Below are 72,089 nucleotides of genomic sequence, written 5' to 3'. Positions count from 1 at the left end.
CCACCTAAGTCACACATTTTTGGGGGGATTTTACCTGAATTTCAAACTCTGTGATGAAGATAGATGTGCTTATGATTTGATCTAGTAATGATGGCAAGAAAAAGTATCTTATTTGTTTTGTCCCACGCCATCTTTGAGACATAGAGGCTGTCTTATCCAGGAAATCTTTTAATGCTTTTTCAGTCTTCACCCATGGTTTTCTTCTGTCTTCATCCTGATGGAAGCTCTGGTGCAGTTAGACATTTTCTTGTTAAGGCTGAACTGAGATACAGCTCTCAGTTCAGTCCCACAGTTCCTTTTAAAAATGATACCTGCAGCAGTAAACCATCTCTCGTAAGCAAAGAAATGTAGAAAATGCACTGAAAGACTTAAAGCAGAGAATATGCTTCACTCCTGTTACGAGATCTATAAGAGGCCCACAAAAAGCTTTTTGTGAGTTTCATTTGTCTTATGCAAAACCAGTTGTTCTACAATTCAATGCTCAATCCTTCTAACAACTGAACGAACATAATTTTTGTCATAGGAGAAATAGCTTTCTGTTGCCACCTGTTAATGAGCTAGAAAAGTCTGTTTGCATATCGTGTTGTCAGAGAAATACTTTGTTTTGCACCACAGTGACAAAGGTGAAATAACTGCACAAGGTAGAACTGCGGGATGTCTAACTAGATCTTTTTACAAGAAGCAATGCCAATGCAACGAGACAGTCTTTCTGACTCATAGAAACTTCTTGTCACTACTGGTAAGTGAGGAGCTCCTCTCCCTAAAATAAAAGCTCAGGCAACATCATGATGTAAGATGGCTTTGGGGGCTTTGGGGTGAATGAATCCCAAAAGACGTAACAGAGGGGGGGAGAGGGGATTAGAAGAGGCGGCATTATTGGGTAAACAGAAGAAAGTGAGATTGAGTAAGATATTTATTTCCTATTCATAGCAGTTGATGGGAAAAATGAGGCAAAGATTTACCATCTATTCTATGTCGCTATTAGGGGGGAACTAACAGCATCTTTCTAATGACCATGAGAAGGTTATCAAGAAGACAGGACCAGGCTCTTCAGAATGATGTATGGCAGGAGGAGGAGCTACAATGCATGCAAGTTGATAAAAGGGAGGTTCAGAATAGATGTAAGGACAAGCCTTTTCAACACAAGGACACTCAGCAGTAGAACAGCTTGCCCAGAGAGGCTGTGCGGTTTCCATTCTTGGGGGTTTTCAAGACCCAACTGGATAAACACCAGAGTAACTTGGTCTGATCTCACAGCTGACTGTGCTTTGAGCAGGAGTTTGGACTAGAAACTGCCTGAGGTCCCTTCCAACATGATTATTTTATGATCCTGTGATCCTATGATTGTACAGTTTATTGTGGAAACAGATCTTTTTCCACCCGTATAAATGTACTCGGCTCTGGTGAGGCCGCACCTCGAATACTGTGTTCAAGTTTGGGCCCCTCACTACAAGAAAGACATTGAGGTGCTGGAGCGTGTCCAGAGAAGGGCGACAAAGCTGGTGAGGGGTCTGGAGCACAAGTCTTATGAGGAGCGGCTGAGGGAACTGGGGTTGTTCAGTCTGGAGAAGAGGAGGCTGAGGGGAGACCTTATCACTCTCTACAATTACCTGAAAAGAGGTTGCAGAGAGGTGGGTGTTGGTCTCTTCTCCCAAGTGACAAGTGATAGAACAAGAGGAAATGGTCTCAAGTTGCACCAGGGGAGGTTTAGATTGGATATTAGGAAAAATTTCTTGTACTGAGAGAGTGGTGAAACAGTGGAATAGGCTGCCCAGGGAGGTGGTAGAGTCACCCTCCCTGGAGGTATTCAAGGAGCGTGTGGATGTGGCACTGTGGGATGTGGCTTGCTGGGCATGGTGCTGTGTGGTGTTGGGTGGGTTGGTTTTTGGTGTGTTGTGGTTTTTGTTTTGTGTTTTGTTTTTTTTTTTTAGGTTGGACTTGATGATCTTACAGGTCTTTTCCAACCTTAGTGATTCTGTGATTCTGATTCTGTGATTCTGTGAACTTTCCATTTATCCTTATAATTGACGTGGCATTAATTACTGTTCATTAGAAACATCTGCTTGACTGCTGACTGTTGATTTTTCATAATTGCCACTGTCTTTATCTTTCAGATTAGTATTATTTTATTTCATTTACATATAGACTCAATGCTTGCAAGAAGAGATGTAATGGTTATTCAGAGAACTCAGGAGAATGTGTTTAGCTTTCCTAGTTTAGATGCCAAAAAAAGGCCAGCTAGTTTACTAATAATAAGGACATTTACCTTTTTTTAAGTAGTTTTAACATCATCTAGTAGGAAGATGGTATATGGGCTATGATTATTCCAACTCTAGTAAGACAGAGAAAGAATAATGCATTTCTGGGAAGTGAAGAAAGCAATATCTCAATGTTCCTAACACTCCTATTGCTGTGCTGTTTGTATTACAAACTAGACAAATGATAGTCTAAGCTTGGAATGCCTAGACTGTAGAGGACTTAAGTTGTTTTCATGTTGGCACCATCTCAAATGGAGTTTTTGACAGTGCTGTTACACTTAAATTTTCTTTGAACTTTTGACTAACAGAGAGAAGCACTCCTTTTTAAAGAGGCACCATTCTTGATTTTTCAGATTTAGGTGAAAAAAAAAAATAATGGAATGTGGGGTTTTTGTCAGATGACTAAAATATGTAAGACAATTTTAAGCTTATTTATCCTCCTTGTTCTTAAATAAAAATGGAAAAGAAAACAGAGAGGAGCCAGTCTTCTACTGTCTTGCATGTAGTAGAGGTCCTCTACAATTTGTGAAACATGGGTGAAGAGAAAAAAGAACCCTGCAGGAATAATTATTAGATTTACACCTAGTGATTTATACCAACCCTGAGATTTGTTTTGACAGAGCAAACAACAGGTAAATCCAAGTGACTTTAATAAAACTTATAGCATGTGCTTTAAGTTTTTTGCTATATCAGAAGAGCCAAATAATTGTAGAAGAGAGAACCCAATTTTGAATTCCTTGAGTCTGCTGAGCGCTAAACTGACACGCACTCCAGGAACAACCTGCCCGTCTCTCTCCACCTTGTGCTGGAAGTTGTCACATTTACTCATGTCTTCTTGCAGAGTTGACAGGGTAAGCATATTGTAATATGGTTCAGTCAAAATGAGGTGACCTAGGAAAGACCTACTACTTAAACTGTTAAATCTAACCCGTCTAGTTTTGACTGTATTAGCAAATCATCCCAGCAAATCTTAGGGGACAATAAACACAGGCAAGAAGCTGACAAACAGCTGGGAGTGGTAACGTCCTTTACCAACACAGTGGAACTGAGAAAATAACATCCACAACATCCATAACATTCACAACATAATGCTTCTACAAGGGAGAGCCTGGATCCTGCAAATCCTTTCCAAATACTCCATGCGAGACAGGGCATTGGATCTTACTTGATGTATTCCTTAAAGAATTGTGCTGCATACATAAACCATGTACTAAATACAATTGCAAAGTTCAAATTTCAAGAATTAGGAAATATCAGAATCAAGATTTTAATATAACTTTCATGAAGTACAGTTGGGCACGTACCCTGCTTCCTGGCTGAGTCAGAGGCTATGTGTGTTTGTTTATACACATCAGGCATTCATGTATATGGAGTTTGCAAAAATATCATAATGTATATGTTCTGGGATCCACAGTGAGATTGTATGGGCAATTCAAATCCTGGCTCTTCCTATTACAAAAGCTAATAATCTAATTTAGCAACCCAGCTGTTACTTTAACACACTTGTGTAATTTCCCGTAACAACTGCTCATCACTTCATACTTCATCACTGCCATGTAGCAATGGGGCAGTATTAGATGGCTGAAATTTCCATTTTCATCAGCTGTGTCCTCCTCTCCTTTGATAGAGCCTGTTGTACTCAAGGAAGGCTCTCCTGCTTATCTCATGAAGCACGTTCTGAGTATTTTGTTGGTCAGTACCATGTATGAAGGTAAATTGAAAAAGGTGTCCTAGGCCACCTGAAAACTTCAGTGGCTCAGGAGTTGCTTCAGAAACTAACTGTTCAACCACTCTCGCTACATGCACACTTAACTCTGATACAAAGACAGGAAAAGTGACTGAGGACCATTCCAATTTGAATTTATTCTGGGTATAACTGAGTTCTACGCGTCAGCAGTGGAAGATTATTGTCTTAGAGCAGAACAACAATAGCTATCATATTCACTGAAAACTAGCTGGTAGGGTTCTGGTTCAGTCTGCCAGCTATGCTGCTACAGAAAATTTCATTTATTGTTGTTGCTTTAGAAGGAACTATATAAGCCTGGCTGTTAAGAGTATTCAGGTTCAGTGATTTTGATCCAGGCTGAAAGCTCTTGAAGAACACAATTAAAAAAAAGGAATTCATTATTTTCATAAAAGTTCTGCACTTATGAGGGTATTATACACAGTACGTTTCTATAAACAGGGCTTTGTCTCAGCTGAATTCCTTAGATCTTCTCAAAACAAACAAAAAAGGTTTTGATAATAATAGAATATACTGCAGATATACAGGTTTCTGTAAACATTCTTCTATAGCAAATGCAAACACATCATTCACACATACCCACCAAAACCAGAAGACAGGTCTCTGAAAAACGTCCTTTCAATGACATTCACACACAATATGATAGAAACCCCATATATGTCACTTAAACTTAGTGTTTGCTGTAGATACTGTGTTAGCTTACAAAGTTATCAAGTCAGCATGCACAGATGTGGTCAATGTTTGGAGCCTCTGCTCTTCCTCTTTCCTCCATAAGTTCTATGCGAGTTTGGGGAAAAATGCAGTGTTTTCAACTCAGAAAACAACAAAGCAAAAACAGGGCTGTTGTGTGGGATAATCATTACTTCACAGGACACAGCTTGGATTGCTACTGCTTTCCATTTTGGAGTAAAAGTATGTGAATCATGTCAGATAAACATTTTAGTTGGGCAGATACATTGAAGGAAATGTTTAATAGATTATTTTTAAAAAAAATATGATTCACAGTAGATTCCTAGTCATCTATCTATAGCTCCGAACGATGAAAGTTATCCATCTTGAATTCTCATGGTTCTTGCAGTATTTGTTACCTCATTTGCATAAAATGAATAGAATAAATTGTTACGAATCCAAAAATATACGGTTGCCAGGATACATCTTGCTAGATGCAAATGAAAATGGGTTTGTGCAGACCAGCTTAAAATAGTTTGGTGCTTAGACATTTTCTTATTAACATCAATAGTGATAAATGAAACATTACATATCCAGTGAGCTATTGAAATTATTACTATTTGTTTTGCAATAGGAATATTATTTCAAGCAAATCTGAACTAATTTTTGCACAATGTAATTCCACTAAAATACCCTGCAGTTTCATTGTAGAAGCAGCATACAGAATGAATAAATATTCCATGTTTGCTTATTGATAAACTTTTGAATTCAAAAGGTAAGTTTCCTGTTAATTGTTCTTATGATTTCCAGTGCTACAGAATGAACAACAAACATCTATCAGTGTATAGGAACACTATTATTATTCTTTGGCCATGTATATGTGGATAAGGTAGTTACAGTTGAGAACCATAACCAAGAAAGTCCTAGGGTCTAACCACATTCCTATACAATTACATAGCCAAAGTCCCATTATTTAGTGTATATTATTCTGTCTTGCTAAAAAATGACCAAAATATAATTTATTTTTATTTTAACCAATATATTTTATAAATCTCAAGTATTTTTAAGCATTTTGCATGCATATCGATATCTTTAAAAGCCTATACCAGAAACTTAATCATATCACTTTCCTGAGTAAAGTTGTTTAGTTTGTGTAAGGCTGACAATGAAAATGAGTCTGCATTGAATGCCTAATGAAGATAATTAATGTATAAAATAAATACATTTTTATTGTGTGCCATTCAAGGTGTGTACATGTATTTTAAAGGGGGTTATATTTCCTATATATTGACTTCCAAACAGGTAGATAAACACAGGTCAGATTTCCAGCTGTATTCAGTTGAAAATCCTGTATTTTTGGTGAGCCATGTAGCTGCCTTAATCTGTTGTCGTTGGTCCCTTGCCAGCAAAGGGCTGGCTTCCCATGCTTCTTCCAACCTTATGCATCAGTTGGTACAAGAAATAAACTGGGGGGTTAGTGCAATAAAGGCTCAATGTACGCTGAGAAAGAAAGCTCTTCAGGTTGAAGATATCTACAACAATTGAGATGCAGAAGTTTTCTCTGCCCCCTTACTAACGGTTGGTTCTTTGAGAGGAGAGAAAAATACGACAAAACCACAACAGCACAATTCTCTCATTGAAAACAATTTCAGACACAATTCAGAGTTGCAAAATGATAGATAAACTCCCTCCTCTCCTCTTTTGGTTTATTATGTCTTAAAAGTTACTGGCTTTACTCCTAATTTTCAGTGGTATAACTGAGAAGAAAATTATGTCCCTAAATTCCAAAATAGCACTGAAGTTCATCTTTACAAGTGATGAGCAGCTACAACTCCAAGCAATATCAGTGGTACCATGAATTATGCAAGTGATGACAGGATCGTACTGAATATTCATATAATTTACTTCACAGAATACATTAGCATTATCCTTTTTTTCTGTGTTAACCACAAAAATAAAGTACTTCCAGACTGAGGAGATGATTAAGGAGCTGATTCAATGGCCACTGAAATTGAAGACACTTTCCTTTGAATTTGGTAATCTCTGAACTGGGCTCTAAACCTTTCCTTTCTGAGTATGCTCTTTGTACTAACCTTCTTAATTTCTGTCTGCACAGAGCTAAAATGAGCATTACGAAAGATGTCCTTTTATTCCACAAATCAACTGCTACATGTAATACTTGAGAAAACTGCTAGATAAATACATTAGCTCTGCTTAGCAAGTTAAACATCAAAGGCTGAAAACTCGTGTTCCCATCTGTTCTGAGGCCACTGGTTGCATCCAGATGATTGTTAATGCAATTCTGCATAAAGCCATGAGTTTCAAGACTTGCAAGGCACCATACTCTCTGCAGAAGACTAGACAACACTGTTGCAGGTAGATAAAAATTCAAATATTTGCCAACATTGTAGATGACTTTATGAATCATTCCTGTTAAAAAAAAAAAAAATATGTCACCATTCAAATTACAGCAGATGTTGTAAGGCCAGCATCTAAAAAATTTGGGAGATTGCTGCTATGCTGCTATGTCCCAGTTGAGCCATGGCAACTGATTGTGTATACCTTGTCATAACTGTGAAATAAAATGTGTTAAATTCCCCTGAGATTGGAGACTGCAAATCGATTTGGATGGGCTTTGGTGTGAGATTCAGACTCCTAAATTTTAGATGTCTGTATGCAGGTGTCTTCAGCTGGGTGTCTAAGTTTCCACTGTAGTGAAGACAGATTCACTTGTGTAGCAATGGGCACTCTGAGCTACCTGAAATACTGTATGGGTCACAGGACCTACAGGAGATCTGATGCTTCTGGAAAAGCAGTGGAAAACAAGGCAAGATACTCAAGAGCATCTTAAAAAGCACTGAATATTTCTGCTTACCCCACCTGTGGATCAGGACCTAGGCCAATGGAGCCTGGGTAGCTTTGAGCTGTGATAACACAGGCTCTTGGCGGCTGGTCCATTGCATTGCCCACCAGACAATTGGTTGTAGGCACCTACCTGCTTCTTGTGATGCCTGAGACACTCATATGAAAGCACCACACCTGGACCCTACTACTGACTGTAATGGGAGATTAGACACCTGATTAATATCTAAGAACATGCAGGTGTCTGTATATCTAAATTTAGAGGCAGAATTCACCTGCATATATGCAAGCACATCCTTTCACCTGAGAAAGTTTAGGGTGTTTGAGGTACTGGGATGGGGGTGGTAGAGATGAGACAGAACTTTATGGGAATCCTGCACCTCTTCAAAGCAAAAACTGGGCACTATGTGAGATCCCTCACGGAGTGCAAGGGATTAGAGATGACTTTATTGAGGAATCTGAACCCTACCCCACGTGCTTCAAACTGAATTTGTCTCACACCAACCCTGGGATAACAGTATTGCGCAGACAGCTACTGTAGCTTGGTGAATACGCAAGTAGCCAGTTAAACAATTATTTCCCGGTCTCTAACGTCATTGTCCAAAGTGGAGAATCTGAAATCTATCACTTGCCTGCCATTCCCCCTACAGGCTATTCAACTTCAGTCTTATGGCAGTATGTGACGCTAAAGCTATGTAGATGTTCTACATTCATTTCATCAATGTATAACGGTCCCTTTGTTTTGGCAGGATTTAAAAGCTAGACTTTTCTAACTCCTAAATACTATCCCTATCCAGAATCAAAACATTCTTCTGGATAAGTCCCTGATGCATTCAGCGCAGACAATCTGACAGCATACATAACATGCACTAATAGAGTCAGAATATTTCCACATGATGGGTGACAGCTGCCTTTTCTTTCGTAAAAGCATCCAGTTAAAGACATGTCCATTATACAATGGTCGGAAGGCATCCCCCAGAAAAATAAGTAAAAGAGGGCATTAAGCTGCTAGCTGGGAATCTGACGTTCAGTTCTCCCTCCTGCTTCATTTTCCATGTGACTGTTCTTCCTGCTTGAAAGTGGAGCAATGCTATTTATTTCTTTTAAAAGGTACTTTGAGACTTGTGGATAAAAAATGCAAGCCAGCAGCTTAGTGTTCTACTAAACTGGGTGCTGTAAGGGTAGCTATATTAAATATGTGCTACAGTAACAGACACCAAGCCTTTTAATAGACTAAGTATGTCACTTGAATTATTTTCTAACTAGAAAATTTGGAATTTTCAGACCAAAGAAGAACAATTCAAGGACATCTGGATACAGCCTGGGTAAAGGCAAGGAGTTAAAGCATTTAAGTGATGCTGCTCTGGGCTGCGTGCTTAGTAGGACAGGTCAGAGAGTCAAGTCAGCAGTAGATCCTATGTGCTTGCAGCTCTACCAAACCGCTCAGCTTCACAGCGCTTCAAAACTTGCCTTATTCATGAGAATCACACCTCTCGGTGCACACAGGCCCTTTCTTCAATGTGTCTGCCCCAGGCAGAACGCAGCTGTGAACTCTCAGGTTCACTGGCACAGTGCTGTAATGGCTTTGTGGTCAGCATCATGGCTTCTCACATTTAAAGAGCTCGGCAAGAAAAACCCTGGTATGAACCAGATATTTCTATGCTGTACTTCCAATATTGTTACTTGTAGGCTTTTTTCTTTTTCTTTCTTTCTTCCTGTAAATGACTCATAGACTGGCTTTTGGGGAAGGGGGAAACCAAGTGCTGCATAGCCACTCTTGCAGCTTTAACCTTATTTAACCCTCAAAACAGCAAGAGGAAGTACAAAGTATTTTCACGAGCTGTGAAAGGGCTCAGATCTGTTTTTGACGTCTTGAGGAAGTACTGCCTTCTGCAAAGCCAGAAATGCAAAAAATGTATTTGCAGTCCCGCTGAACTCATTTACAGACACACACTGCCGACCCCCGCCCCCCAAAACAAACAAACAAACAAACAAAAAGAGCCCCCCAGCTGGGAGGAGAGGGGATGGGATCTCCGCGGAACGGGGCAGATTTGGGTCAGGGCCCAGGTCCCCGGGCGGGGCTGCAGCACGGGTGACAGCGGCACGTTTCCCTGGCCTTATTTCTAAGCAGACACCCCAGACACCCCCACCCGCCGGGCTGGGGAGCCTGCGGGTCCCCGCGTAAGGTCTGTGTGGTGGGGGACGCCCCTGCCCCGCCGCCTCTTCTCCCCATTCCCCTTGTTCAGAGCCGCGCCTCCGCTCGCCCGTCTGCCGTCGTCCCGGGGACCCCTCCTCCCCCTCCTGCCGCCGGGAGCGGCGGAGGGCGCCTCGCCCCCCCTCAGCCCACGGCGGCGGGAGGCGGGTCCGAGGGAGCCGCGCCCGCCCAGGGCCGGCCGCCGGCGGGAGCCGCACGCAGCCACCGCGGGGCGGGCCTGCGAGCGTCGCGCTGGGCCGGGCTGGGCCGCGCCGCGCAACGCAGCGCCGCCGGCTGTCTCTGAGGCGCGGCGGAGGCGCGGGGGATGGACGAGGGTCCCTGCAGCGGCGAGCGGCGACAGGCGGCTCAGGTAAGCGGGGGGGAGGCACGGCGGGGCCGGGTGCCGCCGTCCGCCCCGGGGCTGCGCGGGGGCGGGCGGGCTGAGCCCCCTCTGCTGCTCGTTCCCGCAGCGCCCCCCGCATCAACCCCGCCGGCAGCGGGGCGGGGACGGGGCTCTGCAGCCGCTGGGCTTCCTCCTCCCGGAGAGTTCCCCTCGCCCCCCTGCCATCTCCGCTGAGCTCTCGCTGCCGCCTTTGTGGTCGCTCCTCGGTCCAGGGTCACCCCTCCCGGGCCGCAGGCGGCGCGGCTGCCCCTGCCCCGCGCACCGCCGCCGCGGGGGCGGCCTGGCGGCGGGGCGGGGGTGGCCAGGCGGTGGCGCGGGGGACGCCGGGGGACGCAGCCAACTGTTGCCTGGGCAAGCGCCGGCCCCAGACCGCTGCCAGCTCCTGGAGCACCGGGGCGGTGCGCGCTGGGAGGGCTCGCTTCGCCTCGGCTACCGGCTGCGTTTGGAAAGGCTCCGGTTGCGGTGCGAGCCCCCGCGGAGATTCCCCGGTTGGCCTTGCCCCAGCCGGGGGAGACGCTTCCCCCGGGCACAGGCCCTGCAGGGTGGAAGTCGGTGGGTTCTCGTTGCCGGCCGGGGCACGCCGGAGCCGCCGCGGCTGCAGGGGGGGGCAGCGCCGGTGCGGGGACCTGTCTCTGCCTGCAGCCGGGCCCAGGGAAGCCTGGCTTAGCTCTAACGCTGGCCGAGGATATCAGTCAAACAACACGTCGCAGTCCCTTACTGGAGTAAGTACGCCGCTGCTGTAGCGGGGGGAGAGAGGGGGATTAAATTCACAACTTTGATTATACCGAAAACTTTCTGTTCCAGCTGCCAGTGGTTTTGGACGCAGGGTGCTATAAACATGGTCTTTCCAGAGGGATGTACCTAGACATGAGATGAAAAACATGATCTGTAATACTGTATTCATCTCGTCGTTTGAATCTGTCCATGTTGAGATGTGTTACAGTGAACAGATACCACGCCTGCATCTATTCTTCCTATTATTATTTTTTCCCTAATTTAATTTCGAGACCGTTTAGCTTTAATTCTATTTATCTGGGTTTTGTTATGCTGAGGTCTCGGTAATACATGACCTGTGTAAATACATGGCCACTGTGTAAAATCGAATGCTCCATAATTCACTGGCAACCCAGCAAGACTCTTAACTTCGCATGCTTTCAGTGGTGTTGCTAATAACCTGCCGAGGCTGGTGATGCGGGTTGGTTTCCAGCCTGTTCCTTGTAGTCTTTGATTGCCATACAGCTGGTCTTTGCACTCTGTTTTTGTTTACCAGCTCCTAAAGGCAGTTTGTATGTGTAAGGGGAAAAGGTAAATTAAGGGGGACGGGGATGGTTTTGCTTTGCTTCTCCTATTCTCACCATCTGCAAGGTCAGAAAAAAATGAAAACTACTTTGGCTGTGAACTCTTAGGTGGGGAGATCTGGAATGAAATGCTGTCGTGACATGAGGTTGCCTTGTGGGCAAAGAATTTCACATACTCAGCACTGCTCTACAAAAATACCCCAACTCATATTACATAGGGAAGAATAAAGCTGATACTTCCCTTTTCTCTTTATGCTAACTTTTATATTTTTCTTAACATGTAAGGAAGACTTATACATCAGCAATGTATTTCTTCATTTTTTTAAGGAATAAACTTTGTAATTTCTCATGTTTGATTCTCCTGTCTACTCTCCTGTAATGCCCCTACCCCCCCACCAGCCCCAAATTAAAAGCTAATGATAAAGCCCTACTACTCATTAATATAGCTTTTCTAGGGTAGACTTTAAAAAAAATGTTTTAATGAAATGAAATTACAGATTATGGGAATAGCATTAAGGGTTTGACTTAAATTCATGAAAAGCATAAAGTAACAACTAAGAATAAAATTCTTCGACTTCAATTTGAATGAGTATAGTATAGTCTATCTGGTCCTTAAGGTTTCACTAAAACGTAAACTATGGCAAGTATAAGCGAGGCTCTCTGGGTTATTTTTATGGTTGCTTAATGACTGCCCAATATTTTATTCTGCTCTACTTTTTCACTACCCTCCTGTTCTGTTTTTCCAGTGACACTTTGTCTTTTCCGTGAACTTATGTTCTTTATTAAAAACAGAAAATAAACAAACCGCAAGTGATTAAAAAGACAATGTAAGCCAGTAATTAGAATAAAAAATACTTGGTTAATTCACAAAGGAAAAATGGTGATCATCTTGGATACTACTGCATAGTTACTGTCAGCAGATGTCATTTCACCATGATAGTGAGTCTATTGGTGAATTTTACAGTGCTGGGAAGATAATTCATTGTTAGTGTGCTTAGCTTGTCTTCATGACATCATTTTTTGACACTGTTTTGTCAGGCTGAAATATCTTGTCCTCAGCAGTATGGTAGTCTCACAAAGACACTGAGGATTTGCACGTGCAGTATGTTGCAGATTTCCACGTTACGTGTTATACAAAATGAGAGCTTAAAATCTGTGTCAAAAATACTAGATGTTTTTTGGATGAATAACAATTCCCATACTTTAACAGAAATCATATTTTACAGATGTACAGATACTATAAGTAAGTAAGACCTCTTTAATCGATCATACTTACATGTATTTCCAAATACCCTTTCAATTAGAGTTGTTAGAGAAACTGTAAAAGAGTTTTGTAGAATCCCTAGCATTCTTTAGCACTAGGTGCACAATGCATGCAGTAGCACATGAACTTGATCATTCAGTTCACATTTTATACAAAACAGAAAAATATTGTTCTATATCCGAAACCCATATGCGATCCAGACATCATTAGGTCTCCTATTAAATCCCTGGAGACAAACTGAGCATGTCCATGTGACCTATAGCATCAGTGGAAAGGGGAATATGCATACTAATAATATATGTCGATTTAAAGGAGCCAAAACCTCTTAGTGTTTCTTCCATGCTGAATTCAGTATGTATTTGGATCTGTTTCAGTATTATCAATCATTCTTTTAGCAGTGCTTTCTACTCATGTTATCTAGGCATGCAAAACAGTAACATTAAATCAGAGAAAACAGTTTGAGAGGCATGAATTAAAATATTTAATATATGGGGCAGCTTGAGAGTTGCAAAAAATGCAGTCATAAATTTGAATTTTGTTGTTTAAATTAAAATTGTAATAGAAGCTGCTATGCACTCGTGTGAATGATGATGACCACGATGTGAATGATGTGAGATGTACGCGTCCTAATTCTTGTGAAGTACTGAATTTACCATTCTTCTACTTTCACAGAATTCCAATTCACACTTCCAATTAAAATGAAAAATGTGTCTTATTTTCTGTCTTTATATACTGCTTGATACAAGTTCTCGATTTAAACTGGAAGCCATAGTTGCTTCTACAGAAATAATAACAGTAATAGATCTTTTAGGACAGATATGACCTAGTGCAGCATGGACAAACAAGCACTTGAAAGATTTTATTTGTTATTGTGGATATGAAATGTTTAGAAATAATCTCATGGTTGGTATCTTCATGTTTACTTAAGTATCAGTCTTACCTTTATTCAGGAATGGCTACTTCTGCATGCTAATGGCTGAAGTATTCTTGTCTAATTTATGAACTTGTCAACAGACTACGTAACCAGTGCTCTGTGGGACTTCTTTGTACATTTTATCCTTTTTTTCCTGTCTGTGATAATACTTGTGTAGGGCTGTTCTTAGCGGCAATGTACAGATTGACTTTTAACATCATGGTTTGCATGAATGGTGGTGCAAAAGGTGAAGCTGATGCCTAAGTCCGAGGCTTATTTTTGAGTAAGTCTGTGTAAGGAATTTGTGAAGTTTGTAAAATGTGAAAAGTTCATTTTGAAGGTTCCAGTAGCAGTGCAACTTGTGGTGTTATGTGTGCCTATCACAAGTGCTAGTTTGGTCTGGTTGAAGTCTTAAGTTAGTAAATGTGATTCATGAATGTACGTCCCTCAGACCTGTTGAAGAGCATCAATATGGCATGGGAGTTGTTATGTCTAGAATATGGCATGGAGCATACTGGGATCTTGAGTTTGGTCCCCTGTTTGGCTGTGGTGAGCTCTGGATGACTGAGTCATATCTGGGCATTGGAGTTTGCACAATTTAGTAATATTGTGGAGGTAGTTTGGTGTTTTTAAGGGGATGTGTAGACTTACACTGACATTTTAGATGACAGCCATTCTGTACTCTCTTACAGCTCTCTGATACACACAGGCCTAACTTAAAATTTAAGTAGCTGTTAGAAGCTGTTTTTATATATAATTTATGGGATGGGGGGGGAAGTCCTTCTCCTTGCTGAATTACAGCCTGAATTCATAAATTATTTGAGTGTCCTATTTTACAACTAGATGCCTCAAAGCTAAGGTCGATGTTCTTAAAACTCATGTCTGAAAGCACTCCATTGTCTCTATTTTTTACTGTAAAGAAAATCAGATGCACAGAGCTTCATTTCTGCATCCATCCAGAGCTCTTACCACCGTGACCATTCTGGAGAGTGGCATCTCTCTCCTGCCTAACTGCCTTTGGCATCTGGAGATGGGAATGTTCCCTCAGGATTTGAAAAGCTTGTTTTGCTAAGAAATAAGTAAGTGTAAGCTATTTACTCGGACTCAAGGAAGAACCATTTGCAATGATGTTTATCTCTCGTTCTTCTTATATTCGACAGTGAATTAGTTACATCCCTTACCCATGAAGTGTGAAGCTTGACTCCCTCTCCCATTTTCAGCTTCAAGTAACTTAAGCTCACACCTCCCTCTTCCCAGGAGAGTGCAACAAGCAGCATGTCATAAGCTGTCTTCATTTCACCTGCAACTGTGTTACTTTGAAAGAATTAGTTAGGCCAGAGGGAGAGTGACTCCTGCCCTGTGATCCAGGCATTCAGCTGAGTTGAGGGAAGTCTGGTTTCTATGGGTGTTTCATTCTTTCATCCAGTAAATTTTTTTCATTTCATAGCTTCTGCAGGAATAGTCTAGGACATACTGGAGTCTGTGGGTTAGGGCACTACCCTGGCATGCAGAGATGTGGTTGTGAGCCAGCCTCTTCGCCTGGAACGAGCCTACCGCCCGCTTTTACTTCCTCTGTGGTTGCTTTCCTGATGCTCTTAAGTTGCTCGATGGTTCTTGGGGGCATGCTCCTGCCTTCTCAGCCGAAACTTCAAAATTGCAAGACTCCTTTCCTCATCAGCTTGTGAAAGGGATGACTTTCTATCTTGCTCCTGGGGAGGCCTGAAGGTTTTACAGCCCTTTTTAATAACACAGGTACCTCTTGAGCTTCCAGGATAGGTGGCATTTAAGGTACAGCCTTCACAACTTTGTTTCCTATTAGGTTAGATGGCTTCCTGCTTACTATCCCAGTTATTTCAGTTTCTGTTATATACCCAAATTTATTGCAGCCATGTTCAGAATTCTCCTGTGAGTCCATTTTGTGCTTCTTTTCTCATACGGGCTAGTAAATCTAAGAAAAGTGTAGATTTTGGGGGGGTGAAGGCCAGAATTTGGCAAGACTGAGGTTCCCTTCAGAAGTAAGTATTTATTTTGGGGTTAGAACACAATTTGAGCCTGGTTTGATTCAGTTATCCAGCATAGGCATCTCATCTTTGCTGAGATGTTTTATGACATCCACTGCAGCCACGCTTGGCTAGCAGATGCAGGATGGCCAGAAGACCCATGTCCTGCTTGGAGCAGCGCCTACTGGGAAGGTGGGATATTTTAAGACAGCTTGGTGCTATGTGCCTCTGCAACTGAACTGAGCCCAGTAGTGTCCTAAGACTATTGTTGTCTAGACTGAATTGTGGTTAGGCTGAGAAGCGGGAGGAAGGCATTGTTTTCTTGTTTTTCAAAGACATTTCAAAGAAAACCTGCTTTCTGTTTTATTTTCTTTGTTGCAAGTGTGTTTGGTACCTAGCCTGATCATCATAATTGTCATTTTGCAGCTGCCCCAGATTAAGTCTGGGAGGTTAGCTTGAGTTAATGGCTTTCTGGGAAAGGGGGGGAGAAAGTTCGTCTTCTGGTTTCTCTCATGCATATTAATAGCGGTGTGGAGCTGTGGGGCAAAAATTCGTTACTGTCAGTTGTTAGCTGGTACAGAAATGCTGAGTGATGGTGCCACTTACGGAGCTGAATTGGTTTTGGAGAATAAGGAAAATTCACTCTGGTAACTGATCCATATGATCTGATCTCCAGTAAATTGATTCCAGAACTGTGTTTAAATAGCCTCCATGAGAGATGTGCAGTGGTATTTATTTGGTACAGATGATTTGCTGGTCCTAATTTTTCGGAGGGGATTCATTTAATGCTGTGGAAATCAGGGGAGGGAGGCATTGGTGAGGGGAAAATTTTATAATAATACTCCTCAGAGTTGTTCAAACCTGTTTAGATTTTAGAAGGCTAGATTGTTAAATTTGTTATGTTTTATTTCCAGGAACAGTCTAATTTTGTCTCAGTTATGCTTTCTCCCACCCACATATACACCGTCTGACTCCTTGTACTGTATTGCTTTGTAATTGCACAGTGTTTTGCTTCAAGGATCATGTGTAGACTGTTGGTAACTTCTTCGGATAAAGATTTCATGACGGATGTAGGCATCTTTGGAAGCTTCTGGAAATAAGTCTGTAATCATCTCCCTAATAATTGATGGCGGCAGAGGAAATGGGAGCTGGTATTCTGTAGCCGTTTTTCCTATGTTTGTATTATTAAAGCATAAATGCACTGTAGGACTGGAATACTTCCCTCACCCTCTCACAAGGCTGTGCTGCCGCGGAGCTCTGTAATACCAATTACTGCAGGGACGGTTTGCCGTTCCAAATGAGATCATGATGGGGATGCTGGAAAATGAGTCTATCTCGCAATGTGTTTCATGCTCTGAATACTTGAGAGATTTTGTTAGAATGTGATACATAGATCTACGGGGTTTATGTTTTTAATTAGAGGCGGTGTTAAAAATCCACTTACTATTTTGTAACAACATCTCTTATATTCAAGAGGAAAATAGAAAATATTTCCTGATCTTGAAGTACTCTGGGAATGTGTTGCCTGTAGAACTGATTCGTATTTCTGCAACTAGATAATCTTACTACTTTTATTTATTTTATTTTTTTCCCAAAAGGCAGGGAGAGAGCACACATATTAGAGGCCTTCAAATATAGATAATCTGCTTGTTCATTTTTATACTGTGAGACAAAAAATGATTGGGGTCTGACTACTTATGCCTTTGTTTTACTGAGGTTTTGATTCATTATGGCACAAACAGTATCATGTTGTCCTTCACTGAACTAAAAGTAAATCTGCCAAAAAAAATCCCCTTTTGTTCTGCTGCTGAGGAACACTGTGGGCTGCCAAATCCTGGCAGTCTGAGTCACCACAATCGTAATAAAGTGTTTGTACTTTTGTGGTTGCTGTTATTCAGTGTCTTCTAATATATTCATAAGGCAAAGGGACACCTACAGGTTAAAATACTACTTTTTAAAGAAATAGTCCATGTTTATACTGAAATAACATTTTGTCAAAAGAGAATTAAATACATACTGGTAACACTTTAAAGCTTCTGAGGAGCAAATGGTAATCTTGAACAATAACAAATACATATATACATATATTTAACAAATTCCATTTGCTGTGTAAGAGCAATGTTAGACTTCAAAAAATAAGATTATTTTAAACTCCTTACTGAACTCTGCTGTTTTGGCCATCTGATCTGACCTGATAACCAGGGAGACTGTTTCCTTCATTAAAAAAAAAAAAAAAAAAAAAAGTTTTAAGGACAGAGACTCTGACCCTGGAAATGCTTATCTGTATTTTAACTTTGATGTGTGGTCTGTAAGCATAACTCATGGAATTGAATTCGGTTGCTTTCAGAATCACTCCCAAAGCAAGCAGTCAAATATGAAGTTGCAATATTCAAATAAAACTCGGAATGATTGCACATAAACAGCTGAGGGAAAGCAAGGTGGTACCTGTAAGGCTGACAAATACGTTTCCTGACTCCACGGAAGATGGGTGCAGGTGTCCTGCGGGTACACGAGGGTGGTCTGGCTGGTGCACCCTGTTCCCCGTGCTTGGGCAGGAGATGGGAGTTCTTACAAATTCTTGATCCCATCACCTGTGCATGAAGAGGAAATGGGTTTCCTTAGAATTTCTCAATTCTTTAGCTATTTATGGGTAGGAGCCATCATGACTTAAGCTTTTAACTCTAATATCAGTTATCGAGGGAGAAACAATGATTTATTTCTTTCTATTGATAAAAGAACAGCAAGGCTTTTATTCCTTTTTTGCCTGATACATAGGGAAGTCTGTTTGTCATTTACCTTTCCCTAGTGTTGAGCTAATAAAATTTCCGCAGCTCTTTCAAAAAACCCAAATTTGATAAGTCAGATCATGAGTAACTTTCCCTGATTCCATCCTGTAGAGCTGCTGAGCAAAAGGAAGGTGGACTGAGCTGGGTGTGGGCACCAGGGTGGTGTGGGACGCGTATGGAAATATGTGGCAGAAAGCACTGTAATTTTAATTGCTGCTCTGAGTCATACTACCACTACAGCTGTTTCCCAAAGAAGAGGTTCTCATGCTATCAACAGGACATTCACACAAAGAAAGGAGATGGTAGATAAGCAAATGCAAATACATTACATGCCCTTTATCCTTTAGTTTTTAATACATTCTCTAGTGACGAGTTCAGCGTGAAACACTTGGTGACATGTAATTATACATGCATTAAGTAAATGGCAGTCGGTTCATGGTATCCCTCTCTCAGGGTATATATTCTTAATGCACTGAGGTAGGGATGAGCGAGTAGTAGTACAGCTCTCAGTTTCTCGATTCATGTGGCAATGCAGTCCTGCTCCGGGGGCTGACTTCCTTTCTCCTTTTTTTTTGCCCATAAAAGGAGAAAAGTGCTCCATATGACTCGCTTCAGAGAGAATCACGAGATGAGGATTGGGGGGAGGTTATTCAGGTAGCTTTGTCTCTTGTACACGGTATGAGACATTCTGCTTTCTGTGTTTAATATTACTAGCAGCGTATGCGGTAGTGTTTCCTTCAGCTGACATTGAAGTAAAACATTTCATTCTTCTAATAATGTCTTTTTTTTTTTTTTTCTGTATGGATGAGAGATTCTGAAGGGAATTTGGATATAAATGAGTTTGGAAAGAAGATAAAAATCCCAGTTCTCGGGGATTAGGCTGTCCTCCAAACCTGCAGACGCTTTCCTGCTGGTGCTTAAAGAATGACTGTGGGTGGTGTTCTCCAATCTTGTGCCAGTGACTGTAGGTAGGCATGCCTAAGTTTATTGCTTAATTTTGCACTGTTAAAAAGTTTCATCTCCAGTTTTCCAGAAAACAGACTATTCAGGCGATTCTCTGAAGACTTGCCCAGAAAGCAGATCTGGAGATCTTGGTGCCTCTCCATGACTGGAGAAGTCCTTGTGCCCACTTGCTCTGCAGTCTTAGAGTAACTTTCAGTGTACAGTAAAGCAAGAGTCGCCTGACTTCCTTTGACATAGTCTGACAAAAAGCATAGCCCTCCCACTGACGGGGGTCACATTTTCTCCATAGAGCAAAGGCAATTAACAGCTGTAAAAAAGTTTCACCCAGCTTCTGCCATGGGTTACTAGGTGGTGTTTCACTGGTTCCTGATTCAGCATCAGAATTGCGCAGGATGCTCTTGAACTGTCAGCTTCAACTGTGTTACATGCTGATGCCCTCCATGTGCGTGTAAAACCATCTCTGAGTCAATGATTCATAGTGTTGATCAGCTTGGCTTTAGTCAGCCTTGTACGTTCCTTTTACTTGCTGGTACTGTGAAACAATTTGACACGGAGACGTGCAAATTAACTGTCTCTCTTCTTGCTCAGCCCAACACAAGATGTTTTAGAAATCATGGCAGAATGGATCTACCTGTGGAAACCAGACTTTTTTCTTTAACAGCTGTGAAAAGTGAAGATCTTTGACCCAAACATTTACTTTCTTATGAAACAAAACATTTTGTCAAGGAGTCCAAAGGGAGCTGGAAAAAATGAAGATCTTGGTAAGGAGCAGTCATTTCCTAGCGTCATCCTTTTCTACTGTCACCATAGGTATCCTGGGAACAGAGCAAAAAGACCATACTAATTCTGGATCTAAAGTCACATTTTCTTTCAAGCTGCTTTATTATTTTTTTTTTTTTCCACATCAGAATAGGATGTAGGCCAAGATCTGTGAGAAGCAGATGTCTGTCTCATGCGGCAGGGTTATCATCAGTGGGATTTAATAAATTTGTTACTTCGCTTATGTGGGAGGGTTTTTGTTGTGCTGTAGGTTTTGGTTGTTTTTCTTGGCAGATCTGACAGTGCGTTTTCTAGTTAATTGAAGTGACGATCTTTAGGCGAGTGTTGATGTCACTGTTGGGGTAGATGTGGCATCTTTTCATCTTTTTGAAAGACAGAAATTGTACCTATAGTTCAAGGGACTGTGATTAAAGTATTCCCAGGTAACTGGGGGTGTGGGAGTTCATCATCTGGGACTATTAGGTCGGAGCAGATGATTATTAGATGGACTATTAGATGGACTCACTGGATCAGATTAGCAGCCAGTATTCCAACAGCTATAAATGATTGGTCAAGGTTTTACAGCATAATATGCAGTTTTGTCAATACCATTACTTTTTTAAGACTACTTCAAGGTAAGCAGAGTTGGGAATGGAGAAGCCTGTAGTAGGTAGGCGGTTCTGAAAGGGATGTATGTTTTTGTACTGGCAGTATAATTTTTCATTACCCTGTGATACTTCATAACAAGTTTTAAACACAGTAATTCTTGTTAATTATAATACTTAGATCTAGTTTGCACCAGGGTAGTTGTGTTTTCCTTTGGAAAATTTTTATATGCCTCTTGTGTTTACAACGATTTGTTGGTTGTGTTTCTTTTTGTGCAAATTAAGGGTAAATGTTTTTGATTCAGGTTTGCATGATTATTTTTTTAAGTAAGTTGGGATTTCTGATTTAGAAGAAAGAAACAAATTTGTGAAGACATAGATAAGTTTGTGAATTATTGAAAAAAGCCAGCAAATTTGTTCTTGAAACACTAATCTTGTCAAGTGTTTAAATTTCTTCCTTGCCCACCACCCCGATGTGGGTAAAGTTTGGAGAAGTAGTCTCAGCTGCTGTGCATTGGGATGCTGTCAGTAGAGCTATGCCCGCTTTATACCAGCTGACAGTCTGGACTAATATTCTACTGGCAGCAATCCAGTCTTGCTAAAATGAAGAAGTCAGATGCTCATCTTCAGTCTGTTTGAACACATTAAAAAAGTTCAAAACCTAGAGAGTGCAAATTTTCACATGTGCTGCATATAATACATGTAGAAATGCAAATGCTCAACTGTTACACGTTAATTTGGTTCTGTTCTCATGATTTGAAAGCAACAACCACCTAGGTGAGGATGTGATATTAAAGCCAGAAGCTATAATGCCTTGAAAAGGTGACCTGTTAATTCTGAAATGCATTGGCTACTTATGGAATTAACTTCTAAAAATGATGTTCTCCAGAAGCAACTGGGTACTGTAATCGTGATGCATGTTCATCATAGGAACTAAATAAGGAATGGGTATGGCATGTGTCTGTACTGTTACATTTTTAGTACTGTTCGTGACACAGTTTTGCCCTGTGCCAACTAACACTCTCCCAGATAATGCCTAAGCATAGTTCTGGGGTTAGGAGAGACGGTGGACCATTTCCAAAAGGCTGTTTGGATCTGGCCGGGCTATTTTGGAGGGATAAGATTTTAGTTGTACAACCACGAGCTGTACCATGCTCGCTGGTTCCAAGCCCAGAGCGTGGCTATGTGCCCTGGTCTGTTTTATTTTCTAACGTATATGTGGCTGCAGATCCTGCTTTCCAGAAACCTGGGTTTCAGCAGCTTCTTTGGAAAGGCAACAGCAGGATTGTCTCTGTGTGCTTAGAAGGGTAGGAGAAAAAATTCTATCAAATCTGAAACTGAGAACCTGTGTCTGGAAAGCTGGAAGAATAATCCAGAGCCACTTAAAATCGTAGAATAATTGTGCTTCATGTTACTTTTATAAGAAAACCCCCAGGGAATACACAGGTGTAATTAGCCATTTTAAAAGTGCTAGTTAAAAATAAAAAAAAAATCAAAAACCCACACACCATTTATTAAGAAGTACAGCCTGGCAGTTTAAATCAAAATGAATACATTAAATGAAAGCAGATGGTATCCACAGTGTCCTCAACCAGAGGATGTATATCCTGGCAGTAGTGTAAAATGTATCCCTGTCCTAAGTTTTGCTTTCTGTTAACTAAAGGAGCAGTAGCAACCTTCTAGCGCAAACCTGAGTTGGCACGATCTTTAGCTTTTCCCTGGGGAATCCCTGTCTCAAGCAGATGTTTCAGCCCTCTTCTAATTGTCTAATTGCCTCCTGTCAAGGAGGTGCAAGTCTAACTTTACACTTAGCAAAAACTGTACGGGGGGGATTGTGTTTTGGTTTTTGGTTTTTTAGCAGTGTTAAAGCTGTTAGCATCCTAATGACTTAACAGAGTCTGGTCCAACAGGCAACTTAGGGGTTTATTCTAGTCCATGGAGTGCTTCCATCTGTCTCACCACCTCTATTCTGTAGGAGATGAGGAATAGCTGTTGGGATGGCGTAGGCTGCCTGGTGAACTGGCCACATATCCCTCCACCTGGAAGTGGTCCAGCAATCAGAAACCGAGCTCCCGGTCCCCCCACGGACAGTGATGGGCCAAGTGCTATTCCTGGGCCAGGAATTCCTGGTGCGATTTGTGGTTTGAGGGTTGCATGGGGAGAGAATCAAAACTGGGGTCAGAATGCTCTAAGGATGAACTGCCCTGAATTACCTGTATTACCATCGATGTCTCTTGCATCTTTCTGCATAATATTTAAATAGTAACAGCTTGGTAGTAAAAGCTTTAACAAGCCTGTGCTTTTTCGGTACATACATTGATAAATGTGTTCTGCTGCTGCTCTTTTTTTTTTTTTCCCCTGTATCTTAAATCAAAATATAGATTTGTAACTTCATTTTGGAACATACACCACCTACTTTTTGAGTAAGGAACTTCTAAAACATGAAATAATATTGCAGTTGCATAGTTAGGATTCAGAGTCTGGCCTCTGCACACTTCATCTTATTTAACTCTTCTGTTTTGCCTTTGAACTGCAACATTATGCAGTCCATTCTGTAATGCAACTTCACTTAACTCTTTATTTGCAAGTAGAATTAATTTCGCATCTTCGCTAATTATGTTTTGTTGAATACTGATCATACAGCCTTAATTATTTCTTACACAGCAGGAAACTTTCAAAGTAGCAGCTGTGTTTTGCCTTAAGTCAAATTGGTTGTGGACTACGGCTGCTCAAATCCCTGAGTGGATAATAAGCTTTACTCCCAGCAGGTCCCCCAGACTACTACGCTAAGGGTGTGGAACTGACTTCTGTGTTGTATAAATGCATTTTAACTAGGGATAAATTGACTTACTGGATGTTACCAAAACAGTAAAAGAGAATTTTCTCTTCTGCATTAATATGTGATAGATTGTGTCCTTGTTGACATCCTTCCCTTAAAGCAGCATTAAGGTTTTTGCTAAGGTTTCCAGAGTGTCTGTTTGTTTCTGGCCAGTTTTATCATGCTGGTTTTTAAGAAATGATCACTTTCCTTTCTTCCTGACTCGTGAATTCTCCTGAAGAGAAGAGCAGTTGCTTACAAACAAGTTTCTTCACGCCGTGTTTAGGTCAGAATGTTGTAAGGAGTATCTTGATATTTAATTATTTTATAAGCTTGTTAAAGTGTTGTCCCTCTTGATTCCCCCCAGCTTTCCTATGGAAGACTCTGATAGCAATCTTGGATTGTTTATTTCCACTTTTTAAGGAATATACTGGTTTAAAGATCCAAAACTGGAAATATGAAGCTCTTCCAGTCAGAGTAGTTTATCTTCTTTCTCTCCCATGGCACTTGCTTTCCCACTCAACAGCATCTCTCTCAGTCCAAATGTCTTACCTCAATGAACTTGCCTTGCAGCTTGTTCCACGCAGTTATTGCTTGCGGAACAAGAAGTGCTTCCTGGCATCTGTTTGTAGTCCTTTCTTAATGCCTATTTCATACCCCTTTGTCATACAAATACCCCTTAGCTCTACAAATTGGGTTGATGTTGTTTTTACATCCCATTTGAGATTGGTTTAGTTTGATTCTATTTTAGACTGAAATAAATTTGGATATATGTGATAAGTTTTAAAAAAGGTTAAAAAGCAGACTTCCAGAATGTAATGTGTATTTTGTTAAAAATTTAATTCAGTGCTCGCTACCACTTAAGTTGTGCTCAGGATAGCTATTCTGTATAAGTTGCAAAGTTTTTGTAATTTCTTGATTCAACTGAGTAGGAGATACTCATTGATAGTTGCTGGGTTTTTGTTTCCAAAATTTAGTATTTCTGTATGAAAATGTGTTTCGACTTCTGGAGTAACTGTGTTATAGTCTACTTCCCAGCCACAGCCTGTAAGCTTTTTGTGAGTATATTTTGCACCTGTTATGTGAGAGCTTATTGTTGCCAGCAGTGTTAATTTTCTCCAAATAAGCCAAGTTATGTAACAGAACAAACTAGTCTAACATATAAATATGGAAATTATGAATATAATTCAAGAAAATTCTCACTTACCTTTCTTTTGGTCTATGTTAGATCTCAACATTTTTAATTAGCCTCACTAGGCTTATGTGCTCTGATGAATATAGTTTTTTAAAACAATCCAATTGTTTTGTTTTGCAATATACAAATTCTAAAGTTTCTATCAAATACATTTCATCTTCTGTTCTTGCATCTACTTCACAACTTTAGTGCTATTTCATTTCTTATAGCAATCTTTTGTTTTTATTCCGCAGAGTTTTAGCCTGGATTTTTTTCTGTCCTGCTTGCAATTGGTTTAAAGGTTTCTGGCATGTTTTTTACCATAATTAAATTAGTAAGTCTTGTTCTAGAATTAATTAATTTCCCTGAAAAACATTTCTGTTCAAATACTTCTGTAGAGTTTGGTGAGGTATGTCCTGTGCATTTGAAGGGAATGTAGTAGTTGTTCATTCTGAAGTGATGATCTTTGTAGTCATATTTCCATTTAATACTTCCAGAAAGAAGTGGAAATTTAGTACCTTGGTTGCCTTACTAAGGTCTTTTTACTTCCATTTTCTTTCTTGTGATAATGGGTCCTGAATTCAATTGAATTGTGTTGCCTGTGGCTTCAGTGACTAAAAACTTCTGATCTTTTCATATCGATGAACTCATTCTGGAGTGGATCAAATAAATGGATCAAATCATGGCTCACATAGATACAGTTCTGCAGGTACCTGCTTTGGTATGAGACTTCTAATTGATTAATTAATTTAAGGTGTTTAGCTAACAAATACTTTCCTCCCCTTTCTCAGACTGACTGAGGGTGTCTTTTTGTGTCGTGACATTCCTCCAAAGCCAGCTCATGTTATGAAAGCATAGTCTGTGCTAGACTTGCCCTTTGAAAGCTAAATTCCACCTTTTTTATTTCTGATGATCATCTAAATTTCACAGTCCTCTTTCTTTACCTGCACTGTTCCCGTTTCTGTTCTTTCCAGTCTCCTTTTCCCGCCTGTGATCCCTGTTCATCTTTTTCATCCATTCTGTTCTACCACCTTCACTTTCTCTCATTCCTGCTAGTGAATCTGCTTTGGTTTCTGATTAACATGAATCTTGCTGCATTTGTTGCTTAACCACCCTTTCCAGTTAACCTTAATTACATGAAGCTTGGAAAACACCTAAACACTTAGTAGCTTGGGAGTTAACGTGGTCCAGTAAGTGGGATACCCTCTTAGAAACTTTCTCATGGATGCTCATTTAATTAGTGCTGGTGTTACTGAGTCCTTCAGACTTGTCATTTTTGTTGTTGTTGGGTCAAGAGGGAAGGGGTCATGTTTTCATATACCTTCAACCAGTAAACGCTGTAGAAAACAATGGTATCTAGTGCTGGGTTTTGCAACCCAGTAGGGCAGGAGGGTCAGAAGTTGTCTCTTACTACATCACCGCTCCGCAGGAAACGGTGGTTTTCTGGGTTCTGTGAGGTGCTTCCAGTCCTTTCCCTGTCCCAAGGTGTTCCTGCTTCACCCCTTCTCTGATGCCTCCTTCCCGGCTTCTTTCCCACGTAAGCTACATCACTCTCCGAAGTTAACTAAGTGCCCTAAACATGATAACGGTAGTTCACTATCCTGATGTGTTGTACTATGGGATTAATTGACCTTTTGCTCTGGGCATAACACACAGTAGAAGATACCTTGCAGCTGTACTCATTGCTTAAAAAAAAAAAAAAAAAAAGGGAAATTACTATGTTTTGAAGGCATTTAAGTAACTTTTCTGATTTTTACTTATTAATGAAACTGTTTTAATTGCTAACAATTTTTTTAAACAAATTTTGAAATCCACAGATTGCAGCCTCTATCTAATTATTGGAAAGGCTCTGGATCGTCTTCAACAAGGTAAGAGTCGACTCCGGTACTTTCTGTCTTGCATAGAACAGCTGCCTAGCAGATTTGAAGGTCATAAATGATAAATGAATACTCAGCCTCCCTTGAATGGCATCGTGTTATGTAGTTTTACTGTTACACCTAAATGATGCTTTGAAAATGCTATCTGGGCATAATATTCTCGCCTTGATGTTTTTATTTGTTTACTTTTCTTATTATAGAACAACAACTGAGAATTCTTCTTCCCATGTACTTTTTTCATTTACTCCACTGTTTATTTTGAATCATTTCATTGTTATTGTTCTGGTCTATGTAAACCCTTGGGACAGAATTGGCCTAGGCAGAGGACGGGATTTGTTCTCATCCCTTTTGAAGTCCTAATTCTGTGAATTATTTTATTTATTTTTTTTTAGGCATTCTACTGCCATTTTCTTTTTTTTTTCCAAATCTTGATCAGGTTCCCATCAAAGTCTCTGAAATATAAGTTCTAAACACCCTCTGTTGCTACAGAACTGAAGAGAATTTGCAGCCGGCAGCAAAATAAAGCAATGCTGAAAACAGACTTTTTCCCCTAGAGAAAGGGAGTTCCCTGACTTGACCAGCTACTAATTGGTACAAAGGTTTGTTTACACAGAGGAGCTATTCCTAATTAGTTCCCTATGTGGGTGCTCTACTTAAGAAATTAGTGTTACATTCTGATTTAATTTAATCTGCTTTTATAATGAATTGTTATAATTTGCAGTAAGGAACATATTTTTAGAAGAAAAAAAAAATCTGTACTGCACCACCCCCGAGTTTCAAAAGATAATTCCTCTTTAGGCAGCGATTAAGCACTCTTATTATTTTGAAATTAAATGAATAAAAATCCATCATTAGATTAGAACCAATTTTTAGTCTTATCTTTATAAATATAGCTCCAGAAATACAACCACGCGTTTTTCAAAGCCAAAACTTAATTCATCTGATTAATGGACCTGATGACTTGACCACTGTTTTTCCGTAGTTGTGAGAATAGTGAACCAGAATATTTGGGAAGAAGAGTGTTTGTAGAGTTACATGAGCATTGCTGAGGTTATGGTTGAAATGGAAGTTCACTTCCAAGCTTTTCTGTAGTGGATTTATTTTTCTTAAGTTGACTTCACCTTTGTTCTGGAAGCAAACTTACGTTGCTATAAGTTCTTTTATTTAGAGAGTTGAAGAAACTACATAGGACCCAGAGCTCTAAAAATCCTCATAAAGGACCTGGTCCCTTGTTTTTCTCTCAGCCTTCCCCCCCAGCATTTGCAGAATGAAACGATCACTGTTAGGCATTTAAATGATATTCTTTATTTCAGTAGTTTCAAAAAATTGGAACTTAGAACTGAACTTAGAACTCCTTTAACCAGACCTCTTTCAATGTAAATATTGTTTTAAATATATGTAGCCGTTATAATAAATTGCTAAAAATTTTGGAAATGGGTTTGCATTTTCATTATTTCATTATTATTTCTTTTAATTCCTAATTTAATGAATACCGGTACCAGTGAACATTATTTTCCTTTGGCTGTACCAGTCTTGGCAACAGCTCATTATAAAATCCAAATTAAATTGAATCCGTTTTGCAGAATTATATGGGATAAAAACTCAGTTTAAGTACCTGACCATTTCAACCCGGCAGCATTTTTGACTGGTATTACTTTTAAAAGTTTTTGGAAGTTCCAAATTTCACTTTTAAAAGAATAATTTCAGTTTTCCATGGATATAGTCTGGTGTCTTTCCTTTTTAAGCTAGAAAGTTTCATCTGAAAATTGAGAGAGGGAAAAGCACAGTGATCCCAAGTGTAATCTTGAATGTTTTTCATGACAGGCGGACATTGAATGTTTAGCATCACCTCTTTGGATTTTTGAATGTGAATTGGAACCACTGCATTTCTAGGTAAGATAACCAAGTGTTTGTGTTAAGTACCCTCTTTCTTTTATACATGAGTTGTGATAAAGCTAAAGTGCAATATTCTGGACTTCACGTTGTACAGAGTGTTTAAGTCTTTGTTGAATGAGTCCAATGTTATTTGAGATTTTAAATAACAGTTCAGTTGTCCTAAATTTTTATATTCCCCGAGAGAAATGACATCAGCAACTCTGCATGGAAATGGCATCAGCAACTCTGCATGGTCTGTCTACATATGGGATTTAATTTTATGATTATGTAGTTGTTTGTTTAGCTTGTGCTGTTCAAAGTGGTAGTTCAGTTCTGCCTGCCCCTTCTCTTGCATCAACACCTGTACTCATCCAGGATGTGCTGGTTCAGGGAATTTGCTGCTGAAAATCTACGGGATTGCAAAGACTTCTTGGAGGATTAATTTTCTGTCAGTTTAGACCTCTGCATCAGCTCACCGTGGACTCAAACAAGTACTGGTGTCAACGCAAGGAAATCCGTGCCAGTACTTGCAGCAACAAATTGTTGTATTGCCTTTAAACATCTCGCTTCTTTCTGCTCCGAGGAAAGGTTTAATAGATAAGGAAGACTACAAAGGGATTGTGAACAGCTGCAGACTTCAATATCTGAGGAGGAAGCAGAAGATGATAGAGAAGAGCTAGAAGGTTTTGATCTGTAGATGTAATTACAAATGTATTTGTCACTGAAGATTGCCTTCTTCCTCATAGTGAAATACCGAAGGTCATGCCAATTTGGCTACTTGTGTTTACTGCATAGATTATAGGTAACAGAAGGGAGATCTCAGTGTCACACTTCACATGCGGCCAAGTTGTGGTCAGCGTTGTGCCGGAGTTCCGAGGCTACAAGTCACAGATGGCGGTTCTGGGGGTTCTGACCCAAACACGCTGCTGTTTGGCAGCCCTTTCTGGACTGCTAGGAAGCGTGAAGCAGACATGACATTTGAGCTGGGCGGTTGCAGCGTGTAACACTTAAAAGCTGGAAGGGAATATCTTACTTTATTGTGGGAAGTAAGGCTGTGCGAGATGGTAGCTTTCATCTGGTGGTTTCTCAGAGAGATGGAAGCCATCGAGTATGGAGAGGACTTTTTAAGCTAACCCTACATTAGTAACAGTGAAGGCTGTCATTAATTCAGCTGCCGTGAGAGGCATCCAACAAGCAATGCTGTGGGCAAATGACCACAAAAACTTCAATTCGTTGCAGGTCAAAACAAGCCCAACATGGCAGCAGGCTGACTGGCTTTCTGTCAAAGCAGACTTGCAGTACCCAAGTGAACCCGGGGATCTCAGTGACAGTCTATCAAAGTAAAGGTGTTTGCTAATCATGTGGATGTCTGTTCAAAAGAAATAAAACCACCTGCAGACGAGTTTGGAAGGTGTCATTAATTTAAGGCCACAAAGGATTCTAGTGAATGTGGAACCAGCGTAGTTGAAAGACAGCAGTATTCCTGTTTCATTTCACTGGGATGGGTGAACAAACCCAGGTCCAAGGGAGAAGGTTGATGTGAGGGGTGGAAGGAAAGACTTACTAAGATTAAAGGCTATAATCATAGCTTTGACAATTTCTGCAGTGTAGGAAATTACTCTTCTCTACCTTGTAAACTAGTGATGTGATACTTGTAAGGACTGTATACTTAACGAGTGAAGCTGCTTTGTGTATTTTATTTTTACACATTATTTTCTCCTTTAAAAAGCCTTCCAGCCTTCTGTTTTGTTACAGTCATAAGGATTTTAAAATAAGAATTATGTATATGACATACCCGTTAAATTTTATGAAGAAAGCATTTCAACTAAAATTTAAGGCCCATTCTGCTTTTTAAGTGAAGGATGATCTTTTTGAGCTGGAGAGGATCTCAAAAATGAGTGCTCTGGATAGGCTTATCCACCCTAGTGAGGGGGACTGAGATGAGCTGAAGGGAGATCTTAGAGACAGGACAAGTAGAGTGAAAAGGAAGAATAAAAGGAAAAATGGTAGGAATGGAGAGGAACACTCTAACGTGTCAGAAGAAACAGGAAATGATGAGAAACAAGGAGTGTGAACTCAGGCAATAGAGATTTGCTAAATTATGGATTCTTTTAAATTTAGTCCATAGAAAGTTAATATTACTACAGTGTAGTTCACTGCTTTTATTAATTCAATTGGTAGGAAATAATAAACTGGTAGGAACTACAACTGGTAGGAAATTTTTTTAGTATTTTTTTTTACCTGATGCATTTTTGAAGTCCTAACGGTTTGCTATCAGGGACCTTTTACAGATACTAAGACAAATTATTTTTTCAAAATGAAGCCCTTAAATATGCCTTTAATGACCTTAAAGATTGACTCTTTTGGAAGACTATGACAAAATACAGACTGTAGAAGCATCTAAACATTTTTTTCTACAAGAAAAGGTTCTGAAAATCAAATCTAATACGACAGTGACAAGCCAATAATTTCTAAATAATAATGCAGCAGAAGCAATTCTTTGTGCTTATAGCTGTGAGCTGTTTGAGTTGTGCTGAGTGTCTTAGATGATAAGGTTTTTCACTTCTCTTAGTGCAAAGAGAAAGATTGACTCTCTTAGGCTGACCAGTATCCCTTACAATTGTTTTGAAAAGCATGACATGAAATATTGTTTTAATTCTCCAGAATTTGAATTTTCTTATCAGATTAAGTATTTGTACAACTGTTCGCAGAAATAGTTTTGCATGTACATATGCATGTGTATGGTGATCTGTTAATGTTGTTTTTTAAATGACCTTAGGGGGCAGGAGAATGTGGGGTGGGAAGAGAGTGAACTAGTTTTCGTTTTCAATTTTGGGTGTTTCTAGGAATACATAGGAAAGTTTCTTAATTAGATAATATGATAGTAAACATAAGTTGAAAGACGAACTAGGATGATATTATTCAGGTCTTCAGATGGTAAGTATATTCTTAAAATAGTAACTGGTTGACAAGAATTGGGCATCATTTTCTACCAAAACTAGTGTAAGCTGTTAAGATGAAGATAGCAATGCAGGGAGAGCAACATCAAACGTTTAACCTGATTCAGACAATTAAGTTGGATGCCTCTACTACATTTGGGAAGCTTCACTAACTGCATAAGGAGTCTGGATTGATGCCTAGGTGCCAGAATTAGTATCTAAAGCTGGATCTCTGGACTGAATTTGTACTTCACACGCAAACGTGTCCTTAGGTTTCACCTCACGTATGGTAACTTTTACTAACTTTGCAGCTACCATGATAAAATGAGGAGCAGTGTGGTCATAGAAATTCAAAATGCATTTTAGACATTTTTTAGAAAATAATCAAAAGTTCAGAAACAAGATGATAATGTTGCACGTCTGTTACTGTGCAGTCTTCGAAAGATTGTTCTTTCTTTATGCTCGCAGAATATCTTGTACAGATGCGTTCTGTACAGTCGTGAGGAGTACCATGTAATGAAGTTTTCAACACAGATTACTAGCTAATTCATTGTGTTTTACAGATATAATACATAAATGTGTTTCATGGAGAAGTGGGAGGAAAGGTAACTGTAGTTTGTTGCTTTGTGTTGTTGGCCAGATGTGTTTTCCAAAGAAGTGGGCACATCTCAATCTGGAATTCAGCTTTAGGCCTGATTTTGTTCTGTAGTGGTAGACTGTGACTCAGTCCAAATCCAAATGCCTTTCCTGAATTTTGCATCCTCAAAGGAGACTGGTTTCCCAGCAGGTGTTAATGATGAGGTGTTTGCTAATTTACAGCAGTGAAACTTCATGAAGTTCTTGAAATTAAGGGTAGAATTTTTCAAAGTATCAAAACCTGCGGACTACTGACTTCTCCTGAAACAAAGGCTCCAGTTTTTCACCAATAGTGAAAAGTAAGGCTCTGTAATACCTATTTTTTAATAAAAACTCTTTCAAAGAGATTTTTCTTTCATGAAGAAAGATTGCAAACATCTTTTTTTGCCATGTTCACCTTCATTAATACAACTTGCTGACTTCCTTCCTCAGCTGCAGTCCTTCCTACACTCAGAGGTCAGAAAAGAGCAAGATCAACAAGCCACACATCTGGCTGTCTCTCTTTCCAACTGGAACAAAGAAACAAATTTTTTAATGGCTTTTTGAGTTAATTGTAAACAATTTGGTTTTGGAGTCTCTGACTTGCAGCAAATGTTTGTCATAGGCAGATGTAGGGAAGAAGGACTGTGTCCTAATGCAATTCCTCTGTGGCCGGCGAGGGGAAAAAAAAATCACTTAAAAAAAAAAAAAAAGAGGAATGTCTTGATCCTCTAGCATTGAAGTATGCTTAGAATTTTGAGTGCATGTATAGGACATTTCACAAGCTTAAAATATATGCTTTGAAGACGCAGAGAGACAGAAGTAGTTGCTCATTTAATTTTCCTATACTCTTGTATACAGTAATACTGATTCTTCCCCCCCCCCCCCCCCCCCCTTATCTTCAGTAACTGTTTATGTATGTATAAATTGACAGTGATAAAAGACCAGGGACAAACAATAGGGGGGGGGAATCTATTTTAAAATGAGAGTTCTGTTCTGATACTTTTTTGTTGTATTTATACTGTTCCTAAATGCTTTGTTCCACTAAACATTTCTCAAAAAACTATATTTACAGTCATTAATCCTTAAGTAACATTTTGAAAACTAATCCTTAAATAATTAGTGAAACATAATACTTTTCTTACTTTCTCAATAATTGTAAATTTTAAATGCCTCTAGCATCATGTAGCATCAGTTTACCTAATCTATTAGATTTACTTTTTTTTTAAAGTGTTTTATCTAAAGTAAAGTAAACATCTGGTGTGACTTTTGGTATTTTTCACACTTCACAACAGGAAATACTAGCATTGTAACCTCAGCTGCTTTTAAAATACCTTATTATACCTTTATGTCTCTAATTTGAGCTCATATTACTCTGATAATTTGGTTGCTTTAAGATGTCTGTCATGATAGTTTTATTTCTAACCTGACTATTCTGCTAAATATTTACAAATATCTTGTTGTGAAAAGTAAATTGGTAATGATGGTTTACTAATACATTTCACTGTTTGGACCGATGCCTGAATTTCTGACAAACTTGAGTAAAATGAATCATCCAAAGAAAATGTTTTCCATCAATTTGTTTGTAGGAGGTAAAATGCACTGAGCTATGATTATTTTTTGCCAAATTTAGGTGTTTGAGTTGATAATGCCACTTAGTGGATAACAGCCTTAACTGCAGCCTTTTTTCAAAACCAAACCAGGTAGTAGGCAGCTATCTTGATTTATATCGGCATTTTCCTCCTGGCTAGAGTATGCTGATCGTAGCATGTTTTCAAAGAACCTTTTATTATCAACCCCATTTTAGGAAGTTTATGATAGCCAATTCAGTTTCTGGATATTAAAGTATGTATTAAAATACATGCTTTTGCCAAGAAAGGTTGGACCAGATGATCCTTGAGGTCCCTTCCAACCTGGTGTTCTATGATTCTATGAAAATGTAGGAATCATTTATTACAGAATTTTAAGCTTCTTCTAGGAAAATAAGCATCTTCTTATTTCCATATTTAATTTGATTGGAAAGATAAAACAGCAATCTTGGTCTTCGTGCACTGGCTCTTTAGGTTAATGTAATGTAATCGGTAGTATGGTGATAATTTTGGTGGTTTAGGCAATGCTTGGTTTTAGCACTTAAGGTTGGAAGATTGGTGTCTGGGCAAACTCTGAGCTAGAACAAGCCAATTCTTCAAGAACTGAATTGAAGAGGACCTGATTGAAAGTAGTTAGTGCATTTTCTTGGATGACATTGTGGAGGGCATACACAAAAGGGGGAGTATAGCACTGGGCCAGGTCCTGTTTTAGCTGGACTTTTGTAGACTTCAAATAATTCCGCTTTGGAGTATCAGAAAGGTGAGATAGACGCCAAATGTCTATTCCACGACTGTCATTTACAGTTACTACTTCTTGAATATATTCTTTCCATAAAGACTCTTCTTTGCTAAGTAGTTTGGATGGTAGTATTAATAACTCGGTGTATTTGATATAAAATCTAAATATATAAAAAATAAAACTTTTTATCTGAGACCAATGTATATATGCATATATATATACAGTTTACATTGTGTATACATGTATATTTTTTTCTAGTATCAGTGTATCAAAAAAAAAAATCTATCCTGTAATAAAAGAATACTATCCTCTGCAATTTATGGCTTTTTTTATGGAAAAGGTTTTTTGCACTGTTGAAACATATATTGATTTAGGTCTTTCCATTCCTTTTTCAGTCTTTAAACTGTGTTCTTTGAACTTTTTTTCCTCTAAGTAAATTTCCATTACTTCCCATCAACCCCAATAACCTTCAATCACTGAACGTTTTTTTACTTAATCTCTCAGGCTTTTCTGAAGTTTTCAGTTACACTGTTTTTATTAGTAAGTCAGTTGAATAAACTGCAACTAAAATAGTGATTGGCTCAGAGGAGAAGGAAGAAAACATAATTCAATTTCCAGACATGTTTCAGTGCTGTATTACAAAATGGTTTTATTAATGATGAATATTAACACATTTTTCTAAGAAAATTTCTATCTTCCATTTGTTCATCATGAAATAGGGAATAATTGAGTTTTTTTCTGCCCCATCCCATCCTCCAGAGAACTCACATCATCTAAGTCATAAGCTAAGAGGACCCCAAGTTCTAAGACCCCGTTAATGCTGAAACGGCACAGGCGTTCTTCCTCCCCAACTGTATGCTGTGCTGATGCTGTACAACTGCTTGTGTCTCCAGACACCTAGAGTAGATGGCTTTGAGTCAGCAAACAGAAAGTTTAGTTAAGTCAATGATTTTAATCTTGATTTCTATTATTTTGTTACAGTTTTAATCTTGATTTACCTTTTTTTCCCTATAACAAGCAACTGTTTCTCAGCTCTTGGTCAAACATGCTGATTTGCAACTCTCTGTGTACATGTGTGTATGTATATGCATTATGTGCATTTGTGTGCGTGCCTGTGTGATTTTTTACACAATGTAAGTTTTTTAACAAGTTAATGGCTGTTTCTAAAAATATTTTTAAATGAACTATTTAAACAGTTGTTTATAATACGAGTTTTTGCTAGAAAGTAATGAACGATGCCTTTAGGAGAGTGTATTTCTTTTACATTAGACTTATGTCACCTCTGTTGAAGAGTGAATGGGGAGTTAGTTACAACTGAAAAGGAAACCCACAAAGCTCTTAGATCCTGTTTATGTGAAAATAAAACTTACATTTTGCTCTAAACCTAAATATAGTGCCTTTTCTGTAGTTTCTAGTTCTAAAAGGCTTGATTTGCCTTTCAGACAGGAGTATTCAACACAGGCAATAAGAAAGTATTGGATGTAACTTCCTCCCTCCATTTTTGATTGCAGGTGATTGGCGTTTTAAAGCTAGCGTTTCTCGTCCTGTCTATCTGGGTTTTAGTCAGAGACTACAAGAGGAAAACCAGATTTCTTCTTTCTCAACTTTTAGTCTGCTGCTTAACTTCAAAAGGAATAATGCTATTCAAAACTTCCTGAATAAGGGCAAATAAAAATGGTATTTCTGTTCACACGGAGAAAACAGGACTGCTGCCAGGGGCTGACGTAGCGTGTGTCGGATGCCGGTGGGATGCCCTGCTAAGAACGCTCACCAGCCTCGGGACTTCACTCTCTGCTAAGCCTGGTCACCCACAGACGCCTTAACGTTCCAGTAGAAATGACAGTTTTCATAATTTTAGCTGCAGTCACAGTTACGTTTACACTAAATACCGAGTTCCAGTGGGAGGAAAGGGAAAGCAATACAATTTTTTTAATATTGTTATTTGTTCTGAAATGTGGTTATTAAAATAGTATCTAGATTAGTTGGGCTTTAGTTAGAAAAGTAGGGGTAGAGGGGAAAACTCATGCACTGATGCTGGAGCTGTAGTCCCTGCGAAAATTCAGTTTGAAGTGTGCGTCTCCTGCAGAAGTAAGTTAGTGCTGGTGATTCCGTGCGAGTATAAACTAATGATGAGGTCTAGTCGCGGCGCTTTCCTTAAGCGTAAAGGTAGTAAGCATTTCGGATGGGTTCAGCAGTTTTTATTCAGACCATCAGTTTTCCTGTGCTTTGTGTCAGAACCTCTGGCCGCTTCTCTGAGGGTCGGGCGCTGCGCCAGGTTGGGGGGGGGGGGGGCGAATGCCGGGGGCGGCGGGGGCGGCCGCGCGGCAGCAGGGGGCGCCCCAGCCCCGCCGCGGGCTGCCCCGCGCGGCCGCTCGCCCCCGGCCGGGCCGTGCCGTGCCGTGCCGTGCCGTGCCGTGCCGTGCCGTGCCGTGCCGTGCCGTGCTGAACGAGCGCGGCTCTGTAGGCCGCTCTGCGGGTTTTAGTGTCTCTTTCGCAGGAAACCCACCCAGAGGCGTTGCGGGGTTGTCAAAACAACTGTACAATGTCCGCTTTTGTGCATATGTTTAACTTCGCGCACAGGGTCGAACAATACTCTCGTTTTCTTTGTGCCATGGGCCTCTATAGGCTTGTGCGCCCTGTAACGGGGAAGGGAGCCAACTCCCTCCTAACTGGGCTTGCCATCAGTCGCCATCCAGATTTGTCAATCGGCTAAAAATAGGTTTTATAGCGAAGCAGGAGTAGGGTATAAAGTCTCTACTGTGCATTGATTTTATTGTCTTAATAAAAAGTTATTGTGCAAATTTCATTGCTAAATTAGGAATAGCTTCCAGTCGTGATTTGAATTAATTACTGCGGAGCCTGCCAGGGTCACTGTGATTTTAATTTTCATTTACGCTTACAAGAAATCTAATCTTTAATTAAAAGGCTGGTTAATTAAAAGCACCATCCACAGTACTCCTTCCTTATTTGTCATCTTAGGCAGATCGCAGACTTGTTAATATACCCCAAAAAGTTGCAGTGGTTTTTTAGCAGCTCATGTTGGGGCACAAAATCTTGTTTGGCATTCTGTGTAAATAAAACACATTATTTGAAAATAGATTTAGTAGGGAACGTGCTTGTTAAAGTATTAGGCGCAATGCAAAATTAAGAATCTCTTTATGTTTACATCATTAAGAGGGCTAATGTGCTTGTCTGTTAACAAAATGCAATTTTCAAGGCAGGCTGTTTTGCAGTAAATTGCCATGGACCCAGTCTGCCCCGGTACGTTTTAATGAATTAAGTGTTTAATGTGAAAGAATAGGAATTAATAAAATAATATCAGAAGGGATTGAAAAAATTACACAAAGCTAATTAAGAAAAAAGGAGGAGTTTTATTGGAATTTATACTTTTCTGTAACTCCTGCATAATTACAGATTAGACTTGTTTCTTGTTCAATATTCAGTCCCCTCGTCCTTTAACTTGACTGTGAGAGCAATCTTTGAAAAATTCTGGAGTTTAGCAACTTTCTAACCTGCTTTATGTTTAATTTATAGTCCAGTATAATGATTTCGGGTTTTTTCCCTCAGTCTTTCTGCTTACTGGTCCATCTGCATTTGTGGGATCAATTTGGTTTTTTCCTTGAGTGGAGTATTTTACATTTGTATTTACTGAATTTCTTCTGGATAATATCTCCGATTTATCAAAGTTATTTTGAGTTACAATCCTATTTTCCAGAATATTTTAATTCCCTTCTAGTTTAGTGCATATTTTAAAAGGGTATTTTATTCTTCTCTGTCTGTCACTAATTAAAAGTATTGAACAAAACCAGATCTATACAACAGATACTAGGTACTGTTTAAAAATACCATCCTCTTTTTTGCCAGTAAACCACTGACAACTGCTTTTTCAGATTTTCGGTGTTGCAGCAAATTTATGGAACTAAATAGCATTTTCTCGTATCTCCAGCCATTTGTCAAAGCTCCCTCCTTTATGTATTTCTTTACTTCCTTCAATTCTTCTTGTACAGGTATATTGATTTCTAAGTCTTCATTTTGTTTGTTTTGTCCATTGGAATAACCTGTTGTGTATTTTCTTAACTGTTGAGTTTCCTGCACTGCCTTATCCCTTAAATCAACTTTCCAAGAGACCTATTCTTCCAGATACCTGAGATTACTGAAACTGCTTTTTTGAAATCATGATCTTTAGTTCGCTCTTTTCTCCTTGTTTAGTAATCTCTGCTGTATTTAATTAATTTCTTCTGTATTTCCATCCTTATATTCAGTTAAATCTCCCCATAAGTATCAAACAAGTCTAAAATAGCCATTCCTCTGGCTAGGAGCTTGTTACAGATACATGGTTAATGAACCCTCCTGCAGCTTCTCGCCCAATTCTGTTACTCAGATGCCTCCATAGTTCAGCAAAACCTTCTTTACCACTTTCTTGGGATTAGGTGATCTCTCAAATTGCTGTCTTGGGATGACACCTGTTCTATCCTCCTTTACCCTCACCCAGAGACACATAGGAAGCTTTTCCTTTACCTTTTTCTGAAATTTTAAATTTAAAAAAAAAAAAAAAAGTATGTATTATTCTCCAGTCTATTTACAGTGGTTTTTTGAACAATTTATTTTTTCCTAGCGGAACTCTTGCTATCAACAGCATCGTAATGCAAATTGGTCAGCAAGTTTTCTTGTTTTGTGTAATGAGATGTTAAATAAGACCACTATTACACAAATGGAAGTATTTTAAACTAATAGCAACCGATCCCTACAGAGATCCACATTTCATTTTTAATTCCTCAAATCTTGAGCTATTGATACGTATAGTTAGCCACAGCTATCTTAATTCCAGTAATGTCGGTATGTTTCTTTGATCAGAATTAATTGTCTGCTTAATATTTTAAGATATTGTTTGACTTCTTTCCCCTTTTCCAGAAAAGAATACTTGTAAAGACTGCTTCAGATCCATATCTTATAGATTATTACCCTCCAAATACAAATTTAGCTGGCAAAATGCATTATGTCCTACATACTGACACATTCAGAGCAGATCACTAGCAAATATGCAGTAAGAAATCCAGTCACTGTAGGATTTATATCTGGCTTGGCTGAGATTAGATGTACTGTTTTGGCATTTAGGTATTAAAAAGAGAAGTAAAATAGATAAAGAACAAAGTTAACATGCAAAGACTTATTCCCGTTATCAACTGGCTCAAGAAATAACTTGGAAATAAAATCACTCCGAGGAAAGTCTTTACCATAGTTGCACAAAGAACTAGAGTATGATGGTTTTCATCTTGTTTTTTCAGACACTTCCATTGGATTTTCTGGGAATATAGTATAAAATACTCTGTGTGGTGTAGTCAGAAGGCTGCGGCAGTCATGAACAGGCAGAAAGGACCAGCAACATTTTTTTCTGTTTCTGATTTTTCACCTGAGAGTCCTGTTTCTGATTCTGTATCTAAGAATGTATACGATCTAGAATAGATTTTTCACTCATATTCACAAACATTGAAGCCAGATACCTTTTCAAATGCCCAAATCCTTAGATTTCCAAAGTGTGTTCTAAGATGGTTTATTTCCTTTTTCGCTATGATTTTGGTGAGAGAAGACAAGGACACTTTAGGAGGAAGATGACGATATGGCTGCTCTTCTCTTACAAGAGTTTGGAAGAACTAAGTCCAACTCCACCTGGAAAAAAATGAAGTGGTTTTGTTTTGAATGAAGAAACACTTAAACTAGCCAAACCTGTTCTGTTTCTGTTAAAGTTATCTGTCTCCTGCGTATTAGTTTGGTAAACATTAGTATCCTGCTTTGCTTACCTAACAGCATCAGTTGATAGAGGCTCCATTTATTGTGTACAGGGAAATTGTGTCCCTGTTTTGCGTATAAGCAACTGTGCATGCAATGCAATATTGAAACTAGGTTACTGTAGTTACTATACACTCAGGTGGAAGGATCAAAGTGCAACAGTGTTTTCTTAATTTCAAATATAATTTTATTCTAATTACTTAATTGGCTTCCGTTCTACATTTTTTTTTGTTGGGGTTTGGTAGTTTGGTTTTTTTTTATTATAACCTATGAATGAGAATCCAGATATTTTGGTTGCCTGGTTTTCATCCTTTCATGATGGCTCTTCTGACATGATGCACTTTGAAAATATATAGGAGTTCTGTTCAAAGTGTGTTCAGGTGTGAGGGTTGGCATATAGAAAAATCCCCCCCCTTGAGTAAGTTGTAAGTTCATCTGAGGTAATCCTTTTTTTTAACCTTTTGATTTTAGTGAAACCATGAGCCAAGCTTTTAATCCTTGGGGCTACAGGTACTAATATTGTTGGCCAGCTCTTTTAACATTTTGTGATTAGTGAAAAATGTATTTGTCATTACAAACCATTTATTAACTCCCTTTGACTTGCCTCACCTTTTTTGTAGGTTTTAATTGTGTCCTGCAATCTGCATATCAGTTAACAGCAAAAGCTCTTGGCTTGAAGTGTTGCTTATCTAGGAATTGTAATGAAATAATTGGTCAAAGCAGAAATGATTCCTTTATCTTGGATTACTTTTACCTTGAGCAACTTTCCTCTCTTAATCCACTTTTCACTTCTTTACATCTGTTTTTTGGGTTTGAGTTTTGTTGGGGTTTCTTTTTGACAGTTTATGCTTCGCTTGCATAAGGAATGTATGACGCTGTTTTTTCTTTGCTTGTATGTATGCTTCTTGGTGCATCTTGTTATGTGAGTATGTTACTTATGTTATGAGAATCTTATAAATACAGTATTTAGAGGCCAACATTGGTGACAATTTGATTTTTTCTGGAAAATGAATATAGCTTGCCCTCTGAAAAGAACTTTGGTATGTTTTTCCCTTGTCTGCGCCTTGCTAGAGGATACTGTAGGTACTTCACTGTGAAATATCTTTGGGTTTTTTTTGCAATTAGCATCTCAAACATAAATGTATCACTATTTTGACATTTCTTTCTTAATATAACAATAAAGTCTTATGCTTATTTCTAAAATAAAGTCCATAGAGCAATAATACCACTTTTCAAAACTAACATCTCTTCGCACAACTGAGAGTATTAAACATCAGTTGTTATATTTCTCCTCATCAATGCAACTACAGTTTATAAAATTTAAACATTTACCAGTAAAACAACTGAAGGTAATGATACTGCCATATCTATGAAAATATTTTATACTATAAGAAAATTGGAGAGATGATTAAGAAAAAAACCCTACTGTGGAGTTTGATGGGGATAAATATAAGCAGCAGGACTAATGAATTGCCAAAATGCAGAAAGGAAAGCAATGGGCAAAATAAAACTATGCAAATAATATTTGAGGGATGTGTAAAGCACAGTTTTCTGCAAGACTCAATTCCTGCATTATATTTGGCATGCATTGGATGCATTTGGAGCATTATACTGAGAGTTGAGTGACCCATTGTAATTTGGACCTCTTCGAAAGATTGTAGAGAAGGGCAGTGAGACTGGTCAGGTATAATAAAACGTGAACTACTGTGATTGAGCTTAAAGAGCTTTTTGAAGCGCTTTAAGAATAGTTTAGACAAACATCTGTGCAGAATGACAGAGCTGCTGCCGTTCCTGTTTTGGGGTCTAGATAACCCTACCCCTAACTCCAACGGTTTTATGGCATTGCTGTGAACATGAATCAAAATGCTTCCTTGACTATTCCTGACTTCAGCACTGCACTTTTCACAGCAATAATATTCTCAGTTTCTTACCTATGGTAATGTCTGTTCTGTTGCATGAGCCTTGCAGAACTCCATTCAGGTGCTGATGGTGAAAGGGAGAAGTAGGGGATGTGTGCGTGGGGCACTCCTGTGAAAGTGCTCCAGTCTGTGGCTGTACCTTCACTCCGTGGATGACTCCAAGCACTGCAGCATTCCAGTTTACTTGGAGCTAGTCTCACACAAACACTCTTAAGAGATTAGGCGGGTTTAATATGTTTATTGCATAGAAAAACAAGCAAAAATATTGGTAATAGAGTTGGCAAATGCAATTAAAAATGATCTTTTATATCTTCCTTCCTCTCCCAGACACAAAACAGTGAGTGATACAGGGTTTCCTTCAGAAAACAAAGTAGATTATCACTGTTAAGAAACTTGCGCGTTTTTAATCAGGATTTTTTTTTTTCATTTTTATTTTATTCCTTAATAGAATAAAAACAGTTTCTGAATCTTGCACTTCTGCTATTTCCTTACAAGCACCTCTACAAACTTTGTAGGTGAATATCATGATTTGGAATCGTGCTTTTGATCCCAGAGATCTTCTTGGGTTCAAATGCTGGGGTTTTTTTTGAAACCATGGTTAATTATTCATGCAGTAAGGTCAGCTCCCCTGCTTTAATGATGCTAGTATGCTTAGTACAGTACCGTTCCCTCGGACTGGATGCCTGTCCCTACCCCTGTAGATGTGCCATTGGAAGTTATCTTCCCCAGTCATTCATTGCCACTCCTGAACTTGGGAGTCTCTGTTTCTCCTGAAACTCCCGATGGAGCCGCTCATGAGAACGCTCCCAGCCCCACTTCATTAGGATGATCTAAATGAGTTTAAGCAGTAGGTATTTGCTGATCCAGCTCATTTTGACAAAAGCCTTTTAGACTATGTTTATGTAAGCAGGCAGATTCAGGAAATAGTGTCTGGCAAAGGAGCACTGATGAGCAGCAAAGGGTTGAGCTGGTGAACGTGTCCTTTTTCACTAACACAAGGTTTAAGTGCTTTGTCTGTCTGTTATACCTTCAGTGATGCTGATGGTTTTGAGTTCGCACTGATTAAATTAGTCCTGTAAGGGAAGAAGAAATAAATTAGTAGTTCCTAGCAATTTATGTAGTACTATCGCCATCATTTAAAAATAATACAAAACTCCACACATCAAAATTATGTAATCCCTTAAAACAGTGTGTAAACAAAGATTTTTAAAGAAGAGTTAAATAACATTCTACTTAGCTTTGGACATGCAATATTTAGTTGATAATACCCAGTTTGTGAACATTTACTAAATTTTCAAAACTGGATTTCGGTACATAATAAATATATATTTCAGTATATTTTCAGTATATGTATATAAAATCCATGGCAGATTTTGAGGGGTTGCATTTTGATTTGGTTTTGGGGGGGTAGCATTTTATTTATCACAACTGAAAAATAGACTGATTGGTTTAGTGGGGGAGAAGGAATTTTTTTTCCCATCCTAGATAATGCCTCCAGAATGTCAAAATTAAATTAATGAAATTTTAGGAACAAAGTGATGTTTTTTGAAAACCAACTTCTGTTATTTTGTTCAAAGCTCAACATTTTTAAAAATGCGACTGGATAATGGTATATAAAACACAAAATGCTGAATGTACCTTCTTATTATTACTGTTTTTACGGTTTATTTATGTATGTGTGCCACTAATTAAATGTTGAACATCAAAAATCGAGTAACGAGCTTTAAACTGTCAACAGTAGCTTAGAAAGTATTTTTTGTATGCTTATGTAGTATCTTAGGATAAGCTTTAATGGTTTGGAAAACAGTAGCAAACATGAAAATGCAAACATCATTCTCATGTCAACGCATCATTTTTAAAGCTTGCTGTTAAAAGTTGGAATTTTAAGGGATTTGGACACTAAAGAGAAGCTGCCATCATTTAGGAGTACTGCAACAGCAATATTTTTGTATATGCATTGAGTCTCATTTCAACATTTAAACTGATTTTGCAGTAAGTAAAATAAAATGCTTTCCAGTTTAATGAAATGGAATTTTATGCTCCTAAGTTAAACCTTTCTGATTTGCTTCTGTGCATCAGCTGTTTATTTGCATTTCTGTTGCAACCACAGTGTATATACTGACCTGCTCAGAATTTATGTCATTAGTTACTTTGAAATCTCATTATCCTGGAAATGGCTTGCAGTTCCTGAGGTTTGAAATACATTATTAGAGTTTTCAGGGAAGGACAGTTTGGAAGATCCAAGTACTGGGAAGCAGCAAGCTATACAAAATAAAATAATTCAGTTTGGGGCAAGGAATTATGTTTATTAGTACTGCCATTAAGGTGAAGCTTGGCCTTTTAATACAGAGTTAAAATCTTAGTGTTGAATGATGAGTTATAGTTGAAAGCGAAAGTTTCCTGGAACGAAATCTTTTAGTTTTGTTTTTTAGGAAACCATAAAGAAATTATTTCAAATCATAAAAAAGTAAAGCATGTTTAGCAGCTGCCTAAACCGTATCTTCTAGATGTTGATGTTGAATATCACAATTTTTTGGGTTGAGGTACATTGGAAATAGATGGTGTCAAACCAGTGCCTTCGTGAACCATTGGAAAATGCAGTCTGACCATGAAAATGGGTATAAAGTTTGTGGCAGGGTTCTTGTTTCATACTTGTGACCTAAATAGCTGAATCAGTTTCTACACAGGGATCGAAGGAGAGGGGAACAAAATGAAAAACGAAGAAATGTAGTCAAAGTTCAGGAAAAATACTCATACTTAGAAATCTCCAGAGCCGTGATGTGCTGTACTTCTGTAAGAAGGATCAGAAACCAGAGCTTGGGCACATGACCTCAAGCTGCTCAATGCAAATGAGGGAGCATATCCTCAGGTTTTTGGCAAAGGGAGCAGCTTTCTCACTGTTCGAAGCATGCTATCAACTAAAACAGTCTCTGGCTGCAGTGCTAACTTTGGCAGTAGAAGAAATGGTTGGATACTCTCTGAAGGTTGAAGACAATGAGGTAAGATATGGCTTAAAACGAGTTGAAAGTGAAGAATCCAAACTGAGTTAGTAATTTAGATTGTGATAGTATTTCATAATAATATTGTTTCTTTCAAGGTTATGAAAAGGAAAATAAGTGTATACACATTATCTTGTCCCTCTTACCTGCTGCTGATAAAATGTATTATACCAGTGTGATGAAAATGTTAAATTATGGAAGATACACATTTTAATACTATATAAAATGTATTTTGCTTTGTTTGTATGTTTGTCCCCTTTGTAGGCTAATCAAAAAGTCAGACTCAGTTCGTACAGTGCAGATCGTGTTCTGAAAGTAAAACTGTAGATTTTTTTTCCTGCATATAAATGGATGTAATTTTATGAATAATGGAGAATGTTTCTTTGTGTTTCAATATTGTGTATGCAAGATGTTGCTAATTGTAAAGGGCTTGACAGTCTGCTCACTGGATTTGTTCTGGAGAGAAAATTTTGAAGAAGTATTTAATGCAAAACAAAGCCATTTGTCTAACAAAAACCTGGTTTACATGAAGCTGCGTGCTCTGAACAGATTATTGATTAAATTTATGTCATTTTATGGAATGACTGAGTGCTTTGAAATCTCCAAGCTTTACATTACCTTCCTAGGTTTTCCTGCTATAGAAGTATATTCCTTACATGCATATAGAAGTTAGGGTCGATGATACTTTTTCTTCTGTAACATTTGGGGGAAAATTTGAAAAAAACTGTCTCCTCATATGGAGTATCAGCCATGTACATACTTAGAGTACTTTTTTTGTGGTCTGATTTCTTAAGTGGGAAAAGAATTAAACTGAAAAATAGATGAGCATCAGATGTGAGGCCCAAGAGCTGTGGTTTAGAGTACTGAGAATATTTATCTTTGAGGCAAAAATCAGTTTTCAATCTGAGTTTTAAATCTAAAATTACATTTTTCTACATCCCTCCAGGCAGACCTCTTTATCCTTGTATGTGCTTTTCATGGTTTAATTTTTCTCTCTTCTGAGAAAAAGTTTAAGTTTGCCCAAGAAAGCTATACTTTTATGTAGTTTTAGAATAATTTATCTTCCTAAGGACCGTACTGGTAAAAAACTTTTCTTCAAATCTCTTTCCTTCTTGTCTTCCATAGAGACTTCCTTTTTTGAGAGTTGGTCACTTTTCCTTTTGGGAGTTTTTCATAACTTGAAATGTAAAGGCTTCCAAGATGATAAAAGATAGGAATAACACATAAAAAGATAGAGTTTGGAACCTCTTCTTTTTTTTTTCCTTCTCCCCCCCCCCCCCCCCCCCCAAAATGCTTATGTACATTTTTAAAAGTTAAAAAGAACAAGCTTTTTAGCTTTTCTTTCTGACAGATTTTTATAGTAATATTTTATAAAACGTTACTGATTAGAAACAATTAGGTTATTTTTTTCCTTGCATTGAGTTATTTTTGTGAAATAACATGGATTTATGCTAAAGATTCCAAACCAAGGATTAAGGCCTCATTTTTTACTCTGGAATGGTATTCAGTAATCTTGAGTCCAGCAATTTAGAGGGTTTACGAATTCTGAGTTTGTTTCTCTTGCTAAGTAAATAAACTCATAAATACCTGTCTGTACTTCGTAATGTTATACTGATGTTGAAATTCCAATTTGTTGAATAGAATTATTTCTTTATTTATCCAAGGTCTTTCTCTCTCTGTCCCCGTGCATAAATATCACAGAATTGACCACCAAAATGTTTCTCATGGTCCAGAACTTGCCATAATGTTTAATATATGATGCAGACTGTGTCAAGCTCTTAGTTGTAGTATTTGAAGTTTACGTATATAACTGTTTACGATTTTGTTGCATTTACTAGGTTTGCTGGGATGGGTAATCTTCTTAAGGTCCTTACCAGGGAAATTGAAAACTATCCACATTTTTTCCTGGATTTTGAAAGTAAGTTCAAACAATTACAAGACAATGAGAGAATCTTTTCCCTGACTTAAAAGCGAACTGAGGAAAAACTTTTAAAATCTGATTGCTTGCAGTGTGTATTTTCCAGCACAACCAATCTGTCCAAGTCCTTGTCTCTAAAAGCATCTGTTCACTCAGGACTCCTTTTCTCTTCCTTTTCTATTTTTCAGGAACCAAATGGGAAATCTTTTAAAAGTTCTCACTTGCACAGAGCTTGATCAGGGGCCAAATTTTTTCCTTGACTTTGAAAGTGAGCAAAGCTTCTTGCCTGGCTTGCCTTCCTTGCTTATTATTTCCTAATAAACTGCATGCGCTTACGCATCATAAAGCAATTCAAAAGGGATTTGCAAACAAATCAAATTACACTTCAGTTGAATATTGCTTTTTGATATTTATAAAACCATACAAAATTACTTGAATTCATTCTGAGCAGGGGGCAGAAAGATAGATATGCAAGTAAAACCTTACCTTGAATTAGTTTCAAAGTGTTTATGAGCCATTGTTAAATTTACATGAAGCTGACCTCAGCTTTCTTTAACAAATCAGGGTTAAAAAAGATTTCTTTATGTTGCTTCCTTGAATGGAAATATGTATTGGATATAAAAATAAAAAGCTGAAAAAACCACAAGCAGTGGAGGTGGCACTACTTTTGCCTGGTTCAGTGATGATTTATCTGGGATTATTATAGTTTCTAAAAAGTAGTGAAGTGGTCAAAGTGTATGTGCTTGATTGCATCTCTCTTAATTGCATGGTTATCAGTTTGCAAAACAGTGTTTCACATTCTGATTCACTTGTCACATCTATATCTGATTCAAAGCTATTTCACTTTTCGCTGGTAACAGTTTCCCTGCATGTACTTCTAGACATTGTCTTGAAAACTGGTCATCAGATCCTTAAATACGGGTTTAATCTTACTCCACTACTTACGTGAAATGCTTTTTATTTAAAATGCTAACACCGTGTGATGTTTTGTCTCTTAATACCTTTATTCTATAAAAATCCCAGCAAAAAAGTTTTGAGAGAAGCCAGGTTTTTTAAAATAACTTTGTTTTGAAGCACGGTTTAAGAGAGAATTTCAGGTGATTAGATACACGTTTTATCACCTTGAAATAGTTTTCTTGAATCATTTATTCCTGAATTATTTTTCTGAAAAAAAGTTACTGACATGATATGAGACTGTATGTGTGTACGCACTTTGAAGCAGTAATTCAAAAAGTAATTTAAACACATACTTAAATCTAATTAAATTGTTCAAACATGCTTTCTTGGATGAGAGCTAGAGTGTATGACTATAACTTTGCACGTATCTTAATCTTCTCATCTAGATCTTATTTACCTCATTATGAAGAATCGGTTTTAAATGATGAAAAAAGGTTAATTAGTTTGGGTTTAGGAGGAAGCACTGCGAGCCATGTATCCCTTTTTCTCTATATCATTTGAGAATTTTACTGTAAGCCCAGGATATCAAAACTTTATCCAAACCACTATGTAATTTTTTTTCTACCAAACTTTCGAAGGCTTTGCTGAGCTGTTATGAAGGTTTTTAGCTGCTCTGAGCTTCCAGGTTTAATCAGCCCCATCATCTCCTGGATGGTAAGAAAGCGCTCCTGACCCAGGCTGCAGACTTGGCAGGAAGCAGGTGGTCTGGCAGTGGGAAGCCTTGCTGGAGCAGAGGTAGTGGTGAGAGGGAAAAATACCTCTTTTCTTGCCTTGGCAGCAAAGGTGGTTTTTTTTCCAAAAGTCATTGCCAAGAACTGAACGGGGTGAAGCACCCTCTCCCACGGGAGGTGACCAGTGGTTAGTGCAAGCACATGGGCATGCTAGTCAGGCACATACACATAGAGAGGAACAAAACTATCATCTCCAAATTTCAGTGAGTTTGACACTCCTGAGCGAAAGGTTAAAATGTTTTACTTTTGAAATAAAGTCCTGGAGGTTTTTATGGCACAAAATCTGTATTGTGTCGAAGAGATATGACTGAAGACACCTGTAGTTGCAGGCTTTGGTCTCCTTTAATTAGCCATCATACAGTGTGAAAGGACACTCTTAGTACACATAGATAAGAGCCTGATTCAGTGCTCATTGGACGTGTGGCTTTCTGTGGCCTGAGTTTTCAGTTCTAGTTCATGGATGAAAATGGTCACTACAGTTGGCCATTCAGAGGATGAGGGATATGTTGAGTTGATGTGGTTACTGTATTTCATTATGTGCATCAGGATATTGCTTTCTAGTTTTTGTGCACTCTTTCATTAGCCATAAGCTGAAATCTCAGAAGTAAATCTGTCAGCACTGCTTCTGAAATATTTACAGATTTTTTGGATACTCCAGGTATTTTTTTGCTGCTTTTCATTTGGTATGTATTGTACCTGAAAGGAAGGTGTGTGACATACTTCTTCCTGCTCTGCATACAATGTGCCACACAAATATTGCTTCAAAAAACAGAAACGGCCTTTTTCCTCATACGCAAGAGTAGAATAGATGCAATCTGTCTCCATGCCTCAGAAATCAGAGGCTTTATGGGCTGATGATTGCCAAAAGTAATACAAGTGTTTATATAAAGAAAGTGGGAAAAGAACATTAAGGTGTTAAATTCATTTGACAGTTGATTTCATCTGTGCTGCTCCAAAGGGGTCATCCCATGGGTTTTGCCACATAGTCTCATATCCTTATGCTAGAACTGAAATGTAGAAACACATGGTTGCACCCATCGTGAATGATAGTGTTGTGGGTTGACCCTGGCTGGACACCAGGTGCCCACCAAAGTCGCTCTATCACTCCCCTCCTCACCTGGACAGGGGAGAGAAAATATAACGAAAGGCTCATGGGTCAAGATAAGGACAGGGAGATCACTCGGCAATTACCGTCACGGGCAAAACAGACTCATCTCAGGGAAATTAGTTTAATTTATTACCAATCAAAATCAGAGTGGGATAATGAGAAATAAAACCAAATCCTAAAACACCTTACCCCCACCCCTCCCTTCTTCCCGGGCTCAACTTTACTTCTGATTTTCTCTACCTCCTCCCCCTGAGTGGCACAGGGGGACGGGGAATGGGGGTTGCGGTCAGTTCATCACACGTCTCTGCCGCTCCTTCCTCCTCGGGGGGAGGACTCCTCACACTCTTCCCCTGCTCCAGCGTGGGGTCCCTCTGACAGGAGACAGTCCTCCATGAGCTTCTCCAACGTGAGTCCTTCCCATGGTCTACAGTTCTTCATGAACTGCTCCAGCATGGGTCCTTTCCATGGGGTGCAGTCCTTCAGGAACAGACTGCTCCAGCATGGGTCCCCCGCGGGGTCACAAGTCCTGCCAGCAAACCTGCTCCAGCGTGGGCTCCTCTCTCCACAGGTCTACAGGTCCTGCCAGGAGCCTGCTCCAGCGTGGGCTTCCCACGGGGTCACAGCCTCCTTTAGGCGTCCACCTGCTTGGAGCCCGTGGATCTCCATGGGCTGCAGGGGCACAGCCTGCCCCACCATGGTCTTCACCAGGGGCTGCAGGGGAACCTCTGCTCCGCCGCCTGGAGCACCTCTTCCCCTCCTTCTTCACTGACCTTGGTGTCTGCAGGGTTGTTTCTCTCATGTGTTCTCACTCCTCTCTTCTCCGGCTGCCGTTGCACAGCTGTATTTCCTCTCTTCTCCGGCTGCCGTTGCACAGCTGTATTTCCCCTTTCTTAAGTGTGTTATCCCAGAGGCACTGCCACCCTGGGCTCGGCCTTGGCCAAGTGTTGGGTCCATCTTGGAGCCGGCTGGCATTGGCTCTATTGGACACAGGGGAAGCTTCTAGCAGCTTCTCACAGAAGCCACCCCTGCAGCCCATGGGAGAACGAGCTTGCCAAGAACTAGCTGTTCAAAAAAACCCCACCAAACTTTGTCTCTCTCCCCTACCTACTAAGTACTCTTCCAATCAGATCAGGGTGACGTGGTGATGGCATGGTTGGAATAGAAATGCAGGAGAGGATGGCAAACAGTTGTACAGATTTAGTTATCTTAGGTCCATCTTGAAGCTACACAGTAAGGTTGGCATAGAGGATTTTTATTTTATTGTCTTCTCTTCAATATCCTTAAATAATACACATTTTATAGGCAATGTGTTGTAAGGTTGAGCTGTTCTGTGCAGTAGAAGTTAATTTGTTTGCTTGTGAATTATTGTTCTCCAGGGCAGAATTCTATGTTTTGATTAAAATTTTGAGGAGGACATCTTGTATTGAATCTTTTGAAAAATACCATTATGAGGGGTTTTTTGTTTGTTTTAACATATATTTAATAATTAAATTGTTTTTCATCAGTTGCATTCTCAATCTTATGTATTTTTCACCAACCTGTTCTTTTCATATTTAGCCTTAGTCCCTCCAATACATCTCTTCTATGCAATTCTTGAGGTCTTGAAAAATGGACACATAAAACAAGGAACACTTAGAAAATTTAAGTTTTCTCACCTGATACAAAGTTGTTTTCTTCAAATTCTGCCTTGTGCTGTATTTGAAAATGGGAAACAATCATGAAAGAAAAAGAAATTAGTATGTTTCAAAATTTCACCTTCCATTTTTTCTTCAAATAACTGTTCTAATTTTTCCCCAGAGAATTTTAAGCTACCAAAAAAAAAAATTTAAAATCATTTCTTTTCCCCGCCTTTCCTGCAGCTGTCTATATCATCAGTTGCAATTCTTATGACACCTTTTACTGGCATTATTCTTGATTCCAGACTGGGAACCAAATTTCAGAACTCCATGGTTACACTTGAAAAAGCTTGAATCCAGCATTAATTTCAGTTAATGTTGTATAGCAAAAGCAGTTCTGTATGCTCTCCGGTAATCATTGTAGAGTTAGGCAGTTACTCTGGATCTGTGCAAGGAGAAGCAATTTGAAATTCCATTCAGTCCAGCCTTGAAAGCAAACAGGGACAAATGGGAACTGTGGTAACTTCAGCAAGTGACATGGAGAATAGTGTTCTCCTATGCAGGTGAAAAAGTCTTTTCTTTGAGGTGAAATGCAAACTATATGCATTCAGCCAAATTACTCTTTTTTTAAGGTCTACTGAAAGGTTTGTGTAAAAAAGAAGAATCTCTTCATTCCCGGAAAGTGAACATATTGCCATTTTACACTTCTGTGTCGGTGTGGGTGTTCGAATTCAAACTGCTACGTATTGGAATTGATTATATACCACTTACTTTGCCTTAATTCCTTCTTAGCTCTCAACTCAAAAATAACGTTAGGAAGAGTGAGCGCATGGCAAGTCTTGAGAGTCTGTGGGTTTCAGGATTTCATGAGCCCGTAGGGCAAATTCTCTTCAAATGGATTTTGTCAGTTCAAGAACTGTTTTGTTCTTTAGATGTTGACCTTGTTTAAATTAGTCACAGGTAAATGAATTCTGCGTATTTGAGACTCTTCCCATAACAGCTTACGAGTGCTCTTTTTTGCAGAAAATGTATTGTCGAATTGCTGCTGCCCATAGAGGGCCTTTTTCAGGCAAAGTAAACAAATAGTTCCACATGAATTCTTGGAAATAATTTGAAGGTTGCGGTAACAACAAGTTGTTTTGAACCTAAAAGACTAAAGCTTATAGGTTATTGGGAGGAGATGTCCTTAAGTGACACCTTCAGTCCTGTCCTGTCCTCATACACAAATGCATTTTGTAAGACCAAACTCTCTAACCTTAACCTGAACATGTTCCCCTTTTTCCTAAATGTTAGCTAGGTGGGCTTGTTACCTGATCCTAATTTAATCCCATGCCCCCAAGAATAAAGGACACTTATTTTCTAGGATTCCCCCCCATCCCTAGAAAGATTCATGAAATTTTCAGTTATCAATGTTCATTTATGATTAAAAGCATCTATTATTAGAACATATCTGGGAGCAGAGCAACTGCCCACTTTTTGCATAATAGGATATTAATTAATACCCTCACTCCACAGGCAGCAAAGCTGGAGATGTAATCTGTATCCAGCTTGTGGGAGATTAAGCTCTTGTCTCCCGTGCTGCAGAGCGTGCCCTAAGCAAGAAGCTACGGCTCCGTCGGAGAGAGGCTGTCCACTCCACGTCTGCTACGGAGCTGAAGCCTGGCGCTGATATCCCTGGCACAGCACCATGCCCATAGCAAGTATTAACAATTTAGTGAGCTTCACTTTGTTCTAGCTAGTTTAGAAAGGATAAAATGCAAAAATCCAGTGTAGGCTGGAATTTTGGCTTATATCATGGATAGGGTACAGTTCTTACTTACCATTCTTTTTAATGTCTGGAGTATAGTGGGTTCTGATACCTTCTGAAATGCTTTATTCACTGTAGCTGTAATGCCTTTTATCTTTTCCAAGGGCATAAACTAGCTTTTTGTCTAATTGTGTCCCAGATTGGAATGGGAAAAATCATTGTCATGGTGACGAACCTGAAATAGGACTTTAGCATGATACTGTAAAATATATATATATACATACTGCTCTCTAACTTGCTGTCAGTGGCTGGTGGAATTATTGGCTATGTTCAGCAGTGGACAGGACAAGAAAAGCTGAAAGCAGAGCCTCTCAGACATCTTGTTTTACTCACTATTCTCTTGCTAGGCTGTTGAGGCCAGGTGATTATGATGTTTTTGACAAATATGATTCCACGTTCAATTAAATGCAAGCACTGATTGGCTTCAGTGGGAATCCTCTTAACTTGCCATCAGTTTGACTGAGGGTGGAATAAAGTTCTGTGCTTTTGGTCTGCATTTCAGATACAGAAAGTGTGTATGGGTTGGAAGCGCTTCTTTTAGTACTGTCTTATCTCTTAATTAAAATTAATTATTGAGATATTGTTATACTTCATAAAAATTAATTACTGAGATATTGTTATACTTGATTTTGTATTGGTAAAGGCTTCATACCCATTTTTTTTATATTTAGTCTTGTCCTATGACTGCTAGTCTCTTACCTACATAGCAGTTTCTATGTTTTTTCTAATCCACACTTGGTGAAGAATGAGGTAGATACGTTGTGCCGTTAAGGTTTTTTTTAAATAAATGACAGGTATTTTTCTAAGAAAAAAAAAATTATGATTCCACCCTCCCACCCCACCATGCGTCTGAAATATTTAACGCATCCATAAATGGATTGTAGTTGGTCCAGCTTTCCCCTTTTTTTAATGACATCTTGAAGCCCCATCCAAAACATAGACTAGACCATGTATAAAGATGAAAGAGAGCATTTGTTCATGGAATGGTTGAATTATCATATCCCAGTTATTTCTGATGGAGCCAATGGAATTGCATTTCTCTCTAGAGCTAAAATTTTTGCTTTCTAAATTAAAAATTGCTGGTAGAATCTGTATATGGAAGAGTCAAACCTGGTCTGACTCTTGAAATAATTTGGTAGAGGATGCATTTAGTTGTTAGGTTTAGGGTTGACTTTGGAAATGCTCAGACAAAGGGAGGTAGAAGGGTTTCCAATTTTGTCTTAATTAAAGACAGCGTACGCTGACGGCTAATCATGAGCACTCTCAAAACTCAGACTTGAAATGCAGTAAGTCTGGTGATTATGGTAACTTATTATTGAGAGGGCTTGCATTCCATGTGGATTAGTCAGTGGCTGTGATTTTATTTATAAATGGCCTCAAATTGTTTAAGCCCGTGTGGGTTCTCTGGCAGTACGGGGGTAAGAGGTGAGCACTGCCAAGCAGTGATTCCACACCGTGATTCAGGAGTGGCATTTTTTTATATTAGAACAGAGAAATGAGCTTTGGTATTGTTGGAATAGAAAACCAATTTAAAAAGCCAAAATCTGTCCTGAAGAAATCTGTATTGCTTTTAGTTGTTGTTGTTGTTGCTATTATTATTGTTGATAGCAAGATGAAATCTTTTTCGAAGTGATCGATTACAGGTATTTTAGTTGACTATTTTTGGCAAGATCTTAATGTAAAATCTCTTTTGAAACATGGCCATGGTCTTATCAGAACATCTATTTGCATAACATATATTTCGTAAGTAAGAGGCATGTTTTTTTAAAAAAAGCCTGAATCATCCTCCCTACCTTTATTTTTAAGCTAAACACTTTCAGCATAAATATAAACCGCTTCTGCAATGCAAGCTAAGCCTGTTGCTCTGTAGCCTTTGCAGCCCTCTTCCTCTGCCTTCCCTTTCTTTCCCTCTTCCGCTTGCCTACCTTCCTCCTACTCCTACTTCCCAGGTGCTGGGTTACTACAGAAAGCTCAGTGGGTTTCAAATATTCAACCTTCCTCCAACTTCCAAAAGATGAATTGGGAAAATTTGAAAAAGACTTCAATAAAGCGTGTTACTAAAGGCCGTTTTTAAGTCCCAAAGTGCTGAGCAGTCTATAGTGTTTACATTGCTATTAGGGGCTAATATTTTTTAAAGCAAATAAATTGTAAAAAGTAGCGTAGAAGTATCTTGTAAACCAACCCATGCTTCAGGTGGCCTGAACATGTAAATTTTACACTCGTGAACTGTACTAATAAATTACTTATTCTGTTTTGTGTCTTAATATTTACTGAAAATGTTATTTTAATTAACTATTAAAATACAGATATTGATTTATAGGTGACTCCTACTTTCCCCCTACTCTGTTGTTCTATGCTATTTAACTGTTTAGCAAGATTACCCCTTTCTTCATTAATCTCAGAAGCATTTAGTCACAAGGTGACAGACCCCTTCCAGTGTGTACCTGAGATTTCTTGCAGCTTGGGGAAGCAACCAGTCAGTAACATTGTAAACTTAATGCGACTGATAGGTCGGTTCAACAGCCAGGTGCCAGCTGGGATTTTCCTGTTTGGGATAGTTTTTCCCTTTGGTGCTACTTTCCCTTACTTTTTGGAGGATAGTGGAATTTTTTAGTTACATGAAGTATTTTGGATATTAAACCCAGCTGAGTAAGCTCAACTTATTTTTACTCTCACTCATTCTCTCTTTTAAACAAGATGAGGGAAAAGTTCCAGGATAAAAGGAAAGTCATATCAGTATTGTTTCCTGTGCCCAGTCTCATGGGACTCATGGTGACATATGAATATAGAAAAGATTTTTAAGTATTAGTTGCTTCAAAGCTACGGACACATAAGTCTGAGCCATTCGTCCCTGGTTGGTGCAAGGTCCATAGAGAACTTGACACATTTAAATGAATTATCCCAACCTGAAATGGCCTGGAGAAAGGCTTTGAGAACGCCTGCTCTTTCCATACTCTCCAAAGTGAAACAGTTCATTTCGTTCTAATGGGGGGTGGGTAAGTGATCCTGTACTGATGTATGGGTGGAGAACTGTGTCTCATTTCTTAAGGAGAGTGAGAGGACTAAATAGAAAAAATATTTTTAATATTTCTTGTCTATTAATGTAGAGATGTGTACCGTAGCTCTTTCTAATCAGTGAGTTTTGAATTGAAGGTATCTCATTGCTTTTAATTCAAGCAAGTAGTCCTGAAGTCCTAAGATTCACCTCCAAAGTATTTTTTTCTTCCATAAAAATTAGAATTCTATCTTTACAAGCTAATACAAATTCAAGGAAAAAAAGAAGTTGTGTCCCTGTAGAAATCTGCTGGGACAATGTGATTGTTTCTACAAATACTGACTACAATTCATCCAGTCTTTAGTCAGTGCCAGTCATCTTTATGTTTTAAAGGAAAAGAAGGCAGAAGATCTCTACCTTGTCTAACGTGTCGATGTTCTAGGCATAACATCGCTCCCTGGTATCACACTGCTGTGAAAATCCCATCAGATGGGATTTGAATGGGAAAATTGATCTGCTTCCAAATGTCATTTCTCTGAACAATAAAGGTCTACAGGTCACTCCCTCCCTGAAAACAAACTGATCATTGACAAAACTGGATTTATTTTAGTAGCAGGAATGATCTCTGACGTACATAAGAAAAATGTTTATTTTTAACAGTACTGTATCTGTATTCTAAAAAAGGAGAAAGAAAAATTACCCTAGTTAAGGAATCCTGGAGGAAAGTCAAAGTGGCATAATATCCCACTGCTCCATCCACTGAAAAGCCTGATTTTATCCCCAAGCTGCAAGAAAAGTGAACAATCCTTTGTAATAGAGCTGTGGGGCTCATGAAAGAGAGGGACTGATGCATTATCCTATTTTCTAATAACGTTGCTTTATGATACTGCTTCACTTTAAAATGCTACGTTTTGAGAAAACGCATTATAAGCCAGAGCGTACAAAAACGGTACTGTTTTTTCTCCCTTGCTATAGAACGCAAAAACTTGGATGTTAGCAGAACGGCAGCTCAGTATAACTGTGTATTTTTAAAAAAACACATCAGAATGGAGTTACGCGTAGTCAAGCTGGATATAATGTTAAGTAGAACTGAGTAATCTTGCATTGATATTGCAACTACCTTTTGACTTTGTGCATTTTGCTTTTCTGTTTCTTAGATGCACAGCCCACAGATGGAGAAAGGGAGGTATGGAATCAGATCAGTGCAGTTTTACAGGACTCGGAAAGTATGCTTGCAGACCTTCAGGCTTACAAAGGAGCTGGACAAGAAATTAGAGATGTATGTTAATGACAGTTCTTTGGAAGCAAAATCAAGGAAAACTCAATGTGTTCCTTGCTTCTGTTCTGCATCCAAGCACGTTTTATGAAACAATATGAAAATCTTCATTAAAATTGTATTTAGGAAATATGTTACAGATTAGGTGTAACGTTGAATATAAAGCCCTAATGTCAAGTCATTAAATGATGGCTGTTGGAACTTCTTTTACGTTTATTATTAGTAATTAGTAATTTTTTTCACTTTGAGAAACACCATTTCATATATAGAAGTCAAAGTTGAGGACATAGAAGAAATAATAGTGAGATGTCAGCAATACACTATAAAAAAAGTTGAAAATAGTTGTTCTTCTCTGTAAGTGAAATAATGAAATACAATAAATTATAACCTTACATCCACTTTACAGGCATCTTATTCTATGAAACTGGTCCCAAAGTGCAGTTCTGAACTATAACTTAGAATTTGGCTCAACTGACCAAACCTTTCCCTGTATCAGCTTTGCAGTTACTGTTAGTGTGAGCTGTTGGTTACTTAAGAATCTGAATATGTTCAAGATCTCAAAAGCATCAGAATCTTTTAAAAAAAAGGCTATTTCTGTAACCAGTAAATCATACAAAAGGTCTTTCCTGATGTTTGTGCCATATTTTTTCCCCAAATAATGTGATAAAACATATTGCTGTATGTCAGTGGTGCATTTGAATGAATAATTTTAAATAACTATGTTACGGGGGGAGAGGGAAGGTGGGAAAAAAGGTATTTTTTGAACTCACCAATTTCCTCTTCCGGTGCAATGTAATTTCTCATAATTGTTCTGAGTTTTACAACACTTTCTAAAATAGTGAACTAGAAAACTTCCAAGCCATCTTTTGCTTGTTATTCATGGATCACAGTTCTTTACAGTAATATTTTCATTTCAGGCAATACAAAACCCCAATGATATCCAGCTGCAAGAAAAAGCATGGAATTCAGTATGTCCTCTGGTTGTAAGGCTGAAGCGCTTTTATGAGTTTTCACTCAGATTAGGTGAGCTCTGTTTTATTAGGCTGCTTATGTATAAAGAAATAGGAAGTTTCTTTTTCCACAAACTTTTAAAGGGTTATTATTCTTTTTGTTTGATATCAAGAGACATTTAACTGCAGTTGCATTTATTGAGGCATATTTTTAATCTTCATTTAATTTCAAAATTATCATAGTTTGTTAGTTTGTCACTTAAAATAAATCTGCATTATCTAAATAGAGTACAAGCAAAGAGCGTGATAAAACTGTATAAAGTTTTTCTCTGGTGCCTGCCACTCTTCTGCACTTCACTGGTTCGTATTGTATTAATGCAGTTTATTTTTTGTAATTTGGATCCTTCAGAGTTTAAGAGGAATGTAAACCGATGATAGTATTTTGAGACTTTTTAAAAACAGGGATAACAAGGGAAGAAGGGTATCAATAAACTCTCTCACAGAGTGAAAATCCAGAGTTGTGCATGTCTTACACTTACTTTGTCATCCCTACAAATGCAAAAAATTAATTACTCCTTGAATTAGGACTCTGGAAGAGAACCAGTGTGCAAAAATTTATTCATAAAGTGGGAGAGTTCCTAATGCAAGGGAATTCTTCTATACCATCCTGCTTACTAAGTCTTTCACTTTTTGACTTACGCTAGTAATTATAGCTGCGGCAGCTGAATTACATTGCTATCAGTGCCTGAGAGTACACTTTTAGTAACAGAGATACGAGAATAATCTCTATACTGAGCTGATGGCTGATTGGGGAAGATGAAAGAGAAAGAGTTGAAGATCTGAACGCAAGAAAAATGCTTTCTCTAGAATTTTCGATAGCGAAGCCAGACAAAGGGTGATAAAAAGGGAAAAGAGCTCAGTAATACAAAATGGAGAGAAAATGGTAGAGAGCCTGAAGAGGCAGGTGTCTTTGACTCGTGTTTCTCCCCTTAGAATAGTAAGAAAAAGCATTTCTACTAGGGCTCTGCATGTTCAGAGGGTTCCTTCCCTTCAAACAAAGTGCATTTAGATACTTACTTAAAACTTTGTCATAATGATGTGGACTGAATAGAATTTGTGCTTCTGAATTTCATTCAGAGAAAGCCCTGCAGAGCTTACTGGAGTCCTTGACGTGCCCACCTTATACTCCGACTCAGCACCTGGAACGGGAACAGGCTCTAGCGAAAGAGTTTGCAGAAATCTTACATTTTACTCTTCGTTTTGATGAACTTAAGGTTAATAAAATCTTTTAATACGTGCTGATTTTTTCCATGTATTTTGAACCAAAACTGATTATTTCCTATTTGTCTTCCTCTAAGATGAGAAACCCAGCAATTCAGAATGACTTCAGTTATTATAGGCGGACAATAAGTCGCAACAGAATAAACAACATGCACGTAAGTAAATAAAATGTGATCTGTTGTTCACACTGAGGTATTTATCAGTGTGCATTTATACCATTTGTGGTAATGTTTTTTCTTTCGATTCACTAGCTGTCATGTTCTCTCCTTCCCACCAAGAGTTTAATCAGCAGTCCAGATGAAGTGGTTAGAGTGGAACTATTCATGCAACAATCTGCTTGCTGACACGAGCATGCACTGTATCTTTTTCTTGCTGCCGGCAAGATTTTAAAGAGTTTTACTGACTATTTTTTGTCATGTTTTCATCAGCTAGACATCGAGAATGAAGTAAACAATGAAATGGCCAATAGGATGTCCCTGTTTTATGCAGAAGCCACACCAATGCTGAAAACACTCAGTAATGCAACTACACATTTTGTATCAGAAGTAGGTAATGGGGGAGAAAAAGTCTAATACAGACATTCTTGATTTTAATTTTACAAGATGGTTTACTGAACAATGGCTGTTTTTAACCCTTCTAGAACAAAACGTTACCAATTGAAAATACGACGGACTGTCTAAGTACTATGGCTAGCGTATGTAAAGTCATGTTGGAAACACCGTAAGTTTTATCTTAAATTTTGTTTTTCTTGTATGAGAGAATTTGTATTGTATTTTAAGTAGCCACCTGGGATAAACACATTTTTTTCCTAATTAATTCCTGTATGTTTGCCTTAAGTTGTTATCACATTTGTATAAAAAGCATGACCTGGTATTAGAAAGCCTGGCCTCCTGTTTTAACCACCTTATGATACTGTTCATGAATCAGCATTGAGTTTTGTTAGGGAGAGCTCACATGGTTAGCCTGTGTTTCAACAAAAGGTTAAAATACAAGTGTAATCTTATGTGCTCATAGGCTTCAGTGTCTGTGTCGAGTCTAACCAGGGCCACAGGCCAGCTACTGTCTCTTGATTGCCCACACTGCTCAGTTTTTAGCACACTTAGGGGCAAGATTTTGGCTTTTCCAAGTAGCACTTTCATAAATGATACACAGGGGCTATTTTGATCTGAGTAGATCTTTTTTGGATGTAGCCATCTTACTCTGGATATGAGAAACTTCAGCTGTATGGAAACTGTACAGTTGTTTTCTTAGCTGCTAGCATAGGTATAGCCAGTGGGGTAACTATTGTTTATGCATTTAGTCAAGTATTTTTTAAGTTAGATGTCTCTTTGAGTGGAAAACACATACAAGATAGAGTCAAGGTAATCTTCCTGTTTTTGAATTGTTTGTTCATGATGCCATGGAAAGGGTAGAATTCCTGAAGTATTGTGTTTGTTTATGAAAATTCTGGAGAAGTGTATGTAGCTGGTGGGACTCATCTCACAATCTCAGGGCATCATAGAAGTAGTCACTGAAAAGTAACCTTATGTGTCAGCTCATTTTTTGGCAAAAGTAGAGAAACAGAAAGCTGTGAGTTGTCTACCAGAAGATTATCTGATACTTAGTTCTAATTGTGGGATAATCAAGCATTTTCACATCAAAATGTCTGTAGCCTTTAAATCTGTTCATGTTATGATGCTGTGTTATTTAGACAGAAGAATAAAAGTTGAAGTTATTCTAAACTGAGAAGTAGTATTGTACAGATTTTATTATTTTTAATGATATCTTTAAGTGAAAAAATCAAATTTTATATTGAAAACCAATGAACAACAGTAGACAAATCTATCTATTATCTACTTAAAATAGTATTTGTTAGAAAAATTCTGGTAACATGTTTTTCAGGATTTCTGTTTTTCTTTGCTGTAGTTAATTTTCCATTTCCTGATCATGGTTTCAGGGATTAGAGCTGATAGGGGCTGTCTTACCTGTGCCATCCATGTTCTTATTTTGGAATTGAAAAGTCAAAGAAAAACTGTTTGGAGTGAGTTCAGTTCAGTTCTATCTAGTGAGCTTCCACAACATTTTAGATGCTCGGTGAACCTGAGTTGCTGAAGTTGCCTATGGATGTAGAAAAGAGAAAGAGAGAGAGAGAGGGCAATGACTATGATCCAGCTAGGTGAAGCCCTAAACTTACTAGCTGCTGAAATTAGATCCCACTTAAATGTTAACTGTTTCAAAGTGGGAATTTAAGCAAAAAGAGTAGCTTTCCTTTGAGTTCCTGGTATGTTGTGTTTCTGAGATTAAACACAAGTATGATCAGTCTCCATCATTTTTCATGAACTATGGAAGTCTTCTGTGAAGCGATCACCTTAGACATTTTGCTGAAGTGAGGATCTGAACTGTGAAGGGGTATTAGAAGGGGTTTACTTTTCTTTATTTGCTTTCTAACCTTCCTTCTAAATTGACAAGGACTTACACAATTCAAAGATCTTTAAAATCTTACTGAGATTCATCTTCAACCTTAAAATTTCATGCACTCATAGTCTAGTTTGCAAAATTGTCCAGTAAAAAGTCAAGACTGTTTCTTTTGTTCTGTTTTCCAGAGAGTACAGGAGTCGATTCACCAGTGAAGAGACCCTTATGTTCTGCATGCGAGTAATGGTGGGAGTTATTATTCTGTACGATCACGTTCATCCTGTGGGAGCTTTCTCAAAGACATCAAAGATTGATGTAAGAGTGACTTTTCTTTAATATTCTGTAGGTTTGAGAATACTAGTCTGCAGCTTTTTTTCAGCCCAAGCTTATGACTTTGTATAATCATTTTAATTACTTTTGAATGGCAAAATTTAGAATTTGTCTTCACCTGCGTACTTTAATGTATCAGCTTGTTTGCAATCAAAATAAGGATCAGTCTTTTTTTCTTTGTATTTTCTTCCAGACACAGATACTCATTTGTCTTTGTTAGCTCTGCTTTTCTGCCAACTGTATGGTTACACTAAAATAATTTTGTATTACACTTACCCTGGAATAAGTTCTGCAGTCATAATTTTTTATTAATCATGTAATTTATTTATGCTGAAATGCTCATCTTTGGCAGTAGTCCTGTTGTAAATAAGCAGATATTCGACATTGTCTCTGCTTTGTCTGAGCTCTGAAGTAGTAGAACTGAAATGTTATTGTTGTAATGTTGATAATGAGCCTTCAGTTTTAGCTTTGGCATGACCAGTCACAAGGAAATCAACCTTATTTTTTCATCTGAGGTATTGCAAGCACACACAAAAAAGTACTCTTATTTTTACTACATGTTTTTACAAACCTAAATCTCATGCACTATGTCTTTCAGCAGAAATAAGCTGTAATTCATGAAAAAAGATGCTAACTCCTTCCCTTTACAAGAGACCTTACTTCAAAAGAAAAGAAAAAATATAGATATATTATTGTGCTCCATGACAGTGAGTCTTCGTTAGCATTTTTCATCTGCAGATATCAGTATTTTACCACATCTCCTCTTTGACTCTGATTTACAGAGGGAAAGATATGTCACAAAGAGGTGAAATGATTTGCTCAAGGTCATGCAGCACATAGAGCCCAGGAACTGAATGCAGACTTCCTGACTTCTAATTCAGTCTCTTGCCTACAGAGACAACACAAGTAAAATTTTGATAGGACCCAAATATACAATGTGTGTACTCTGTTCCTCATTTATCCTAAAGCCCCGTAGTCTTACAGGGTAGTTACCTAGATGTAAGTGGGAGGCAGGAGATGTATGACTCAGTTTTCAAAAACAAGTTACATGGTCCCAAATCTTACTTCGCCTAATTAGTTTAGTGATTCTTCTCTAATAAAAAAACCCAACCTTATAATATTTCAGATTATGAGTTTGTTTTACTGTGAAAAACAATTCTTTTCTCAAAACTAGTCACTTCTTGGGAGCCATGTCAAGAGAATTTCAGGGACAGTGGAACAAATGACCCTTTCCTTACTCTTTCAAGACTGGAGATTGTATTTCAAGCTGTTAATTACAGGCTCCTAGCTTAGACAACCTAACAGCTTCTCTCTCTTTTTTGACTGTTTTAGGGATTCTGATTCTAACAAAACCGGAAAAGAATGGTTTGAATTTTTATCCCCTTTGAGTTTGTCTGATCTGATCTGATGGAGCATGTAAACCTGTACTGAGGGATGTGAATATAGTTTTGAGTTTCTCTAGTTCAGGAAAAGTGACTGTGTCACCTCAAAACATGTGCTGCTACCCTGAGAATTTCATCTGATCTCCTATTTGCAAAGCTAGGTTTATCTTCCAGGTAGAAATGAGCCAACTGAGCAGTGATCAGTGATTGTTAGGTTGGTCATTGTGCAGGAGGCTGAGTTACATTTTCCAAATCATTTTTATTGGCATCTACATGGAGCCTGACTTCAGTTAAGTATTTCATCATCCACTTCCATAATAAGGCAGAGTTGATCTTTAGCTGCAAAGAAAATACTGGCATATAGATTTAGCCCTGTAATGGGATTTGGAAAATTAGGAGGTTCAAATCTTGACTGTGCTATGTCTTTATCTGTCATTTTAAATAAGATGGAATTCACCTAGACTAATTTCTGGATAGCTTTTAGATGTCTTCATAGCAATGGGAAGAAATAGGTACTTCCAGAGCACGATTCACTATATATGAAAGTATATTCTGAATACGATAGAGGAATTTCCTATTTCTCTTTATTGACTAGATAGGGAGCCTGTATAGCAGGTCAAATGAGTTCTACCTCTGCTTTCTCTGGTTATTTCCCCTTTTGTAAATTTGGACAGAGTTTCAGCCTGTTTTTTACAGTCTCCACGAAGATGTTCATTCAGTGTGGTATTTAAAATCAACATCATGGACTTCTTATCTCAGATTAAACTTGTAACCACTAGTTATAAAACAAGTCTTAAGTTATCACCAGTTAGGTTTACAACTAAAAAGTGAATACTGAAAATTGCTTCCTTGTGTGCAACCATAAAAATAAAAGTCAAGGTTGAAACATCTCTTCTGATAGTTGCTAACAGCAATAACATAGAACTGTCTTCCAAAATCTCTTTTTTTAGCTTGTATCAGCTTTCTTGATGTTGGACTTGGAGAAATTCATGTGCAAGTTAAAATATATACACTTGATATATAATTTACTATCTACAAACACTTATTAAAGCTGATGTTATTTTCTCAAAAGTTAGGTTTTTAACTTAAGATAATTTTTAATAAGTTGTAATGCTTTTATTGTGTTATATAAAGCAGCATTAACACTCAGTAGGAAAAAAAACCTGCCTGTCTTTGGTGGAATTTTTCCTTGTTTTCAGCGAGTGCAATTCATATATTATTGTTCAATAGTGGCATGCTTCTGTTCCCAGATGAAGGGATGCATAAAAGTTTTAAAGGAACAACCACCTGATGCTGTGGAAGGACTTCTGAATGCTCTCAGGTATGTGTGGAATAATTGTTTGATTCAGCCTTAACAAATTCCTCTTATTTTTCTCCCAGTCTCTTTGTATTTAAGAGTTTTCACCTTAGAAGCTTGATTTATTAGAAAAATTGTCCTTTCGGGTTTGCCTTCATCACCTGGGGTTTTCCTAAGTAATATTAATTTCTTTCAATGCCATTTCACTTTTGATAAGCAATGACTATTAATATTGGAAGTCATAATGTCCTTTTTCAGAGATACTTAAGGTTTGTTTTATCACCTAAAACTTAGCCATCTAAAAGGTAAACAATACATTGAAGGTAAACAATGTATCTAAGCTAAGATTTGTTATATAAAATACCCCAGCAACTAGAACATTTTAGAAGCGAAGAGTAGAATTTCTATTTCTCAAACCCTTGATACGTCCCTTCTCTGTTTCCCTGTGATTTAGTAAGAAATTTTTTTTTTTCTAATTTTGCTAAATGGTACAACTTGAAGAAAACAGCAACCTAAATCCCAACCCTGTAGCTAAGTGTTTAAGGTTCTGTCTTGGGAAGTAAGACACAGTGGTCTGACGCTTCTCTGAAGGGAGTCTTAGTACCAAGTTTTTCAGAGCTGTATTGAGTTCTGTAGCTGTTGAATGCTTGGATAGAGTGGGAACTGCAGCCATAACCACCTCCATATGTGCTTATCATGTCTTTTGAATTAAAACTGATGCGGAGTTAAATCCTACAGGTATCAGGTATGTTTTGAATTTATGTGATGATTGATCTCTCTGCGAACATAAGCAGTGGAGAATGTTTGGGCTTAAATGGAAAAAAAAAACCACTAAAGCTCTTCAGCCCTCCCAAGGTATTCCCAAAAGTGTAACACAGCACCACACAAACTCTGCTGGTTACAAAATCAAAAAAAAATAGAAAACCCTCTGTGTGATGGTACATTGGAAGATGTAAAGGTACAGGACATTTAAGAAAGCTGCTTAAAATTAGACTTATAGATTATGCCAAAATTCAATCTAGATTCCTAAATCCTTTTAGTATTTACCCTATTTCTTATGTCTTTCCATGTTTTTTTACTTCTTTTGAGGCTTTTAACTGAAAAAAAAAGATAATTTTGTCCCAAAATAATGACAATGTCATAGATGGATGGCAAATGGTTTTTAGCCAGGATTTAGCCATAATTCCCCACCTATTAACAGGGAATAATTTATTGCAAGGGGTATTTAGAAGATAAAGAGCACCAGACTATTAGCAGTTAAATTCCAGTGGTCAGTGACTAGAGGAACATGTAAGTTCCTCCTTTGTGTAATGGAACTGCACTGATTTCAAAAACAGGCACGAAGTTTCCAGACTTTTCTAATCCCTGTTCATTTTATAAAATATTGTTTTAACTTCTAATTTCTAGGTTCACTACAAAACACCTGAACGATGAATCTACTTCAAAACAAATTCGAGCTATGCTGCAGTAGTATCCTGAGACAGTAGATGTTTGTATTGATCACAGAAGATGTGTATGTTTACATAATTTAATACAGTTTGATGTTAATACTTGTGTGTATTTACATAACCATTTTCTTCACATTGCTAAAATATATGAATCTGTTCATAACCTGACTGACTTTATATAGTGCAGCTTAAGTTTTTATGCTAGCCTTTATCTTTTGACTTTTAAAATACTTTTTTACTTAGATACTTCAGCTACAACAGTTTATCTGTACATTTTAATCCTTAAACACCTTCTCTATCAGAGAAGCAAGTAGTGGTAAAGACAAAATGGAAATCAAATAAACTGAAATGTCAAAGATACCACAGAAAAGGAACTTTAAGGACAGAGGAAGTTAATATAAGAGAAAGTAAAATTCATTGGATATGTTTTAAGAACATGTGCACAGTTTTTTAGTCAGTTAGTTTTAGGATCTCATCAAACTCATATGAATAGGAGAATACCTGAATGTTCATTACTCTCATAAAATACCGTGTCTTTCCTGTAGTAAGTGGAGATCCACGTAATTTTAAGGATTATGTGCTGGCTGACATCCAAAAACGTATTGCAAAGAGGTCATTTTACCTCTTTTATTAAGTATAACCTGTACCTTTCAACCATTGAGGAAATTAATATCCTCTTTCAGATTCAATATAAATAAACAGAAAATGTGTTTTAAGACCATTGCTAGATTTTGAAAATTCTGTACTATTTTGTTAGATATAGAAAGGAAAGGGAAAATACTAATGCCTTGACTTCACTAGAAAGGGTTTGTCAGTGTAAATATATCATGATGAACATTATCTCTTAGACGGCTCTACCTGGTAAGTAATTTTTTTACTGATAAAAACCATTATAAAGCAGAACACGCTTCTGTAGCAGCAAACTTCCCTAGTATCAAATTGACCTCATCAGACTAGGGATAATATAAATAAGTTTTAAGAGATGAGCTGTTCTTTGCCACTCCATCAAGTTCCTTGATAGTATTATTCATTAGATGATTCAGAGTCAACACAGAAATATATAACAGCTGACTGCTCTTCATTGGTTTTTGAGACGTGATTGGTGCTTCAAGGAGTTGAGTTCCTTGCTGAGTTGTTTGTTCTTACTTTCTAGTAATTTTTGCAGTAAATGGAATAGAAATACTTTGCCAAAAGCAGCAAACTGCTCATGCTCTGTTAAGTGTGTCTTCTGGGTGGTCTGCAGTTGCTGTACATGTTCTTGCAGAGGTCACGTTCTGAAAATGTGTTCGATTTTGTGTACCTTGCTTGCATGTATGTGTGAAAACTCCAGTGCTTTTGCACAGATTCAGATTTGTATTTGCTTATTCCTGTGTACGTAAATCAGGGTTTGTGTGCTGTCACTGGAATTTTCATGCATATCACTTCTAAAAACATATACCTTAAGATTTTGAAGATGTATTTCGTCTGCTGAAACTCGGCTGCACTGTGACAAATTCAGTTGTTGAACTCAGTCCTTTAACAGTATTAATACCATGAGTTCTTTGGAGTAGGAGTTGCCTTAGAGTTTATTTCTGAGCAGAACGACCACTATGAGGTTTCTCAAGCCTCATCAGGACTCATAGGCACCAACGTTGCATGTGTCGTGATAGTGGACAGCACCTCAACTCCAGTGTTCATGTCACACATCTGCAGTTGTAGCAGCAGATCGCTATATTGTCAGTAACAGAATTAGAAATCACGCTATTTTTTTTCTTTTTCTGGAAGCAGTGATCACACTGCTTTTTCACAGTAGTAAATCCACTGTTTACAAACTCCATTTTTAATGGGGGGACATTTACAAATGTATATTAGGGGAAATCCTGCTTTGTTCATAGTCACTTCCAGTTAGGTAAATCTAGGTGGATGACAGGTCATTCTGTTGAGCTTTGGTAACTAAAGTTAATACATGCTTTACATGCACTTATTTGTCAAACAATGAAGTCTTATCTTTAAGTAGCCCAGAGGAAAGCTATTTGTCACTTGTATAATAAAAATGTAAACCTTAAAGCATTCTGCGAGTTGTCGTGTGCTGTTTGCCGAAGTCACTGAATTTCTTTGCCTGCTATGATGTTTTTGTACAGAAGTTTGTTTGAAATAATAAAAAGTTTGGTACAGTAAGCATTGGGTCTGTCTGTATTTAGAGACAACATAAACAGGTTGAGAAGTATCTCATTTAAAATTTTGGATCTGAGATATAGTAGGCTCACCTTTATGTATCCAGCTTAATTAAAAAGCATTTAAAGTGTTTCACTTGTATTCCGTAACAATATAACCTCACATCACTTAAATAATTCCTGGATTTTTCTGACGATTCTTGACACTTGTCTGTCATCTTGACCAGGCGAAGTTGTTGATACTGCTTTACAGAGTAGAGGGCATGAATCCCTTCTATGACTTTTGTGTCTTCACATGAGTCATGCTAGGCTATGGTGGCCATCTCAGGTTGCATTTATAATCAATAAGGTCACCAGAGGATGATTCATTTAATCTTAAGATAAGTGCAAATGAATTGCTTTAGGAAGAAGAGCTATGTTGACTAATGATCAAAGTTATTGATCTCCGTTTTGTCAGTGTTTCTTCTTATTTTGGCTCATCATTATGTAAGAATACATGTTTGTAGTATGATAAATATTTAAGCCTTGTAAAGACAGCATTTCAGAATGTGCATAAATGAGTGTGACTAGTTTGGGTCAGTACAGCCCTAAAATATTTGCTTATTTTGTGGTGGAAGAAAATACTATTTCAGGGTGGTATGAATTTGAAAGACTAGCATTTGCTGCTACAAACGAATGAGTTTGAAACAATTTATGGCTTCTAAGCTTTCTGCTGCTACTAAGCAGCTGTCATGAAGGATAGTTACTAAGATTATATTTACTGGTGTGTGACTGACCATATCACTCAGATAAATTATCTAATGTTTTCCATGTCTACTAAAATTTACAAAGCAACAAAAAATCTTCTCTATGTTGCTTTCTATGTTGTATTTCAACTAAATTTAAACTGGAAATAGTATATAAGATGACTTGCGTTCTTACGTTTACTCTGAATTCAAGTAGGACATAAATTCTTCATATGAAATGGTTTCTCTTCCCCCTCCCCCATTGACTTCTTGAGAAGTTTAATAGAATCAATATATTCCTGCAAAAATACAGTGCCAGTTAGGTGGATGCACATTTGGGAAATAGTGCATCATTTTTTCATGCCACATCTGGTTTTGGCCAAAAGCAGTACAGATTCTTGTCTGTCCAATTCCCAGTCTGTCAAGGTCCCTCTGAATGACAACACAATCGTCTGGTGTATCAACAGCTCCTCCCAGTTTTGTATCATCTGCAAAATTCCTGTGGTTAGAAGTTAAACAGTATTGGTCCCAGTATCAACCACTGGGGTACACCACTAGTGACTGGCCTCCAGGAGGATTTTGAGCTGCTAATCACAACCCCATTTGAGCCTGGCAGTTCAGCCAGTTCTCAATATACTTCACTGTCTGTTTATCTCATCCATATTTCATCCATTTGTCTATGAGGGTGTTGAGGGAGGCAGTGTCAAAAGCCTTGCTAAAGTCAAGATAAACAAGCCTTCAGTGACATCGGCCAGCTCTCTCAGCATTTGTGGTGCATCCCATCTGGCCCCAAAGACTTGTGCATGTCCAGTTTGTTTGAATGTTCCCTAACCAGATCCTTCTCCGCCAAGAGTAAGTCTTCCTTGCTCCAGCCTTTCTCTCTGGTCTCAGGGGTCTGGGATTCCTGAAGGTAAATCCCACCATTAAAGACTGAGGCAAAGGCGGCACTGAGTTCCTTTCTTTGTCACCAGGACCCATATGCCATTTAGCAGCAGGCACACATTTTCCGTAGCTTTCCTGTTGCTGCTGATATACCTGTAGAAGCCCTTTATGTTGGCCTTCACATCCTTCACCAGATTTAACTTCAGAAGGGCTTTGGTTTTCCTAACCTCAACCAGGCATGCTCAGGCAGTGTCTTTATAGCCTTCCTGGGCCTCTTGTCCCTGCTCCCACTTCCTGCATGCTGCCTCTTTATGTTTGAGTTTAGTCAGGAGCTCCCCGTTCATCCATGCAGGCCTCCTGCCATCTTCGCTTGGTTTCGTGCTTAACCGCTATTTCAGAGCATCTTGAAACACGTGGTCAAAAACAAGTGAAAAAGAATGGAAAGAATGTAAAGAAGGTACCTCGTAACAAATACACCTGGTATTTAGACATATTAAAGATAAAAACTGTCTCCACTAACTCTCCACTAACTAGCAATAACAATTAACACAAGGACGAATCTTAGAAAAATAGAATGGAATGCCAAAATAGTGCCCTAGAGTTAACCTGTCTCATGATAATCTCATTATAATGCTAAGGAACACACCTCCTAGCTAGAAAAGCCCCCAACCCAATTAAGTCCCCTACTCTCTGAACATGGGTGGTGAATTAAAAGAGAACTGTAACTTTAAGATGAAGTAAGAAAAGTATTAACCAATAGTTAATTAAGGGGTAGAACCAGTAGGCGCAACTGATTTTGTTAACTGTTTTAAATACCTGTCATGATCTTAACTGGGTGTGCGTGTTAGGAGGAGGAATCCCCCATGCACCCGGTGCTGCAATAAACCAATGTTGGCTTTCTAAACTATCATTTGGTTTGGAGAGTTTTGTTACAATTTTCGGTAACACCGGGAAGAACTGTTCTTGAGCTTGGAGGAGGTGATGCTTGAAAATAAACCATCTCTCTTGGGCTCCTCTCCAGGGCTGTATCCTGTGCAATTCTTTCAACCAGATCCCTGAACAAGCTGAATTAAAATTCCCAAATTAATACTTTCCTGTAAATCACCTTGTGGCTGTATAGTCAGGAATATGCTTTTAAAATTGCATGTGTTCTAGGACTATAAGAAGTGCGTCATTCTATGAACATCAAAAGTCAAGAAATATAAAAACTTGAAGATCCGAAAGTTTGTTAATAATTGCAAATAGTTGGAAGAGGTGATTTTAGGGGTTTTTTTCCTTCAAAAAGTAGGACACGATTACTATTCTCTTGCCTCAGATGAATTCTCTAATGCAAAATTACAAAGTCTGTGAATTCACACAAGTGAAGCAGATTAGATAACGCAATGGAAGCCAGGGAGCTGAAACAGTGACATGAATTTGATTCACCAATAAGAGAATAAAACCCATTTTGGTTAAAAAGCTGATACAGCAGATCGAGTATTTTAACGTAGTAGTCTGTAATGCTTCCTGCTACAGACTAATAAAGGTGAATTCCTGACTGCCACATAACCCAAGTTCTGCAAACACAGAATTCTCTTTCACACCAATTTGACACAAATATAACTCAATTGATTTCAATAGAGCTGTTTCTGATTGACACGGGTGTAAACTATACCCTTTGTCTTTTCTCAGTCGTGGCCTTTGACCTAAGTTGCTTATTACTGAGCAAATTGAGTCTTCTGCTAGTGCAGATCAATGACGTAACGTGATCATCTTGCAGAGATCTCTTGCGCGTGACTGCTTTGAAATTA

At 38.4% G+C, this 72,089-nt stretch overlaps 1 protein-coding gene across 3 annotated transcripts; it reads left to right on the top strand.

Annotated features, from left to right (window-relative positions):
* The first annotated feature begins 28,415 nt into the window (after positions 1-28,415).
* On the top strand, positions 28,416-68,677 carry CYRIA (CYFIP related Rac1 interactor A). Of its 3 annotated transcripts, none has more exons than XM_059829294.1 (11): positions 28,416-28,480; positions 47,156-47,235; positions 57,339-57,460; positions 58,375-58,480; positions 59,545-59,681; positions 59,766-59,843; positions 60,117-60,233; positions 60,329-60,408; positions 62,271-62,397; positions 65,045-65,115; positions 66,499-68,677. In XM_059829294.1, the coding sequence occupies exons 2-11, from the start codon at positions 47,163-47,165 to the stop codon at positions 66,560-66,562; spliced, it is 975 nt and encodes a 324-aa protein (XP_059685277.1). In that variant the 5' UTR covers positions 28,416-28,480; positions 47,156-47,162; the 3' UTR covers positions 66,563-68,677. The 3 variants fall into 3 exon arrangements, with proteins under 3 accessions (XP_059685277.1, XP_059685294.1, XP_059685286.1); XM_059829303.1 differs by lacking the exon at positions 47,156-47,235 and adding an exon at positions 46,888-46,967 and having other exon boundaries at positions 28,454-28,480; XM_059829311.1 differs by lacking the exon at positions 66,499-68,677 and having other exon boundaries at positions 65,025-65,063.
* The last annotated feature ends 3,412 nt before the right edge of the window (positions 68,678-72,089 follow it).

This window comes from Gavia stellata, chromosome 2, assembly GCF_030936135.1.
Source record: "Gavia stellata isolate bGavSte3 chromosome 2, bGavSte3.hap2, whole genome shotgun sequence".
NCBI lineage: Eukaryota > Metazoa > Chordata > Aves > Gaviiformes > Gaviidae > Gavia > Gavia stellata.
Note: the sequence above shows the minus strand (reverse complement) of the source record. Positions and strands in the feature narration are given on the sequence as shown.

Excerpts from the sequence above, each read along its gene's own strand:
- CYRIA (XM_059829294.1), top strand. The coding sequence starts at position 47,163 with ATGGGAAATCTTTTAAAAGTTCTCACTTGCACAGAGCTTGATCAGGGG. Across the intron at positions 47,236-57,338 it reads TTTTTTCCTTGACTTTGAAA|ATGCACAGCCCACAGATGGA; the intron begins GTGAGCAAAGCT and ends TCTGTTTCTTAG. Across the intron at positions 60,234-60,328 it reads CTACACATTTTGTATCAGAA|AACAAAACGTTACCAATTGA; the intron begins GTAGGTAATGGG and ends TAACCCTTCTAG.